At 38.7% G+C, this 71,416-nt stretch overlaps 3 protein-coding genes and 3 pseudogenes across 6 annotated transcripts; 2 read left to right on the top strand and 4 right to left on the bottom strand.

Moving 5' to 3' along the window:
* Positions 1-1,243: 1,243 nt before the first annotated feature.
* On the bottom strand, positions 1,244-6,637 carry LOC143540495 (calcium-transporting ATPase 1-like; annotated as a pseudogene). The gene is made up of 6 exons (XR_013136601.1): positions 6,464-6,637; positions 3,030-5,091; positions 2,800-2,958; positions 2,101-2,272; positions 1,729-2,027; positions 1,244-1,648 (listed from the first exon to the last, which is right to left on the bottom strand). The product of XR_013136601.1 is annotated as a calcium-transporting ATPase 1-like (transcript).
* Positions 6,638-29,358: 22,721 nt separating this feature from the next.
* LOC143540490 (uncharacterized) lies at positions 29,359-31,002 on the bottom strand. The gene is made up of 2 exons (XM_077033534.1): positions 30,022-31,002; positions 29,359-29,670 (listed from the first exon to the last, which is right to left on the bottom strand). The coding sequence occupies exons 1-2, from the start codon at positions 30,970-30,972 to the stop codon at positions 29,596-29,598; spliced, it is 1,026 nt and encodes a 341-aa protein (XP_076889649.1). The 5' UTR covers positions 30,973-31,002; the 3' UTR covers positions 29,359-29,595.
* A 4,964-nt stretch (positions 31,003-35,966) lies between these two features.
* Positions 35,967-38,480, bottom strand: LOC143540489 (WD repeat-containing protein ATCSA-1-like; annotated as a pseudogene). Its single transcript, XR_013136600.1, has 8 exons — positions 38,251-38,480; positions 37,881-38,138; positions 37,224-37,383; positions 36,957-37,132; positions 36,652-36,868; positions 36,411-36,561; positions 36,144-36,322; positions 35,967-36,069 (listed from the first exon to the last, which is right to left on the bottom strand). The product of XR_013136600.1 is annotated as a WD repeat-containing protein ATCSA-1-like (transcript).
* An 8,625-nt stretch (positions 38,481-47,105) lies between these two features.
* On the top strand, positions 47,106-48,174 carry LOC143540499 (uncharacterized). The gene has a single exon (XM_077033544.1). The coding sequence runs from the start codon at positions 47,140-47,142 to the stop codon at positions 48,172-48,174; it is 1,035 nt and encodes a 344-aa protein (XP_076889659.1). The 5' UTR covers positions 47,106-47,139.
* A 13,706-nt stretch (positions 48,175-61,880) lies between these two features.
* LOC143540488 (protein NPGR1-like) lies at positions 61,881-65,037 on the top strand. Its single transcript, XM_077033532.1, has 5 exons — positions 61,881-62,130; positions 62,254-62,512; positions 62,604-63,820; positions 64,242-64,386; positions 64,470-65,037. The coding sequence occupies exons 1-5, from the start codon at positions 61,930-61,932 to the stop codon at positions 64,781-64,783; spliced, it is 2,136 nt and encodes a 711-aa protein (XP_076889647.1). The 5' UTR covers positions 61,881-61,929; the 3' UTR covers positions 64,784-65,037.
* Positions 65,038-65,873: 836 nt separating this feature from the next.
* Positions 65,874-67,122, bottom strand: LOC143540487 (uncharacterized; annotated as a pseudogene). The gene is made up of 3 exons (XR_013136599.1): positions 67,026-67,122; positions 66,052-66,157; positions 65,874-65,956 (listed from the first exon to the last, which is right to left on the bottom strand). The product of XR_013136599.1 is annotated as an uncharacterized LOC143540487 (transcript).
* Between the last annotated feature and the right edge of the window lie 4,294 nt (positions 67,123-71,416).

Below are 71,416 nucleotides of genomic sequence, written 5' to 3'. Positions count from 1 at the left end.
AAAAGACAATAAAGACAAGGCCAAAGAAAAGGGAAAAAACCGCCTCACACCTTATAAAGTCCAGCGCTCCACCTAAACGCTTGCGCGCCCAGGAGCAACGCTGGACTTGGGGGGCTTGTAGGGGTATGGTACTAAAACCCGGTTCTACGACCCTAAATCTATTATGTTTGGCTTATTTTATTACACGGACTAATACAATGTTATTGGGCTGAGGGGGTTTTGTGGAGGTAACCCTAACTGGGCTAGGCCCATTAGGGTATCATGATGGTGGCCATGAGGCTCTCTATATAAGGAGGTCTCCACCTCCTTATTAGGGGGTCATGCTCAATAAGAGCCACCACCACTTTTTTGTGTCTGTAAACAAGAGATCCTCAGGATTTCTTAGCAGTCACCTCCACACCCCCGAAAACCATTGCAGGTCTCAAGCAGCTGAAGAAGAAGATCAAGACGTGGTTCGTTCATCTCAAAATCCGTGGAAACATCGTCATGGATCAGGCTCTTATTACAACATGTCACCATCATGAAGAAAACCTCTCAAAACTCAAAAGACAATAAAGACAAGGCCAAAGAAAAGGGAAAAAACCGCCTCACACCTTATAAAGTCCAGCGCTCCACCTAGACGCTTGCGCGCCCAGTAGCAACGCTGGACTTGGGGGGCTTGTAGGGGTATGGTACTAAAACCCGGTTCTACGACCCTAAATCTATTATGTTTGGCTTATTTTATTACACGGACTAATACAATGTTATTGGGCTGAGGGGGTTTTGTGGAGGTAACCCTAACTGGGCTAGGCCCATTAGGGTATCATGATGGTGGCCATGAGGCTCTCTATATAAGGAGGTCTCCACCTCCTTATTAGGGGGTCATGCTCAATAAGAGCCACCACCACTTTTTTGTGTCTGTAAACAAGAGATCCTCAGGATTTCTTAGCAGTCACCTCCACACCCCCGAAAACCATTGCAGGTCTCAAGCAGCTGAAGAAGAAGATCAAGACGTGGTTCGTTCATCTCAAAATCCGTGGAAACATCGTCATGGATCAGGTCAGATTTCATTTCGTGCTTCGACACCGGTTTGACCAAAATGACTTACTAAAATCACCAACATAGAATATTCTTAGAAAAGCCAAGTATAGAGAAGATAAAACCAAATTTGTAACACAAAACTATTACATGCTAAAAAGCATTCGAAAATATTCTAAACTTTTAACTCGGTTGACCCCATTCCAGGTCAAACTGCCATAAGCCATCAAAACTTTAAAATGCAATTTCAACCATGTGAGATCAAAATATGTCAAACCAAGTACTAAATCTGCAATTGACAAAATAGTTTGATGGCAAAAGCTTACACAATATAATAAAAACCACGTTTAAATTGTCTATAGCCGCCTCCTAGTTTGGCCTTCTATCTTGACCCAACAGGAATCATCTTCACGGCAGCAGCAATAGGCATCCCTAGAAACCCAATCATGACACTTGCAAACCACTGGGCCAGAGTCAGAGGACTAGTGTTTGCAAAAGTGCCCAAAAATTCAATTATTATAATCTGGAAGATGACTGTGCATGTCAAAACAGCCAGAAAAACATAGTTCTTTAGCATCCCTTTAAACACATCTATTTTCTCCATCTCCCTTGAGCTTATCTCATTGAAAACCTTCATTGCAAAACCAACATAAATATATACGACACAAACTTATTTATTTATTATAATAATAATGTACTTATTTAACTAACCTGACAGAAAACGAACGAGTTGAAGATGAGTGTGTTGAGAACCAAATCTGAGTCTGAGTTGTCAAGGTGAAAGGCTGATTTTCCTTTGGTCTGAAGGTACCATATGACTACAAATTGATATAATGATTGTCCCATAATGTTTCTCCACATAACATTCGTTATAAAGTTTCCTTTTCTTCCGACTGGTTGTCGCTCCATTAATTCATCTGTAGGAGGTTCAGTAGCTAATGCAAGTGCTCCCAGTGTATCCATTATCATGTTTACCCATAGTAGCTGTACAGCAGTCAAAGGAGCACTTCCTGCAAACATACAAATAAATTTTAAAAAAGTTTCAGAAATTTTAAGAATAAAGATTTAAAGAATTAACATTACCTGTTAGACAGGCAGAAGAGAAGTTGACAATCAGGGCGACAACATTCACGGTCAGCTGAAATTGAACAAACTTCTGGATGTTCACGTAAACAGAGCGACCCCACTTTGCAACTGTCACGATTGTAGAGAAATTATCGTCTAGAATGATGACATCAGCACTCTCTTTCGCCACCTGGATCATTCAAACATGCAATGGATTTTATAGTATTGAACTATTAGATATGCCTATAAACGAACAAGGTTTTGTTGTTTGTGTTAAGAAAACGTATGTGTTATAGTGGTAGCTTATTTCCATTCATTAACTGTAAAAATAAACGGTAATAATCATGACTGAACCTAGATAAACGAACATAAGCAAACACCAATTAAACTAAACATGAAGATAAATTTATTGGGCCAAAAAATCTATTATAACTAGACTTAAGTGTAATAGGCGATATGTTAATCATAAAACTATACTAAACTGTAATGGGCCTAGAAAATTTAAATGCCTATGTAAACGTGTGATCTTAAACAAACATAGGCTAGCGAACATAACCGAACGAACGTACACTAACATAAATGAATGAATGAGATATCTGCCCATGCTAATTTGTTGGACAAAATAAACAAAAAACATGTGTTCATGTTGATTCGTTTAACTTCTCACGAAACTGTGAACTGAATGTTCGATTAGTTTAAAGATAACAAAATAGTTACCTCGGTCCCTGCAATTCCCATTGCTAGTCCAATATCTGCTTCATGAAGTGCTGGAGCATCATTTGTACCATCTCCAGTTACAGCAACAACCTCTTCAAATGTTGTTCTCAAATGTTTCACAAGTGTATGCTTATCCATTGGAGAAGATCTTGCCATCACCTTTTTAAAAATAATATTAATTAAATTTACCCAATATCAATTCGAAAATAAAAATGGTTTTAAACAAGTACCTGAATTTTAGGAATAATTTTAAACAACTCTTCCTCGGTCTTTTCACGAAAGTCTGGACCTTCAATGGCTATACCATCATCGGTTAATATCCCACATTCTCTAGCAATTGCTTTTGCAGTGTTTATATTATCACCTGTGACCATACGCACGGTAATACCAGCAGATCTGCATATTGCAACAGATTCCTTCACACCTGGACGAACAGGATCTTTGATACCCACAATCCCAATTAAAGTATACCCCTCAAATGGAATCGGGTCTTTGGAATTAAATTCATTTCCCAATTCCTTGTAGCAAAGGCAAAGGGTTCTAAGAGCTTCATTGGCTAATAGTTCAATAATATTCTTCAAATGGTTGTTTAATTCTTTATCAAGAGTAACAATCTCACCATTTTCGTTCAAGACTTTATCACATGCAACTAAAATAATTTCAGAAGCACCCTTGCAGTGGGCCCGGAAACATCCGTCAGCGAGTTCTAGAACGACTGCCATACGTTTCTTTTCAGAGTTAAACGGTTCAACTTTGACCAGCTTTGACTTTTGAACCTCAGTTTGTTTTTCTTTAAGCTTAAGACCAAATTCCAAAAGAGCTGTTTCAGTTGGTGAACCAAGAATTTCAGTAGTGTTTTTATCAGTATTAACCACTTCTCCACCTGTATTATTAAATATCGACTCAACTAACATTCCAACAACCGAATCAGGAATTGTGGAATAAAACGTTGAAGCTGATTTCACTTCCTTAATTTCTCCACAAATCCATGTTTTCACAAGTGTCATGTGATTTGTAGTTAAAGTTCCAGTTTTGTCACTGCAAATATTAGTAGCAGAACCCATGGTTTCACAAGCTGCCAGGTGGCGAACAAGAGCTCGATCATTCATCATCTTTTTCATAGCAAATGCAAGACTTAATGTCACCGCTAATGGTAACCCCTCTGGCACTGCAACCACCACAATTGTAACTGCAATAGCAAAGTATTCAAGCATCTCAAGTGCATCATCCCCAGACCAAATCCAGTGGGACCCTTCTTGCATCTTGCGTACAAACAGTCCTTGCACCAAAACCGCAAAAGTTATAACTGCAAAAAACAGTCCAATTTTCCCAATAATCGTTGCTACCCCGTTTAACTTAACTTGTAATGGGGTCTCATCATCTCCACCTTCACTTAAAGTTGCCATTAACTTTCCCCATTGGGTTCTCATTCCAACTGTAGTAACTACCATCTTACACGAACCGTTTTGAACTTTCGTTCCAGATAATAAAAACGGGTTCTCAGCAGATACAATTTTGGGATCACTTTCTCCTGTTAAACTAGATTCGTTTATCAATAACGAGAAACCAGAAACGAACAGTCCGTCAGCAGGAACTTGATCACCAACAGCAAGATGAACGATATCACCGACAAGAAGCTCGTATATAGAAATCTTTTGTCTGCAACCGTTTCTAGTAACTTGAATGGTAATTTTCTTTTTCTCTTTATCCAAATCTTTAAACTGTAACGACTGTCGATAATCACTTGTGGCGGTAACGAATACAACGAGTAAAATACTTGCAACAATCCCGAGACCATCATGAGCACCCTTTGTCCAGCCTTCCATTGTAATGCCAACAACCAAAGACACGAATGCACATAAACCTAGTATCATTAATGTTGTGTCTTGAAGAGCTTCCCATACATAAACCAAGAAACCTTTTGATGGACTTTCGGTGAATTGATTGATTCCATAAATGTTTTTTCTTTTGTTGAGTAAATCCTCTGAAGTAGAGATTCCAGTGGCGGTTGATGTGGCGATCTTTTTGACAATGCCTTCAACACCATCATGAGCTTTTAGCTTCTCTGAACTGCGGCCTTCAACTATTGACCCTAATTCATTAGGACCGATTTGAAATCCTGCAGCTTTGACTTCTTCAGGTACACTGTAGATTATGCCTAGAAGAAGTCGGGTAGATGTTAACATAAAGACTCGTACACTGATGAAAAGAGGATTTTGAATATTCAAAATGCATACCATTGAGAAATTGAATTGCTGCATGTGAAACCAGCATCAAGGTTCTTAGACTCTCCTACAAGTTTAAATACATCATAAGCATAGATTACATCAATCAGAAGCTATAAAAGATGGTAGCCAGAGGATTGTGTTTCTCAAATCTCAAAACTTTATCAGACTCTATGTTATCAACATTTCCATAACAAATTAGTGTCACGTGATTATATAGGGAGATGGAGAAATCTTCAGAAGAAAAACTACTAAGAGTAGTTAGATGTTCAGCATCTGTGCTACCAGGATTATGTATTTATTATTACTTTTAGAAGGCATAACCACCATATCCAAGATATAAAGCTTATGTGGGATGTGGCACATCCATTGACAATTTGGCATGTCCATGGCGATTCATTAGGAAGCACAGAAGAGTGGAATTCAAACTGAAGGTCTATAGGTTACCTTATCAAAACTCAATCACTTGAGTACTCGTACTAGAATCATTTAAAAATCATGACTTGTGAGTTGCGAGCATGATCAATTTTATATATATGCACTTTTTATAAATAGTAAACATCACATAGTGGCGTATACATCTTTGTCCTGCCGAGTAAATCTCATTTTAAAGCTAGATCCACACAAGCTTTGTTATAATTAAAATACACAACAAGCTTGTATAGGAAAGCCTCATGTCACCAATATCAAGTTCAGATTTCAGAACATGATTAGAAATAAATGTAAGGAACGCCCAGTGCTCAACCAACCTAAGGTATCATGTTTAGTCTGTTTTCAATTAATTCCTATTTTGATCTCTATGTGGCCACACGTTACTTATAACTAGAGCAATAAATTAGTAACTGCTACTTCCAAGCTTGGTCAGAATGAGGGTCTGTGGGAGGGTGATATGATAAAACAACTAAATGGACGAAGAAATTATGAATGGTTTACTTGATAAAAAAGCTCATGCATAAAATAGATACAAGAAGATGCACTCTAGTTATATATAAAGCTTATTTGGTTGTACAAAGAGCGACACCTCCGAAGCTAGCGCCACAGCTTAAACGCCTCTGACAGCCTCGCGCTTTTTTAAAACCAAGCTTCCAAATAGCATTTTATTGATTAAACTTCCTTGTATGAGGATCTTGTCAATTTAAGCCCTGTAATAGCTAGATCCATTCCCTTAAGTAACACATGTCTCTATAATGAAGCTGTTCAACTACAACAAAACTTATTCCTTCGATCGCCATAAGGAAGTCATATAATGCTTCATAGTTTATAAATCTAGAATTTAAATCAATCATTGGCAGAGTATTGACAAATTGAGACCTTAAATTTGTTTAATCAACTGAACAGATCAACGGCACAAGTAAAGCTCGTCAGATTCACTATGAACTCATGACAGAAAAGGCTAAATAGCAACAGGACACAGTGAGAAATAATAATAAAAGATATACCAGATTAGATCGCTGAATCTCACGGGCTTCGAAACGCTTGGAGAGATTAGCGGTGAAGCGAAAGCGGCGTTTCTTATTCTTGACGAGCCAGCACAGCTTCCTCCATCGCTGCAGCGCTTCCTCCGATGAGTTCTTCGGCTTCACCTCAAAATTATCATTCAAATAGCTCTCCATGCCTGCCTACTGGTTCAAATCACATCAATCTGAAGATCAGTTGCAGTTAGTTTGTAGTGTTGTGTACGGATCGGAATTCAATTAATTAGGTAGATCAGTCTACAATATTGTTATTATTATTATTATTATTAGAGTTAAACTTGGAGGATGGTTTGAAAGTGAAGAGAGGGAGACGTGGTTGACCTTTTGGAATAAAACACGCACCGGGGCCTGCTTTTATTTTTTGAAAGGCAAACCAAGCATATATTAAATAACAAACACCAGTAGTGAGCACCAATTCTCCCATGATTAACTTCCTGCACCCAACCTATTTTTTACTCAAAGAAAACTACACGCGTTTATATCTCACACCACTCTTTCCACCGTGACCCCCACGCCATTAAACACTATTTCATTTCGCGCCTTCCATAGACACCACATCGAAACAAGGCAAACCGCATAGAAATACTTCGCCTTCCTCCTTGGAAACTTAGTGAATGTATATAAATCTAAAATATCTCGAACACTGAATGCAAAAATACATGGTACCTTACACCAAAGAGTTATGATCTGCCAAACCGCACGAGACAAAAACATGTTCGGTTGTTTCTTCTGACTCACCACAGGCCGGACAGTCTAATGGGGCTCCAATAATATTCCACTTGTACAGTAAAGAAAGCACCGGGACCCTGTTTAACTCCACTCGCCAGCAAGAATACCAACTTTACCCGGAACCCAATTATTCCAAGAAATTTTGTAATTCGGCATGGCGAACCGAACTTCTTTGAGTCTGTCTTTCTGGCTAGAAACTGAATAATCGCCTACACCATCCAACTCCCAACCCACTGTGTCAGTACCTCATCTCACAATTTTAAACACAAATTCTTTTATTTATTTTTTTTTCAATTTGAGGAGTAATTTTATTAAAAAAAATAAAAAATAGTAGTAGTAGAAATAAAATAAATAAAATATTTATTCGTCTATAAATAAATTCAAAATAAAATTTGGTTTACGTATATGGCATATGTATGTATCCCCCCGCTTGTGGCCTAGTGGTAAGAGGCTTGGGTTCTTCAATGGAGACTCAAGTTCGAATCACACTTGTGTCACATTTTGGTGGATATTAGCAATGATAGATTTGAGCTAGGCTTATATTTGGGTGGATATTGGCAATGATAGATTTGAGTTAGGCCTTGTGCAAAGGTTGTCAGTTCAAATCCTGAGCCCACTCGAGTTTTCGTCCCACCGTGTGTTATGCCAGAGAGTTCTGCTCTTGTGGTGGCACAACGGCTGTCAAGTGGCAGTCGGCGGTAAGGTTTTCCGGGGGAACGCCCAAGCCAAACTCTGAAGCCAGCGTGGGCCCGGTTAAAACAACATAGTCTGACTAAAGTGGGGCATCGGGGCTCTCCAAATTTAGAGAGTACATAATTTATAATTGCGTAGATAAATGGTTAAAAACTTAACAAACTAGTTTAATTGTTATATATAAATGCATTTGTATGTAAGAGATACAAACTTAAAAAGATGAATTGTAAACGATTTAGGTTTAAACTTCTTCTTTTTTTGTTCTTTTTTTTTAACGAAGTTTGGAAATTGGAACTAACCCCCTCATACCTAAATACCCAAATGAGTCTTTCTTAGACGATATGTGTCAATTGTTCATACTGATTTTGACGTTCTAGGGCTGACTCGTTCAAGAACAAAATCAATTAGGAGACCCGCCACTTTGGAAAACCCTCTTTAAGTCAGGTTTCGACTTGATCCTTAACCATCACCTCCATACCATTCGACCAAAAGGTTTATCATAGGTTTATACATCTTAATTTGAAGATAAGTTGTTAATAATTCCAGTATTTTAGTAATATTTAGTTTGATTTGATTATATTTTACTTATATTTTGTGATTCAAGTAATAAGAACAAGAGCCATAAATTGTCATTGTGTTGTATTAAAATTTAAATGTATATACAACAATCTCTTATATCATTTAAAAAGGAAAATATTTTTTTATCATAATACTGTAGCTACGACAATTGTGTTTCACGTATTTAATATTAGCATGAACATGTAATTTAAAACAAAAGATTAAGGATCAACTCGTGATCATGTGCTCTTTTGTCTGTGATTTACATAATTACATAATATATATTGTACCTATACTATGATTGTGTTTCACATATTTAATATTAGCATGAACATGAAATTTAAAACAAAAGATTAAGAAAATATCAAGGATTAAATCGCGACCATGTGCTCTTTTGTATGTGTTTTACAAAATTAACTCTCTTAAATTGATCATGAGTGTATATAGAACCTCTAAGATGGATTACTAAAAAAGTCTGACCGACTGAGTTTCTGAAGAACTATAAAAGTAATCACGTTTGAACGTATCACCTACCTTACCACATTTCATTTATTTTGGTTTTCTGGTATAACTTTATGCAATTATTACTTTGTACAAATATACTTATAGAAAGTAAGCTTTTGAATTTTGATAACTTAAAATTGTATGCAGAGTTGTTTCCCTATATTAATCGGTATATTGTTCTTGATATGGAGTTATGATTATGAATAAAGGTAGCTTCATTAGGTAACTTTACCATGTGCGATTCCTCATAAAGAAATGGTTCCATTTGTAGGTCTTTCTTACTCGTCCCTTTTGGGTTCTCTATCTAATTAAAATATTTCCATAAGTGATAAATAAAGTCACTGTTGACAAAGTAATCAAGATATCAAATCATAATTAATATAATTGCTCCGTAGAAATATGGATGGTTTGGTATGACTCTTTTCATAACCAACTTTTATTTTTATTACTAGTATTTTGAACCCGCGCGTTGCAACGGGGTGTCTTTAAATCACTAAAAAGATAACACGATAGAACTAAATAATTTTCGATATCACATTTAACAAAAGATGTTTGTAGTTGATCCTAAACAAACACGTGATTACAAAAAACTTTTGATATATTACCTACATAATTTATTGCGTTCCGTTGGAATCTCATAAACATTATCTGAATGATACATTAGTATTTTGAACCCGGGCGTTGCAACGGGGTGTCTTTAAATCACTAAAAAGATAACACGATAGAACTAAATAATTTTCGATATCACATTTAACAAAAGATGTTTGTAGTTGATCCTAAACAAACACGTGATTACAAAAAACTTTTGATATATTACCTACATAATTTATTGCGTTCCGTTGGAATCTCATAAACATTATCTGAATGATACATTGAACGTTCGAGTACCGCTTGAGATAAATTAAGTGAATTCTTGGCATTGTTAAAAGATTTCAAGATATGCAGCAAGCACCTTTACTTCAATTCTGAAGCCAACCAAAATAATATAATTACATCCCCATTTTTCAATCAAAAAACCATAACTTTGGCCAGCTAATATGATATATAAACTTTGAAGTTATACACTTATATCTTATATATTTCCCAAGAAAACAACAATGTTGAGCAGATATTTGCATATCAATGTCTCTGTCTAGTGTAAGTTTCATGGATCGGTTTAACGCTCAAGCTGATCAGGTCTCTTTCTTGCCAAATCACCATTAATTCGTTTCACCTTGCAAACCACTTTTGACGTTGGGAGACCGAGCACTTGGGCCACATACTTTTGGCACCTTTTGTGTTGCCTAAACACAACCAAATAATAATATAGAAATTAAAGTGAATACAAAAAGTTTTGTCAGACATGTAAGAAAGAGGGGGGCTGTTTGGATGGGGGTTTTACCTGTGTTGATGAAATCATGTGAACCTTATTGCCACCATCCATGGTCCAAACAAAGGTGCTATTGAACACAGCTTCTTGATTTGAGTAACCTAAACAAATAAAATGATTTAAATACTTAATTATTAAGAAAGGTAAACTTAAATCTTGATCAGTTGGTTCCACAGTAAAAAGCCAGCATTCCCGTCTCACGTTCTTGAAATGGCGCATGTTTGCTTACCGGGTGACCCGGACTTTAATCGTCCATTTTCATTCGTGCAGCATGAGCCATGATACTATTTAAAATATTATAATTTGTTTAAAAAGACCAGATGAAAAAAAAACATAATTGAATGATACATACAGGGTGTTTGGATGTGCCTTTTAAGTTGGTATTACAGTTTGAAGTCATAACAAGTAGATAACAAATCAAATATAACAGTTAGTCACTTAGTCAAATCAATTGCAAAGATTATTACATGATTGTCTAACAAAACCTTAAATGTTAGCACATTCGACAACAAATTGACCATGTCTGTCATTTTATCAGTTACATGATTGAGTTAACTATAATTGCTCTAAGTTAAGTAGAGACATCCATTTGGTCATGTCTAACCACATAAGAATGAATTTAAGTCTTACTGATCCCACTTCGGTTTTAGTTTATAATTAAGGAAAACCACACTTGACAAAAACATGACCAAAGTCTACAATTAACATATACAACTGTCAGCATTTTTTTATACAAATTTTCAGACCAAATCAAACCACATTTGCAAAAGGTAGACACTACTTAGTACACAACAACATAAGCACTTGTAATTAGAAGCAATGAACAACAAAGACATTTCATCGAACACGTGGTGAGCAACGAAAGAAACAAAGAAAAGTTGTTATAAATGAGAAACAACCAACACACGATCATATGCATAAATAGATTGTTGGCATTTCAATACTCACATTTGTAAGCCTGCATGTAATCGTCGCTAGAGATTAACCTGCACAACCATATAAGAGAATTAAACTTAAATAGCATTAACTTGAAGCACAGAAACCGTACGATCAAACCAAAGCCAACTTTGACAAACAAATAGAGTAAGAAAGACAAAAAAGAAACCCAATGAAAATTTAAACCTTATTTTGCGTTTTAGGGCAACCCACTCCACTACCACCAAGGATTCAGACGACAGTCAACCCCCAAACCTGCCATCGTTTCTACCGCCATAAGGTGTAAAAAACCAGTGGAATGAGACATCGGAGGAATACAGACTTGTTCAGCAGATCGATATAACCCATCCATGGCGTTGGAGAGGTATTTTGTTGCGGTGGGTAATGGTGAGAAATGGAAGGAGTCAGAGACACGTGGGTTGTACTGAGATGGAGACGTGGTGGGCTACACACGTGGAGTGGTATACAACTATTAATGCAGAATGTACAACCTGTGAAGCCTAGTTTCTCCCAAAATTGTAATTATATAAATTCTTTTGGTTAGCGCCTATGGTTTTACGTTTATAGCTAGGGATGAAATGAGTAGAGTATCGGTACCATTAATACCTATCTTAAGTTTAAACAAAATTAACCGAATATTTAATATATGGTTTGGTGTGGGTATTTTATGTATGGTATCCACTTTGGTTCTCTTTCCTAATCTACATTGACTGAATGAAATTTATTTGTAACCAAGGGTAAGCTAGAAACCCAAAATCGCATCAAATTCATTCGTAATCAGAACAAAATAATATCAAAACCAAAACATACAAAATGTTCTAAAACCCTATCGATTTCTATAAAAAAAATGTGTGTGTGTATACATACGTGTACCAATATCTAATGCAGGGTATCAGTACCTAATGCCTAAGAAAAACTCCACATTTTTCAATTGATACGGGATATCACACCCTATTTATTAGTTCAGTACCGATACAGGTAAGATATTGGTATGATACCAGTATCGAAAAACAAATCGCATCCCGATTTATAGTTAATGTCTTAATGAATTAAATGAACTGACGCTAAAACCACTTTTGTATATATATTTTTTTTTATAAAGAACTTTATACGTCGAAAACTTTTGTTTTAAATTTTTATGAATAAAAACTTATCTATCTAGCATTCTTCTATACAAATTAATATAGCTTTATATAAATATATTTTACCTAAATTATACTTGGATTTATTAAATGAAATTAGTTTGAATCCACACATGTCACCCTAACCAAATTTTTCAATGAGTTAACTAAGCCGTTTATAATCAATACTGATAGCTGGTGAAATCTAAAAAATTTTATATATTGTTTTAACTCATAATCAAACCGATTCATAATCATTTTAATTGATGTTGGAGTTGATACCAATTATACTAATCTGTTTCGTTATTTTTAATAACATGTCGACATGTAAATATTCTGTCTTACATTTGTCCTTTTAGCAAATACAGTTTTTTTAGAAATAGGAACAACCGAACAAGTGTATGTTTTTTACTAATATTTCTAAGATCTATACCCCAATAATGAAGTGGAGTGCATGCATTATCTCATGGCACGACCTTCAAGAAAAACAATGTTAAGAGAAAGAAACAAGAGTAAGATACGGATCCTAGTTATAATTTATCATATATTTTAGTAAGTTTTTCTTAACTTATAAAAGTTCATACTTTCTTCATTCTAAGGATTTCCGTTATGGTGAGCTACTTATTAAAGTATTATGTCATTATCACATAGAAGGTAGACTTTAACTAACCTACCTTATAACAATCATGTTATAATTTAACTAGATAAAAAAATAACCAAAAAAAGGTAATTGGTTGTAATGGGGTGAACCATAACTTAGCGTTAAAAGGGTGGCGCTTGAGCCCCTTGGCGCCCCCTTTACTTTTGCTGGCATGGTGTGCTAGTTAATAACAAGCCTAGGTGACACTTTTAAAGCCCACTTTTTAAACCATAAGAAATAGTCTAATGATAAGTGAAAACGTCTCTTTAAAATTTAAAATATATCATATCTGCTAAAAATATATCATATCAAATGTAAGATACATAAGAATAAATAGACTTTATTTATTATTTTCTTATAAAATTATGCCTCCAAAACACTACCATACAGCAGATTTGAGTTTCTTCTTCCTCTCCTTTTAGATGGCCACCACAAACCGCTCTCTCCTGGTCGCCCCACCGCCGTGAATCTTCATCCCGACTCATATTAGATCGTACCTAAAGCTAACAAGTTAAGCCTTGTAGTGAAGGTTAGTATTTGAATATGAGGTATATTGCTAGGTTTGTTGTATAGGTCCCGTTTTACTTTCTTATGTGATGAAGTATTAAGGATAAATAATATGAAGACGAAAAACATGATTCAAAAGATATAAAGGTTAGACCCTATGATGTTGAGACTATAGTTCGTTTTGAATATATGCTAAACTTCAATCTTCTTAATACGAGTCTTGATATTTTTCTTACACGTCAACACAATCTAGAGAGATATTCTCTAGAACATTAATATTGTTCTCTCAAGTTTGTTGTAAATGAAAAGCTGGTTGAGCGACACTTGGCTTTTAGATACAATCCAATATCTGTTGAGTTACGAGTATTTATTGGTAAAAGAGTACATTTTTTACTCTATTCTTATTTACTCTTTTTCATGGATTATAAATATAGTAAAAGTATTATTAGATAACCGAGTGAATTAAAAATCCTCTCGTTGTAATGTAATTTTTTTTTTCTCTATACTTTTTTCTAGTTTTGTTTCAATAAAAGTTGTTTGATAAAAAAAATTTACCTATCAATTAAGGCATACCATATACCTATTAGTTTGTTAAGAAACAGTCGTGGGGCTTTTCAGGTACAATTTTTTCTTCCCACTCTAGTTTTTATACAATTTTATGTTTAACAACTACAATAAAATTAAAATATGAGAATTTACATACATGTCATCATCATAAAATGTTTAAATTTGATGATATAAATTTCAATAGATTACTATGCACTTCGTATTATTTGTGGTTATTTTTCCATCGTGTTTAATTATCTTAAAATTTTCTTCCGTGCATTTTTTTTTGAAAAAAAAAATCTTTAATTCTTGTCGTATATGGGCTTATTATAATATTAATTTGCCAATAAACCATGGTTTCTTCTACACATTTAAGATGTTCGCTCGAAGTTGATTAATTGTCCATTATTTTGGATTTCATTTTTCGGGTTAACAATTGGAACCAAAGCAAATCGAATATTCTATATTACAGGTCTATTCTTTATTGATTTTTTACTTTCGGGAACATTTGATTTATTCTTGCTCAAGTAACTCAGAATTTATTCGTTTTGGATTTGTTCTTACTTTCATTTGATCATTCTTCTATAAATCATTCTAAAAAATTTCAAATGGTAAACAATATGTTATGTAAGGATGATCATTGAGTACCTGACACAATAAGACCTATTAAGCAAAAAGTGCAGTATATGAAATTTTTTATATTCTTAAATAATTGAAATTAGCAGGCTAGACTTCATTATATTCTCTTATTGGTATATAAAACTTAAAAGTGTCTTATAGTCATGACATACAAAGTAGTTAAAGGAGCCGTATTCATGTTTGATACTTGTGTTAAGCGCGTAGTTTCTAACATGTTAAGACACGAATTGTCAGCCTTAAAGTTATGGAATGCCGGTTTAAACTTCGGATGAACCGCAAAACCTGTTTAACCAAAGACAATTTGCCATTGTAGGATTAGCTTATATGGTAGAGATGCATATCCTTTAGGTGGAAGATCTTGGGTTCATTCCTAGACAATAAATAGATAACTGTGTAATTTAAAAGTTAGTAGCATTCCCGTTTAAAAAAAAGTCAAACACAGATTGAACTAAACCCATATGACGTCTTTTAAAAAATGGCATGCTTTGAACGTATACAACCATCCATCTTGCTATGCTTGTTGTCACGGACCAAATAGTTAAAGATCGGATTGCTTGCTTATGCTTGAACATTTGGGTTTGCTTGCTAGTCCCAATCTTCATTGAGCACGACCTTAGCAGGAAAAACAACGCATACATGCCTAGTTTTGCGCCTAGTTGTGCTTGCACAACGAACACATCGCTGGTTGTGAGCTGCGGTCACTCGCCTGATGGGTCCAAGATAATACCAAACTAGTAAACTCTAGTGGGACAAAATGACTAGCCTTTTGGTGCCACACAAAGCATCGAAAGATTGCTCAGTTACATTATGTATAATAAAATGTATGATCAAGTAATAAATATTGTTAAGGATTGTAAAGACTAAATCGTACATCTAATTAAATCGTACATTTAATTGTAAATATAGTTATAACTAGTGTTAACTCGGCGCGTTGCGTCGGGTAGGCTAGTAAAACACACGCGGTGATAAAACATAAGCGTTTTCGATCCATGCCCGGTGATAAAACACAAGCGTTAATTTGACGCGAATTTGATTGGTTTCGGTTACATGCGTTATGATACCAGAACTAAAACAAAAAGTAAAACCAAAGAGTATATGAAAATGGAGGTGGACCGATGGGTTGCCGTTGGTGGTAAAACTCGGGCGTTTATTATACCCGAGCGTTGTCGAACCTGAACGTTGAGGCAGTGTGTTTACGCAAATTCGGTCGGTTTCCGTCACGTCGTTAGTATACCGAAACTAAAACAAAACAAAACAAACAAATACAATTGGCATTCGGCCAATTTCGTTACATTTGTCACAGTACCAATACTAAAACTAAAACAAAACACGGTGAGTCTACGTGAATTCAGTTAGCTTCCATCGCGTTCATTACGATACCAGAACTATAAAAAAAATTGATATTCGATCGGTCGGTTTTCGTTACATTACTGGAAGTAAAACGGAAAAAAAATGCCTTGACTAATATGGACATATGGTGCCGCCAAGTGGCCCAATGAGGGGCTTGGCGGCACCAAAGTTCTAAATTATGTTATATAATAATTACAAATACATATAAGATAACTAAACGGTATATTTGTAATAAACGTCTTAAACCTGAAATTATATATTCACCAGCGGAAGCTAATGCATAAGGTTTAAAGCGAGACAAGCTCAAGTCAATATTCTATTAAGCTAAACACTTAAACCAGTTAATCCTAAGCATAGTCAAGCTTGGTCGGACTCATTTACACCTCATTATATCACTTAGTTTGGTGGCTAAAGTTTCCGTGTGATCGGGTAAGAAGATAATTAGATATCTAAAACAAAAGTAATAGAAAAGAGTTGTTTGAATTGTCATGATTCTTTTGAATAAAGGGACAAGGCTAGAAAGAAGATGGTAGATTAATTAGGACCATTAGCTTTTGTGCAACGAGATACACTAACTTTTGATAAATAAATATGTGTATTTTAGATAAATTATTTTATAAAAATAGGTCCATTTACGTGATGTGGATGATATAAGTACTTCCAAGGTAAGAACTAAGACGAATAGCGATCCAAGCAGTAAATATGCACTTCTAATTATATATACTTTTTTTCTAATTATATTAATAATGTATCTTGTTTTCGATAATTGTTGCTAAATGCTAAAACTAGTTTCAATTATCAATCTTAAATGTAATAATGCAGTCTTACAAAACTAGGTATGCATTTTAGGTTTGTTTTACGGTTTTGCATTACATTTTAAGGTTCTTTGATGGTCTTTTAAATTATTTATATGGTGTTTGTGCTTTTAGATTTTTGTATATGGCGGTTTAGATGTGATGATGTTTTACACTTTCAGCGCCAGATTACAACGTAGTGACCAGCTTGTCGTCGTGTTTTACAGTGGGGGGGCATATCATGGTACTACGACTCCATGTTAAATCACACGCCCAAGTGTAAAACACCACAATCGAACTAACGCCATGTTGAAATTTGAAGCAAGGTGTAAAACACCATGACCAAGTTCATATGTTAAAACACCAAAACACAATTTCCAAAAAAAAAAAAAAAGACAATTGTTTTTTGTTCGCAGAAAAATAATAGCAATACCATATTAAAAATAAAAAGGTTCGATTTGATGGTGTATTTCTTTTATAAACTACTACTTCGTTTTGTTTTTTTTTTTTTTCTTTTATAACTCCTTTACCATTTTCACTATATATACGTGTATGGTTTTCAAGCCTTCCTACCTTTCCTAAAATTTTAACATTTCTTTTTATTTTAACTCTCGCCTAGCTGCACTAAATGAAAATAACGTCTACCTTAAGGGCTTTCATACTCTGTAGTGGTAGTGAAAAACGTGTTGTCCCAACATTGTCACATAAATAAAAGCTCCTTATAAAAATATGCCTATTGGTCTCATTCATCCATATAATTAAAATAATAATGAAATTATATAAATAGATTAAGCAATTAAAGAAAGTGAAGAAACACTAACCGGACCCCGGGCAGATTACGGGTAACCTGGGGGTTAGATAGATGTTTCCCACGAGGGGTTAGACCCGGCAAAGATGGTTCTTCTGATAACCTGCAAAACAGACACCGTGAGCTCGTCACTGAGAATGGGGGGTTCCTCCTTGTGACCACCCTCCGGCGTGAGAATCAGACTAGATTGCTCTTTAAATATAAATGTATATTAAGAGATTGCTAGAGCAGATATCAGGTATAATATGATGATAATATGATAAGATGAGATGGTCATACCATTTGGGGTATTTATAGCCGAAGGTAGGTTTCCAAGGAGGTGTGGCCGGCTGAATAGTATTCCTGTTCTACCAACTGTGGCCTAAGCACGTGCCCTGCTGGTAGTTGGTGGGTAGGCAGCGGCTGATAGTGACCAGGCCTGCTGTGTACTATTCCTTTTCCACCAACTGCCGGCTATGCACGTGGTATGACAGGAGTTGGTGAGTAGGCAGCGGCTAATAGTGACATACAGTACAGGAGCATGCTGCTCGCCATACTGTTGTCAATAAGCTGTCGTATCTTTGGTCAGATCTTTTGCCCATACCTCGTCAGGTACAGTACAGAAGATCTTCCCGTATCGTACGGACTGGCTTAGTTGGGCGGGAGTATTCCCCCTCCCGCCTTTGTGCGGAATTGTTCCCGGCTTTGCTCATTCCTTCAGGTGACACTGAATGATTGAGAGCTAAGTGCCTTGTGCGTGTAGCCTTGCTGCGCGGGTGGCCTTCCCTGATGGCTTGTATCCGCAGCTGCGGGAACAGGCAGAGTCCTTCACCATTGGGAGGCATTTCCTGCGGGAACAGCTTGCGTACTGCGCGTAAGGACGTCACGTCTCTGAGCATGGTGGGTCCTGCGGATCCAGTTGGTTTCTGCGCAGACGTCCCTCTTCAAGGTGAGTCTTGCGGGTCCAACTGGACTCTGCTGGGACCTACCTCTTCAAGTCCCCCCAGTCCAATGTTCTTCTCATGAATGTTTAATAAAGTGAGGTGAACTTTTGGACTTAAGCAAAGGGTTTTGAAAAGGGGGTTTTTAAGGTTTTCCATGGGGATTCTTCCCGCGGAAATCCTTGTCACTTGCAGAAATTCCCGACTTTCCTGCTTGATCTTTGGGTATGATGCGGGTAGGTCTGTAACCTCCTCGCAAGTCAGGAGCGTTGAGTCTCACTTGTGTGGATTCTCCATGAGGTTTTGGTAGTTTTGATCATAGTGATCAATTATGTTAAAACCACCAATTCCATCCTGGAGCTTCAAACAATGTAGTTCTCGACGTTCCCGCTATGCGGGGATGTTATTTCCGTTTCCGCAAGCATTGCCCAGGAGATCCTTCTTGGTTTCAATTCCCTGCGGAGCGCTAGGTATGTGAAGGGTTTTGCCTTAACACTGTACCCGCGCTCGTCTTACGGTTACTTCCAAGGTATTCCTGGCGTCAATTCCCTGCGGGTGCTAGGTATGTGAAGGGTTTTGCCTTAACACTGTACCCGCACCCGTCTTATGGTTACTTGGTTGCCAAGGTAAGGGGTATTTTCCCGCTTACTTTTGAATCTTTTTGAATTTTGAAATTCGAAGAGTTGGTGAAAGGATAAGAACAGTCCAAACCTCTGAAACGTCGTGCGACGGTTTCTTCTGACTGTGTCAGGACGTGCAGGAAGTTATGGTGACGTGACAGTACATGGTCATTCCAGACGCTTTTTCAGGCGCGTGGGCGCGATTTTTCGGGCGCGTGGCCGCGAAATTAATGGTACGCGTCCTTTCAACAGCTGTTGCCAGCTTGCTTTTCGCCACGTGTCATAGTTTCATTGCACCTTCGATTTCTCTCTCTTCCGCATTAAATTCATCGCATTAATTGCGATTAGTATATAAAGGGGGAGAGGGTTCTTTGTAATCCATACTTTCACTCTTCATCTTCAAAACGATTTCCGGCGAATACTCATCTTTTCAGTCGACCATTCCCTTGAAATCGTTTTCTTCTTTCATCTGCAAGATGTTTTCACGTGATCTTGAATCTACAGCCGATGACAAGAGTACTGCTGGCGAGTGCCAGTGTGCTCTGCCTGTCGATCTGTATCAGTACGTCGTCAGGAAGTTCATGCTCGAGTCTCTCGAGCCTGAGTTTCCTGAACCCCATCAGACGGTGTATGATGCCCCCAGAGGCAAGATCGGGGTATATACTGCATTCTTTGTCTATGGGAATCTTAGGTTCCCATTGACAAAGTTTGTGTACCGTGTCCTGGAGAGGCACGGTGTGCACCTGACCGAGGTGCACCCGATGGCGATCGCGAAGACGTCTTATGACGATGCTATGAGCGCAGCCCTCAACGCTTCTCATGAGGATGGGGAAAAGGCCGGCTTCCTGCTTGGTCTAGGGTTCGTTGAGAAAGGCATCCCGCCTTCCAACTTCCCTTTGTATAATGTTGATACTGAAGCTGTTTACGACCAAGCAGTGAATCAGTATGCCGCCTTCCCGCATCCGGTGGTGGAGAAGGTGAACCAAGTTGCTGCTGCTGATGATGGGCTAGCTATCCTTAAAGCTTTCCTTGAACCGCCACGTTCTACTGATGGTGCGGGTCCAAGTGGAAGTGGCCCTGAAGCCTGATCCTGAAGATCCCTTCCCACTGCTAGGATAGATTTAGCTTGTATAGATTTATTTTCTTGTAGGCGGGTAGTTACCCGGCCATTCTTGTAATGAATCATTGTGAAATATAAATCTTTGTGCGGGTAAGACCGCTATTTTCACTGGATTCCTTGCTTTATAAACGTTATGACTTGCATACTTTAGTTTAAATTAGAAATTTTCTAAGTGTTTAGAATAAGTTAACCTTTGAACGTGGTAGAAAATAGGTTTGCTTCCTCTTTCGTGATTGTGCGGGTAGGACCGTCACTTGCACTTAGTAGGATGGCTAAACTTTACCTACATCTGACCTGCGTGGAGGTTTTCCTCATCTTTTTTGAAATTTCTAAGTGTTTAGGATAAGTTAACCTTTGAACGTGGTAGATAATAGGTTGAAGTTTTGCTTCCTCTTTCGTGATTGTGCGGGTAGGACCGTCACTTGCACTTAGTAGGATGGCTAAACTTTACCTATATCTGACCTGCGTGTAGGTTTTCCTCATCCTTTTGTTAGAAATTCTCTGTTTTGAATAAGTCAAACCGTTCGACGCGCGGTTGTTAATAGGTTAGTGTTCAGTTTCCTCTCATGATTCATGCGGATAGACCGGCACTTTCATTTAGTGGGATGACTGAACTTTTCCCCTTCAACTGACCTGCGTGAAGGTTTGCCGTTTTTTGGGTTTATGCGGGTTTTGCCGCCTTCCCCACGCAACGACTTTCCACGTAATTATGCGGTGAAAACCGGCATATCCGTGTTGAATAAATTAACCGTTCGACGCGCGGTTGTTAATAGGTTAGTGTTCAGTTTCCTCTCATGATTCATGCGGATAGACCGGCACTTTCATTTAGTGGGATGACTGAACTTTTCCCCTTCAACTGACCTGCGTGAAGGTTTGCCGTTTTTTGGGTTTATGCGGGTTTTGCCGCCTTCCCCACGCAACGACTTTCCACGTAATTATGCGGTGAAAACCGGCATATCCGTGTTGAAAGTTCATAAAGTATAAATGTAAAATCATCAGCGTCGATGTTCTAAGGAGAATCATTTCCATTAGAAGTGGCTCTGGGCCTTTTCTTTACAAATTTGGAATTGATCTACATGCAAACTGTGTAATTGAGCTCCCTTCCATGTTGTTGGGATGGGAGTGCCATCGAGCCGATATGCACCTGGTTCGGGATCTCGTTCTTTACGCAGCATGTAGTCTCCACATTGAAGCTGGAAATTTTATTCGTGTTTTCCCCAGCTGGGGTTCTACACGGATCAGCCTGCTCAGCGTTTATTGCGCCACGAGGTGCGCGAGCGTCCCATCTATGACAAATGCTTCGACCATGTCCTTTACGTCTGTGCATTCTTCAGTGTTGTGGCCTTTTGTCCAGTGAAAGTCACAGTATTTGCTCCGATCAGCATTGGGACGATGTCGGATTATTGGAGCTTTTGGCCATGGGAGCTCCTCAGTGGCGAATATCTCGGTGACGCTTTTGGTGAGTGGCGTCCATCTGGAGTTCTGGTTCGACCGTACGTTATCCCTTCCGCCTAACCGATGTTGCAGGCCGGATGAGGTGTCAAAGTTTACCCTTGACTGCCAAATGCCTAGCTTCCGCTTTTTGTTTAATCGGGCGGTAAGGACGTTGTCTTCTCTTGTTTTCTGGGTGTAGAGGTTTGTGCTCTGTGGGAGATCTCTACCCAGTTGCCTCTCAGTTTCCGCAAAGCGTTTAGCTGCTGTCATGATGGCATCCCATGTGGATGGCATGCCATCTTTACCCGTTAAGGTGCGGATGAGCTCTGGGTCGTTCGCGCCTTTATTAAAAGCAGCGCGAACAAGATCTTCGCTAATGTTACCCAGACTTAGCTTCTTTGAGTTGAAGCGAGTGATGAAGTCTGGCAAAGATTCATCTTCCTCTCGAATGCATTTGAGGATTGTCCATTGTTCCTCGGTATACTTTCGTTGTTGGCTGAAGTGTTGGCTAAACTTCTGTTGGAAGTCTGCCCAGTCGTAGATGTGGTTGACCGGTAGACGATCGAACCACGCTCTAGCTGGCCCAACAAGCGTCATTTGGAACATGTAACACCACGTAGGTTCCGTCCAATTGCTGACGGTTGCCCCCGCTATGAATCTGTTCAAATGATCATCTGGGTCAGATATACCATCATATGTGCCTATGTTGGACATTTGTTTGGCACTTTTTGGGGCAATTGCTTCCGCAATGTCCCTTGCAAATTTGGACGTTCCCGCATTTGCAACAGTTGGTCTAAATGTTTTGGAGAAGTCACGTGGGCTTCCACCTGTGTTTTTTGGTTTGAAGGCTTCTCCAAAACGCCTTCTCGGTTGTGAGTCTGTTTCCTTACGCTTCCCTTTTGCCCTATGGCGAGGGTTCGCGTCGGTGTCGGATTCCTCCGAGTCATCGTCCGAGTATTATTCGAATTCGTCAGCCTGTTGGGCGGAACGCAAGCGTTCGTCCAACTCAGCTTGGAATTCCTTCTGACGTGCCTCCGCCCATGCCTTAACTTCATCGAGTGTTTGGCGGGGAGCCTTGTTCGTTTCTCTAACTGGGTATCAGTGAATCCCAGTGAGCGATTATTTACTGCACTTGCCCCAGCTTGGGTAACTGGGGTAGTGTTCGTAAAATTTACTTCACTTGCCCCGGCTTGGGTAACCGGGGTAGTGTTTGTAAAGACTGTGTAGCCGGTATTCCCCCCAGTAGCTGGGGTTGTGGTTACCGGAATTTCTTTAACCATCTTTCCAGAAGTTTGAAAAAACTGAAAAGAAATGAAGTTCTAGCTTTTATGCACGGATGGCGCCAATGAAGAAACACTAACCGGACCCCGGGCAGATTACGGGTAACCTGGGGGTTAGATAGATGTTTCCCACGAGGGGTTAGACCCGGCAAAGATGGTTCTTCTGATAACCTGCAAAACAGACACCGTGAGCTCGTCACTGAGAATGGGGGGTTCCTCCTTGTGACCACCCTCCGGCGTGAGAATCAGACTAGATTGCTCTTTAAATATAAATGTATATTAAGAGATTGCTAGAGCAGATATCAGGTATAATATGATGATAATATGATAAGATGAGATGGTCATACCATTTGGGGTATTTATAGCCGAAGGTAGGTTTCCAAGGAGGTGTGGCCGGCTGAATAGTATTCCTGTTCTACCAACTGTGGCCTACGCACGTGCCCTGCTGGTAGTTGGTGGGTAGGCAGCGGCTGATAGTGACCAGGCCTGCTGTGTACTATTCCTTTTCCACCAACTGCCGGCTATGCACGTGGTATGACAGGAGTTGGTGAGTAGGCAGCGGCTAATAGTGACATACAGTACAGGAGCATGCTGCTCGCCATACTGTTGTCAATAAGCTGTCGTATCTTTGGTTAGATCTTTTGCCCATACCTTGTCAGGTACAGTACAGAAGATCTTCCCGTATCGTACGGACTGGCTTAGTTGGGCGGGAGTATTCCCCCTCCCGCCTTTGTGCGGGATTGTTCCCGGCTTTGCTCATTCCTTCAGGTGACACTGAATGATTGAGAGCTAAGTGCCTTGTGCGTGTAGCCTTGCTGCGCGGGTGGCCTTCCCTGATGGCTTGTATCCGCAGCTGCGGGAACAGGCAGAGTCCTTCACCATTGGGAGGCATTTCCTGCGGGAACAGCTTGCGTACTGCGCGTAAGGACGTCACGTCTCTGAGCAATGGTGGGATCCTGCGGATCCAGTTGGTTTCTGCGCAGACGTCCCTATTCAAGGTGAGTCTTGCGGGTCCAACTGGGCTCTGCTGGGACCTACCTCTTCAGAAAGTGATATGGGTGATTGAGATTGGTTCAAATTAATTAAAGAACAAAAAAGGGGTGAGAAATATCGTTCCTGCACACACGTCAAAAGTCAGTTTTCATAAACACGCATTGGTGCATAGTGGTATTTGGGGCATCCACAAAACAGATTTTCTGATGAGAAAAGACCCTAAGTGATTTGACTGATTTATGAATAACCATCAATTTTGTAGCAGTGATATATTTCTTATCTTGATATATTGATGCCCTTAATTAGCTTTTTCTAAAATACTTATAATTGCTCTGATTCGAACGGAGTGCTCTCCTTTAACTTGCCATGAATGATCACATGATTTATTTTGTAAAATTATGGAAATTAATTTATAAAATAGTCATGAACATAAACTAATTCATTTAATAACACATGTCATACTTATTTTTTATATTGATCTCACATGTTCATTGTTGAATGACTTGTATACTTTAATTATATGTATATTAACACTAAGTATTTCTCTCAAGTCTCATGCCTACTACTAAAACACTTTAAGTGGAAATAATGGTAGACGTGCCAAGTAATTAAATACTCTTATACTTGCAATATTCATATTTATTTATAGCTTTAAATATATGTCTTGTCTATTTATGGTTATAAATCATCTATTTGGCAAGTGTGGGAAATAGATAAAAATAAAAATTTGTAAGAGCTTAAAAATTTAGCTTTAGTAAACGCGTAAACCCTATGCACTCTTGTGGTACATATTTTTATTTATGTTACATAGCTTTAGAGACAAAAAAAATATGTTAAAATCAACAAAATATTTGAATATATTTATATGTCAATGAACATCTATCGCCTAAAAAGTTTTGTAGTATATAATAATCACCTATTTTTCAAATGTGTAGACTTAAAAATGGTATTAGAGACTCTTATACCGTTTTAAATTTAAAAAAATAAAAGAGATACGTAAGATTTGTTTATGAATTTTCCCTTACATTGGAGTTTCAACTTTGAACAACAAAGAGTACACTAGAACATTTAAGTACAGAGGTAAGCTAGAACACCTTTTGTTTTTTCTAAAATTACTAATCTATTTATTTTACAAATATAATTACGTATTTAAAAGTTCTTAGATAAAGTGACGAAACTTATACGAAAACATGAGGGTGGATTGACTTAATACGCATAATAACGTTTGCATGCATGACAAACCAAAATCTTTAATATATGTATCATGTATTAAGCTTTTCTTACGCGTACAGTTTTTGATTATGTGAAAATATCTAAATGGCAACTAATTCATATGACATGTCACATGAATAACATGTGTGATTTAGCATGTCAACGTCATGTGTAGCTAAAAATTATTATAAAAACACCCTATTAACCATTAGTCTAATATATATAGCATTAATTATTTAATTGCTTAATTAAGCATGTAAGAATGAATTATCATAGACAGTCAAACGTACGTTTGTAAAGAAATAACACCCGTAAATCGATTGAACAATCAACGCAACTTTCAGAGGCAAGTGATAATCAAACGCGATTTATAGTAGCGTGATTACAATATGCCAATATTTGATGAACTTGATTGAAGATCTGCGTTATATATCTGGCTATCACTACAAATATAGTCTGCTTTAAACGAATATAGGATAGTAGCCCATGATGATTAAGTAAATGATACATATAAAGGTGTTTCAAGTTTAAGCATTTCCTATGTTGTTCTAGATTAGTTAAGTCGGGCGACAAAGACCACCAGGCAAGAAGTTTCAACATATGTTACATGTGATTTCATAAATAGTATTAAGATGTTTGTTAAGATGAAGTCTCTTCTAAATGGTGAGATTTTAATAGGGGTGTAAATGAGCCGAGCCGAGCCGAGCCCGAGCTCGATTAGGCTCGATTTCGGCTCGTAAGTTCGCTCAATGCTAACTTCGCCTGAGTTAAGTTCGCTCAATGCTAACTTCGCCTGAGTTAAGTTCGCCGAATGCTTAACTTCGCCTAATGTTAAGTTCGCTTAATGTTAAGTTCGCTTATTGTTAAGTTCGCTTAATGATAAGTTCGATGGAGTTAGTAAATTAGAAAATAAATTAAAAACCTAATGAAAAATGTGTTAACTTACACAGAGCTCGAGCTCGGCTCGTTTCGAGGTCTATTTACAAAACTCGAGCTCGGCTGGTGAGTAGATTTTCAGGTTCGCGCTCGGCTCGTTCGCTATTTTATCAATTATTTTTTATATAATCATAAATTATTTTTATATATTTTTTTAATTTATTATATATTTTTTCTATTATAATTTTATGTATACAATAATATATATTATTTAGTTATTTTTATTTTTTTTCATAACATTATATATATTAATTAATAATTATTAAATAGATATTTTAAAAAATTATATAAATCGCAGACTGGTTTAGGCTCACGAGCCGGCTCGAGCTCGATAAGTGAAGCTCGGGCTCGGGCTCGTTTATTAAACGAGTTTACATGCAAGCTCGAGCTCGATTAAGCTCGGCTCAATTGAGTTTTTTAACGAGTCGATCTCGATCAGCTCGACTCGTTCGCACACCTAGATTTTTAGTCCCTTAGGAGAAAAAAAAATTATGTAATACTTAGCGGTATAAAAAAGAAGTATGTGATTTTATAAACTTAACGATTACAATTGTTATGGTATTAACCAAATGAACGAATAAAATAATTGGATACTTAATTATGAATACTTAAATGTTACATCAAACCTAAGAGGGTTTTAAATTTAGCAGATTATGTTTTGGACAATTTCAGATTTTCATCTACATCTTTGAAAACTTGAACAATACTATACTTACCAAGCCATAAAACAGTGTCAAACATAATCATTGAACACTCATGAAAATAATATTTAATTTTATTAAATACAATTTATAATGATCATTATACGCACACGCTTGTTTTCTTTTGTACTTCAAACTTTAGTATCCCATAAATGCAAGTTTTAGTGGAAGGTAATGAATAATATAAAACTTAAAAGGAGTATATTTGATGTGATCACTTACATGTAGATGTAAAGAATTAAATTAGGGTTATGTTAAATATACCAAAAAATATTCATATATATTTGAGTGGGATGCCGGCCATAAAGCGACAGAAGTTGTGGTCCCCACGTGGCAGAGAAAAAACCTGCTTTTAAGGATCCCTTCCCTCTTCATTAATTTTAAAGTCTTTTTCCCATTAAATGTCTACTTTGGTGTTTCTAATCCGTCCTTTAGGGGCCCACCTATGTAGTATTACATGCCAAAGTTGATATTTTATATGCAAAAAAAGTTGTGTAATTTATATACTTTTTAATTCTCTTAATTTTTTTATTCAAACATAATAACTCCCACACCACCTTCTATATTAATACAAAACTTTTATTTTGTATGAGAATTGCAATTGAAAATATAAGATAATTATGGATCTAAATTATATTGTATAACTAAAAAAATTGACGGATTCAAGAAGTTTAACATAATGTAATTTTTTTTTCCCAAAAAGTGATGTATTGTTTTGGATAAGCAAGTTATCGACTAAAACGTGAAAAATGAGTATCTGATACTGAATAACACGACTTCAATGTTGGTGTCTGCAACTTCAGCCTGTCTTCAGTTTACATGACTTAATGGTTTTAAAAGTGGTTGAATGTGAATTATAAGTATAAACATTCAATTTTAAACCACAATAAAAAGAAAGGTGAAACATTGTTGGTCACCGAAAAATAAGATTATTTTTATTGGTGTTAGTTTTTGAAGATGTTCGTAAAATCAGATATCATTGAAGACAATCCAATCTTTAATAAACTATTTTTGTTTAGATGTATTAAAGGCTTTCTCTTTGACAATAGACCACCAACCCTATCGGCATTTCGATTTAACAATTGATGTGCATAATGCTGCATTATTTTAATAACTATTAAGATTATTATTAGACTAAATGCCTCTTGTGTAACATGAATGCAACCGGCAAACCAATACCTAATTCATTAAGAACTAGATTAAGCTAATTAGAATACGTATAAGGTTAAGGATTGGTGTATGTGTCCTTTTCGATGGATACAAGATAATGCCTTGGAAAGTGGTTTGAATATGGATACGATGAACGTGTCTCTTTGCCTTGTATTTTCCTTTGCCCCTTTCACTTTCCAATGTCAAAACAGATGGATGCTTCACGCCTCTCTCTCTCTCTCTCTCTCTCTCTCTCTCTCCTTTAATACTTTTGTTGTTTTATAAAACTAAATGCATTGTCACCTCTGTTTTATTATGGGTTCTGTTAAATATACCAAAAATATTTATATATTTGAGTACTTTTTAGAAGACTAGTAATATTCATAATTGTATAATAAAATATTTAATATACTATTATTAATACTAGTATTGCAAAAAACTAATTACAATAGTCTTTAAAAAAACCTAATTAAAAAATAGATATTAGTAGTTTAAATAATTATTATGTAATGATTAGTAGTTATATTTAAATAAAATAGAATAAAAATGATGATTGATATGATTAGTAGTTGATTGAATGATTAGTAGTAGATTAATAGGGTTGACTTGGTATACCAAATAAAAACTTTTGGTATATTTAAAGCCCCCCTTAAATTATGCTTTATTATGTAATGATGAGTGTATGATTAAGTTAGATTGTGTATTGAATGTCCAAACCTACACTTTTGGTGATCATATTTCAGTTAATTAGTTGATTTTATTTCATTCTCAATCCGTACTTTAAAATTATGTGAGGAGGAATTGCAAATTATATGGTATAATTATGAGTGGTTGTGAGTAAATGAGATAGAAAATTTATATGGAAAAGTTAAATTTGGGGTTTCACTGTAGATACTGTATAATTTTTTAATACTTTCATAAAGTGGTTGTGAGTGAAAGAGAGGGAAAATATAGTGTTTTTTAGTGTAATTATATGATATATATGGATATAGGGTAGGGAACGGACTGGGAATGCTCTTAATCAGACAACTCATTTTTTGTTCATGTAATAATTTGTTTTATTTTAACCCCCCAATCAAAGACCAATTTCAAATTGTGTTTTTTGTTCATGTAATAATTTGTTTTATTTTAACCCCCAAATCAAAGACCAATTTCAAATTGTGTTCATGAGTCTTAAGTGATGCTAAATATTAACCATTATGTGTCATTACCATTTAAGATATGTATTTACGGATATCACTTTATCTTTGATTGGTACTTCGATGCCAATCAAAACCCAATAAAATTACATCTCATAAAATTTTGAAAATGTACATCTTGTATTTATAAACTTCAAAAATGGAACAATAAGAAACAAAACTTAAATTACATACGATTCGATTCAAGTGTTTTTACAAAGCATAGGAAGAAACCTTGAGAGCATATACAATTTGATTTCCCATATTTGTAATAAGTATTCTTTATTTATTTATATTTATTTGTTTTTCTATTTTTTAAGTTTGATGTGGTGGCCTTGTGGGGCAGTGGAACATGCATGCTAATCTGACAAATCCTCGCTGTGTCCGGCGTCGCCGGATCTTGGTCGCCGTAGCAGCTCAATCAGCATCTCCGTCTGTCATCCAAATCATTAACCATTAATTAAACACATAACACCACTACTAATATTATTATTCTTTATTAAACTCTTCCTTTTAATCATTTAATTTAATTTATTATTGCCTTACACCACATGATAACAAATATTAATTGTCATAATATCATAAAATAATTATCATAAAACACTATTTAATATGACCAACTACTACAAAAACAAGCCTTTCAATTGGTAACCATTATTTAAAGTAGGTTATATCAATTATTTAAAATAATTTATACAACAAGGTCAAATGGTAAAAAATAATAATATTATTATTATTAAATAAATAATAAAAAGTAACAACATGTTGAGTAAGTGGTCAGTTACCTTTTGTTTACCACGATTCGTACCGGACTGCAACAACGAAACAAGGGGCGGAATCGCCCCTTCCCGCGCCACCATAGTCCGGTACACCACACTCTCCTCACAAATCCGCAGCAATATCACAACAGCAATCTCCTTCTGCCGCTGTGACCCGACCTCAATAATCTCCACCAACACGGGAATCCCCCCTTCCTCCACCAACGCGGCCTTGGCCTCCGTGGTCGACACTAATAAACTCATCACGAATGCCGCTTTATCCACCATATTCGACACCAAATCCGCCATAAATTCCACCAACGGCTTCACTATCCCCGCCTGTACGGCCCAGGCCTTATTTTCCTTCACCGAACACAACGAATACAGCGCGGTGGACGCGTCCTTCTTTCCACGGATACTTCCGGTTTCTAAAAGGTTTACGAGCAACGGAATAGCTCCGGACCGTCCGATCACGGCTTTGTTCTCGTCGAGTTGCGATAACCGAAAAAGCGCACACGCGGCGTTTTCCTTAGCCGTTGATGTTCCGGTTTTCAACGCTTTCACGAGCGGTCTGATTGCTCCAGAAGAAGCCAACTCCTCTTTGTTTTCATCGCATAACGATAAGTTCAAAACCGCGGTGACTCCGTGCTCTTGAAGTTGTTGATCGGATGACGTAATTAACGAAATCAACGGTTTAATAGCTCCGGCTCTGGCGATTTTCAATCTGTTCTCCGGTTTGTTCTTTGCGAGTAACCGTAGCTCCATGGCGGCTTGCTTCTGCTCGTCAATTGAAGTGGATTCGAGGCCGGAAACAAGCTGTTCAATTAGCTCGTCCGAGTTTTCGGTAGCGAGTGAGAGGATTAGCCGGCGGCTTTGTGATGAGGTTGTTGAGAAGGCTGAGAACTCGCCGGAGCGGTCGCTGTTGCAGTCGCTGAAGGCCGTGGAGTCGTCGTTGGTGGCGGTGAAGTTTCTTCCCATGTACGAGTAATTATTATTATTATTGGATTGGATTTCGGTTTTCGTCATCGGAATTGGAATTGAATGAATTTGGAAGAGGTAAAGGAGAGGGTGTATACGGTAGTGATGATATTATTATTATTATAGAGGCGGTAAGAGGTACATCTGGTGGAGGGAATAAGGGGCCGGGCAGACACGTGCACAGTGTAACCCTATCTAGTCCCAGGACCAACGCCTAACACGTGCGGACCGTGTTCACTTGTTTTCTTTTGAAACGCGTTCATTCAAATTCAAAGCTAGTTGATAATGATATTAGGATTTAGGACATCTACTGTGTTCAAAAACGGCGGTCACTTGGTAGTTGGGTAGTTAGAATTCCTGGTTCACACCAGAGGAAACTTACCTTGTGACCGTATGCTAGATTAGCTGACACATAGACTAGTTTCGTAAGAGAAACCATTTTGTTCGACGCATATATGCAAACAATCGCAACCTTTGGATACTAGTGATAAAGATTGTGAGTGACTCATTGTCGTTAACAAGATTGTCCGGGGTAACTTCCTATAAAGTGTTCTACTCTTGCAGTAAAAAACGATATTAGTGAGAAAAAACAGACAATTTGTATAAGTGGTAAGATGCTATAAATAGCTAAATGCTATCACAGTCACTCCTATGTTGAAAGGGTTGTTGAATTTGTCAATTAAACACGTTATAATGAAATTGAGATTCCAATTCCAACAATTCTGGATATCCAACACATCAGGAGATGGAATTCAAATTCCATTTCCATTGAACTTTGTGAACCAAACACAGGAGGGAAATTGAGTATGTGAGGGGAGAAAGAGGAAAGAGAAGAGAGAGGGTGTTTTTATGAATTGTGAATGGCCAAAAGAGAAAAGCTTGGGCAAATGTCATGTCATCCGTTTTTACACCCCCTTACTGGTGATGCTCTTGTTGTGTTTCCTCATGATGTGATGATGTATTTGACTACTAGTTATCACACATTTGAGGGGATTGAGTACATAAGCATATATTAGGATTTGAGTGTGCTGTAAAACAAGAACATTGTTGTCAGTGCAATGGCTGGGGCGAAGACAAATGGTTAGTGGGGCCTTTCATTTGATTTTTAACTTTGAAAACAGTTAAATGGGTTGATATCGACTTGCGCCCTTTCATTGTGTAATAGGGTTGAAGACGAAATGTCGTTGTAAACAGTATTTGTCACCCATTAAATGGTATCTCACACGCATTTGAAGCCACAACTCTTGGCCATGTATGAGTATGACCTCAGGGTCTGTTGATGTCATGTTAACTAAATTCAATTCAACAACTTTCTAGTTTCTATTAAAACTAAAATTTAAATTAAAATGCTATTCAACACACAAATACATCAACAGCAAGCACCCTTATCATAAAGCACTATTGTCGAAGCACGAAATGAATCTAACCTGATCCATGACGATGTTTCCACGGATTTTCGAGATGAACGAACCACGTCTTGATCTTCTTCTCCAGCTGCGCCTGAGACTTGCGATGGCTTTTTGGAGGTGTGGAGGTGACTGCTAAGATATCCTGAGGATTTCTTGTTCACGGACACAAAAAAAGTGGTGGTGGCTCTTATTGAGCATGACCTCTAATAAGGAGGTGGAGACCTCCTTATATAGAGAGTCTCATGGCCACCATCATGGTACCCTAATGGGCCTAGCCCAATTAGGGTTACCTCCACAAAACCCCCTCAGCCCAATAACATTGTATTAGTCCATGTAATAAAATGAGCCAAACATAATAGATTTAGGGTCGTAGAACCGGGTTTTAGTACCATACCCCTACAAGCCCCCCAAGTCCAGTGTTGCTCCTGGGCGCGCAAGCGTCTAGGTGGAGCGCTGGACTTTATAAGGTGTGAGGCGGTTTTTCCCTTTCCTTTGGCCTTGTCTTTATTGTCTGAGTTTTGGGAGGTTTTCCCCGTGATGGTGACAAGCTGTAAAAATAATGAAGCCTGCGCGTGAGGCGGCTTACGAGCTATAATAATAGAGCCTGCGCGCGAGAGGCGACTTACGAGCTAAGAATAATAAAGCCTGCGCGCGAGAGGCGTCTTACGAGCTGAGAATGATATAGCCTGCGCGTGAGGGGCGTCTTACGAGCTGTAGCATAATAAAGCCTGCGCGTGAGGCGTCTTACGAGCTAAGAATAATAAAGCTTGCGCGCGAGAGGCGTCTTATGAGCTTTGAGAATAATAATTGAGCTGGCGCGTGAGGCGGCTTACAAGCTGTGAGTAATAAAGCTTGCGCGCGAGAGGCGTCTTATGAGCTTTGAGAATAATAATTGAGCTGGCGCGTGAGGCGGCTTACGAGCTGTGAGTAATAAAGCTTGCGCGCGAGAGGCGTCTTATGAGCTTTGAGAACAATAATTAAGCTGGCGCGCGAGGCGGCTTACGAGCTGTAAGTAATAAAGCTTGCGCGCGAGAGGCGTCTTATGAGCTTTGAGAATAATAATTAAGCTGACGCGTGAGGCGGCTTACGAGCTGTGAGAGTAATAAAAGCTTGCGCGCGAGAGGCGTCTTATGAGCTTTGACAATAATAATGAAGCTGGCGCGTGAGGCGGCTTACGAGCTATAAGAATAATGACAGCTTGCGCGCGAGGCGTCTTATGAGCTGTGTGAATAATAAAAGCTTGCGCGTGAGGCGTCTTACGAGCTATAATAATAATAACAGCTTGCGCGCGAGGCGTCTTATGAGCTGCATGAATAATAAAAAGCTTGCGCGCGAGGCGTCTTACGAGCTATAAGAATAATAACAGCTTGCGCGCGAGGCGTCTTATGAGCTGTGTGAATAATAAAGCTTGGCGCGTGAGGCGTCTTACGAGCTATAAGAATAATAACAGCTTGCGCGCGAGGCGTCTTATGAGCTTTGACAATAATAATGAAGCTGGCGCGTGAGGCGGCTTACGAGCTATAAGAATAATGACAGCTTGCGCGCGAGGCGTCTTATGAGCTGTGTGAATAATAAAAGCTTGGCGCGTGAGGCGTCTTACGAGCTATAAGAATAATAACAACTTGCGCGCGAGGCGTCTTATGAGCTGCATGAATAATAAAAAGCTTGCGCGCGAGGCGTCTTACGAGCTATAAGAATAATAACAGCTTGTGCGCGAGGCGTCTTATGAGCTGTGTGAATAATAAAGCCTGCGCGTGAGGCGACTTACGGGCTGTAAGAATAATAACAGCTTGCGCGCGGGGCGTCTTATGAGCTGTGAATAATAAAGCTTGCGCGTGAGGCGTCTTACGAGCTATAAGAATAATAACAGCTTGCGCGCGAGGCGTCTTATGAGCTGTGTGAATAATAAAGCTTGCGCGTGAGGCGTCTTACGAGCTATAATAATAGAGCTTGCGCGCGAGGCGTCTTACGAGCTAAAAGAATAGTAACAGCTTGCGCGCGAGGCGTCTTATGAGCTGTAATAATAGTGGAGCTTGCGCGTGAGGCGGCTTACGAGCTACTTTATGTCCCGCGCCACGTGCAGACGTTGCATGCGCGTGCGCGTAGACTTTGGTTTTGTGTTATGCGTCACGCGCAGATGTTGCATGCGCGTGCGTGTAGACTGTGACATGTGTGAGCATGTGTGATATGCGTGAGCATATGTGATGCGTGAGCATATGGTATGAGGATTCCCAACCCTTAAGTTTGGCGCGTAGCCATATGGGATATTATGAGGATTCCCAACCTTGAAGTTTGGCGCGTAGCCATATGGGATATTATGAGGATTCCCATCCTTGGCGCGTAGCCATATGGGATATTATGAGGATTCCCAACCTTGGCGTGTAGCCATATGGGATATTATGAGGATTCCCAACCTCGAAGTTTGGCGCGTAGCCATATGGGATATTATGAGGATTCCCATCCTTGGCGCGTAGCCATATGGGATATTATGAGGATTCCCATCCTTGAAGTTTGGCGCGTAGCCATATGGGATATTAGGAGGATTCCCAACCTTGAAGTTTGGCGCGTAGCCATATGGGATATTAGGAGGATTCCCAACCTTGAAGTTTGGCGCGTAGCCATATGGGATATTAGGAGGATTCCCAACCTTGAAGTTTGGCGCGAGGCCTGATGCGCACATGCACGGCGATGAAGTGGTGACTCGTGTGTGCGCGTGCATGGCGGAGGTCTCTTGCGCAAAGCCCAGATGGTGGTTTCCGCGGAAGCACATGCACGGCTGTGGAGTGAGAATCCGCGGGTGCGCGTACATGGCGGCGGAAGTCTGATACTTTCTGGATCTGCAATTTTAGAGTCAGATCTGCAACTTTAGACCTAAAATCCAGGTCTGTATTCTAGACCTACATCTGTAAATCGGATCTGGACAGATCTGAAGCCTGGAGCAGATTTAAAACCATCACAGATCCGGAGACCTGATCATTCGAATCAGGCCGTTTCTTTTTGCACAGATCTGGAAGCCTCTTTTAGATCTATGGATCTTTTTGAGCTTTAATAGAACAAGCCTTGAAGCCTTTTTCTGTAAAACTTCCAGATCTGGGTTTTTTCCTGGGAGAGATCCGACAGCCGAGATGAAGATCGAAGGGTAGTTTGTTGCCGTCCCACGGATGGCGCCAATGTCGAAGCACGAAATGAATCTAACCTGATCCATGACGATGTTTCCACGGATTTTCGAGATGAACGAACCACGTCTTGATCTTCTTCTCCAGCTGCGCCTGAGACCTGCGATGGCTTTTCGGAGGTGTGGAGGTGACTGCTAAGATATCCTGAGGATTTCTTGTTCACGGACACAAAAAAGTGGTGGTGGCTCTTATTGAGCATGACCTCTAATAAGGAGGTGGAGACCTCCTTATATAGAGAGTCTCATGGCCACCATCATGGTACCCTAATGGGCCTAGCCCAATTAGGGTTACCTCCACAAAACCCCCTCAGCCCAATAACATTGTATTAGTCCATGTAATAAAATGAGCCAAACATAATAGATTTAGGGTCGTAGAACCGGGTTTTAGTACCATACCCTACAACTATGTATAGCATACAACTGATTAATCAAACCATAAAAGTGGGATTGTAATATCTGCAAGGAAATCAGTCACTCCAGTTATCCTCATCAACTGCAGAAGGCTGCTCAGTTCTACCACATTCATCCTGCAACATGTCAGAAACCAAACTTATTAACAACTTAACAATAATTCAACCTACAATTACAATACTGCATGTCATACCGCATCATCAGAAATCAACTTGAGAGGTGACCATACAAGTATTTGTCTGTCATTACCACCTGTGTACAGTTCCTGATCATTGGTGCTATAGCAACAACAATTTACATTCTCATAGTGTCCTTGAAGTGTCATCCTACTCCTCCCTGACCACACATCAAATCCCTAAACATCCAGAAAACATGTTTAAGACTTTAAAAACATATAAATATTCATTTTCACTTTCTTGTTCTACTCTTCTTAAGCAACATACTTTTACAGATGTCATGCATGGAAGAAAGACGATGCCTGAATCCTGAGTCACAGCTAACTGTATTGCCTTGCTACTTTGCAGACGCACCATCTCATAGTGCACAAGTTGCACCCAGATTGTATGTCCCACAATCTTAATCTTGAATCAGATCCTAGAAATAAAGCATATACCCAAGATAAGAGAAAATTGAAAAGAAGTATATTGTTCGGAAAGATTGTTCATTGTGCAAACTGGGCTGAACCTGCACTTAGAAGATACATGCCGTCCTCAGTTGCTTTCAGTCCCAAAACCGCACCATAATGAGCAGTAGCTCGATCTTGACTGGTCAATAATCCAGGATGGAGTCTCTGTTTACCAGATCCCTTTGTGTGTTTGAGAATCTTGCTATTACTGGAGTGCTTGGAGCTACTTCCAGAACCTACTTTTCTCTGTGGTGTTCGGGCCTTAGATGTTGAAGCCTAACAGGATCAGAGGCCATAATGATATTTTTTCAACGTGTAACAAGAATGGCTTTTTATTGTAAAGGTGTTGATGAAAAAAGTCAACCTTGGTAGCTGAAGGGTAAATTAGAGGTGGACGTCTTCCAAGCTGAGAGTGCGATTGATCCAAAACAGAAAAACATCCTGCGCGTCTAATGTCCCAAAACCGTATTGCTCCATCACAACCGCCCGTCATTAATATCCACTCACTAGAAGTTGACCACTCCACTGACATTACACCATCTGCCATCAACAGAATAATGATAACACGAGCTTTCAGATCCATGTGTATAATATGCTTAAATAAATAACCTAAAATATAGCATCAGCATACCACGATGACCAGATAACGTGTGAGCAAACGCCCCTGAAGCCATATCACAAAGCCGAACTTGAACATCTTCAGTTGCAGCAGCAATAAGCATGTGAGACGTGGCTAACGATGACATTGCAGTTCTGTAAACCTTTCCTGGCAGTTTAAAATCCATCACCACCTGTAAAGAACAAAACATTACAACAAAAGTTCAGTTTGAAAAGCACCATAGTTATTAAAAGCCCTCGCTTGTTGCGCCTAAGCCCATTTTCCAGGCGAGGCTGAATATATATGCTTCTAATTCCTACTTCGTAGGCCCTCACTTCTTAAGTTGATGACACCTCAATTGGTATTTATAGCGTATCAAGAACAATGATCATTTGCTATTTATTACTTTCGAAATTTTGGTACTTTGAACATTTTGTTATACAAGTTTTAGAATTAAGTTTTAATCTTCTAGATTACATTAAATGTTATATAACAGCTTTTGTTTATTTTTTATAAAAAAATAGATTCAATTTTCTAATACACAATATCTTTTATTTTTTTTTATTTAAGTGCGTGTTTTTTTTCCGAGGCCCTCACTTTTTTTTGCTCCTAGCGCGTTTGATAACTACGAAAAACACATGACCATTAACAACAATAAGGTATTAACAAGAAGTATACACACACACACACCTCTGTGGTATTGGTATCCCAAACCTTGATGTGATGATCATACGAACCGGTGACAAAAAGACCGGTATCAACCGGATACCATACAGCGGTGGATATGGCATACTTATGCCCGTTTTGGTGGTGCTTGTCAACTAGTATAGGCTTATGCTTAGCAATCAGACCACCGGCTTCGTACTCTGTCGGCCGTTGGATATCGAAAATAGCAAGTGATGCATCTGATGCTCCGGATAACAAATACCTCCCCTCTGTCAAATCAACCTGATTTAATGATCAAAAAAACTGACCACCACCACAACACAGAATAATAATAATAATAATAATAATAATAGTAATAATAAAGAGTATAACAATAAATTGAATAAATAAAAACCTGGAGAGAATTAATGGAGGCACGGTGAGGAGAGAGAAGCTCTTTGTGATTGGAGAGGTGAAGAGAGGATGATCGATTGGACCGAATACGGTTGGTGAAGGAATTGGGGCGTAGTTGACCCGATTCTCTAGCTCCGATCTGCTTCCACATTCTCCTCGCATCTTCTTCTTACGAGTACCTTTGATGCTGGTTGGTTGGCTGGCTTGAATACGAAACTGATCTGTCTGATTGATTGATTGATAGGAGGAGTTGTTAATTTGAGGAATCAATGAATGATTTTGGTGGTAAGGCAACAGAGAGACTAACGTGAGCAGCAGGGGGTTTGTAGATGAAGACGGTCGTTAGTTATGTGATTCTGGAATAATGGGCCGAGATAACCCCACATCAGCTACCGGGCCATTTGGTTGACTCAAGTTGTCGGTGACTTTTTTCTTTTTAGGCTACCGGCCCACCTCCGAACCCAGTTCCAAACCTATGAAGCCGCAATCATTGGCACCTTGGCTTATACCAGTTGCTAACACACTTCCAAACCCACTTACTTGAACTTGAACATTTCTACTAATTAACTCATCTTGAGTGGGTATTTTGTTCAATTCAGCCCTCCACACATGGATTTGACACTTAAACAGAACCCATTTACACCATTTCATAACAAAAAGATTGCTCACAACCCGACTTGAGGTCATTAATTTCTTAACATACTTTACCGAAAACTCGCTTAATTTCGTAACCCATTTTACCAACTTGAGGCCAAATGTTACATATGTTACAATAGGGGGAATTTCGTATGTTCCCTTAAATGTAATAAATGTTAAATTTTATAAAGCATAAATTATCATTAAGTAACGTATAATCATCTTATAATTTGATGTAAGTAAATATAAACTTAATCAATAAAATTAGCGACAATGCTGTCGTTTTACCCTGACCTAAAACTACTAAAGAGTAGGTGCAAACGTTGTAGTACAAGTGAAATTGATACGGATTCGTATTAGTGGAAGCTAGAAAACCTAGCTTGAATAACCCTCCTTCAGTCGGCCGAAAGGAGAATACCGAACAAGAACCTGTTCGTAAGGAAAAAGAGAATAATCTTTCTTTGAAATAAATTGCATACCATTCCCACCTCTTATTACAATGTTAAATATAAAAACTAAAGAGATAAACATAGAAAAAATCCCAACAATTAAGGAAAAGATATAAAGTCTAAATTTTAAACAATACTTAAAATAAATGGTTGGAATGGGTCTAGATAATAACTCGATGGTCCAATGCTAGCCACGAATTATGACCGGCCCAATACTTGTATGATTGAGGTCGGGTGGTTCTTCATGCGTATCCGGATCCGTATCATCCTCCCCCTCTAAAAAAGGACTCCTCCGCGAGTCGTCTTCACCCTCCGCGACATAAGGAGAGAGGTCAGCAACGTTAAAAGTGCCAAACACTTTATAATGGCCGGGGAGATCAATCTTGTAGGCATTGTCATTGACGCGCCTAAGGACACGAAAAGGACCATCAGCCTTGGGGTGTAACTTCCCAAATCGTCCTTGAGGAAACCGTTCACAGCGCAAATAAATCCAAATCAAATCACCTTCATTAAAAACCACCTTCCGTCGATGTTGATTTGCGCGCGCTTGATATTGTAAGTTGTGCTTAACAATCTGCTCACAAACCTGCTCATGTGGTAACTTGATTTGCTTTGCCTGTTCATCTCCCTCTACGCTAAAGTACTCAAGCTCGAGAGACGGTGCCAGGTCAAGTGGGGTAAAAGGGTTTCGGCCATACACAACGAAAAATGGACTTCGACCCGTAGAACTATGATTGGACCGATTATATGCAAACTCGGCCTGTGTCAAGGCAAGATCCCACTGTTTCGGATTATCCCCAACAAGGCTTCTAAGTAGATTACCCAAGCTTCTATTTGTGACCTCCATTTGACCATCCGTTTGAGGATGGTGTGAACTACTAAACTGCAGTTTTGCGCCCAAACGTTTCCACAACGTTCGCCAAAAATGGCTAACAAACTTGACATCCCTATCAGATGTAATCGTCTTCGGAATCCCATGCAACCAAACAATTTCCGTAAAATAAAGACGCGCCACTTGGGAAGCATCATACGTCTTAACACAAGGAATGAAATGGGCCATTTTGGAGAACCGATCGACAACAACCATGATTGAATCTTTTTTGCACTGAGTGAGAGGAAGACCCAACACAAAATCAAGACTGACATCCTCCCAGGGACGAACCGGGGTAGGCAAAGGAGTATAAAGTCCTTGGTTCGTATAACAGGTTTTAGCAATATGACAAATGTGGCAACGACTCAAAATTTTCGAAACCTGTTTGGAAATCTTCGGCCAATAAAAACGATCCCGGATAAGTGCGAAAGTTTTATCGCGGCCAAAATGTCTCGCCAAGGCGCCCTGGTGGCACTCTAAAACTATACCTTCCCGAAAAGACGAAAGAGGAACGCACAACCGATTTCCCTGAAACAGCAAACCATCCTTTCGAAAGAAACATTTATAAGGACTGTCTTTGGTTTGCCTCCAAACGTCACCAAAGTCCGGGTCATCTTGATAAAGGTTCGAAAAGGAGTGAAAACCCACGACATCGAAGGACATGGCCGTTGTAAGAGCTGGGCGGCGGTGACAGAATTTGCGGTTCCGGCCTTGTAATGAATAACAAAAGAAAAATCTTGTAAGGTTTCAACCCACTTGGCATGTATTGGGTTTAACTTTGCTTGCCCTTGAATAAACTTGAGAGCCTGATGATCAGAATAAAGGATGAATTAATTGGGGAGCAAGTAATGTCGCCAATATTCGAGACTACGAACGATGGCATAGAACTCTTTATCGTACGTACTATAGCGTCGCCTCATGTCACTTAACTTCTCACTAAAAAACGCAATCGGACGGTGTTGTTGGCTGAGAACACCTCCGATGCCCAAGCCGGACGCATCACATTCAACCTGAAATACGTGCAGAAAATTGGGCAGTGCGAGAACCGGGGCCTGTGTAACCGCCAATTTTAAGGCGTCAAATGACGACTGTGCAACAGAAGACCACACAAATTTACTACCTTTTAAACATTCTGTAATGGGGCGACAATTGTACTAAAATTCTTGATGAACCTGCGGTAAAAAGATGCGAGCCCATGAAAACTACGAACATCGTGGAGGGACGTTGGGGTGGGCCAAGTTGTTATGGCCGAGATCTTTGAGTCGTCCATGCGGATGCCAGAACCCGAAATTAAGTAGCCCAAAAAAAGTACCTCCGAAGTTAAAAAGTGACATTTATTTCCGTTTGCATAAAGCTTTTGATCTCGGAGGACCGCGAAAATATCTCTTAGGTGTGCTAAATGGCGTGCCACATCCGAACTATAAACCAAAATGTCATCGAAGTAAACCACCACGCAACGGCCTATAAAAGGCTTAAAGATGTGATTCATTAACCTCATGAAAGTACTCGGTGCATTCGACAACCCAAACGGCATAACCATCCACTTGTACAGACCGTCTCTAGTCTTAAAACTTGTCTTCCACTCGTCCCAAGGCCGCATACGTATCTGGTGGTAACCACTACGCAAGTCGATCTTAGAAAAAACTTGTGCGCCATGTAAATGATCTAATAAATCATCAAACCGGGGGATTGGAAAACGATATTTGATTGTAATTTTGTCAACTGCCCTGCTATCAACACACATGCGAAAAGTACCATTTGGTTTGGGGATTAATAATGCGGGTACCGCGCATGGACTCATGCTCTCCCGAATAAGACCTTTTCAAGAAGTTCGGTGACCTGGCGTTGTAACTCGGTGAACTCTTTTGGGTTCATGCGATAGGCCGGTTTGTTTGGGATGCTCGTGCCTGGTAAGAAATCAATGCAATGTTGGATGTCTCGAACAAGAGGAAGGCCCACAGGGATTTCCCCTGGAAACACATCGCTGAACTCAGATAGTAGGAGCTGTACTTCCGATGGGACTTGTGGCATGTCCGGGTTTTCCTCGGCAATCAATAAACCAAAGATGATTTGTGGTTGTGGGGACCGTGCCAAGACTGAAAATTCATCCTTGGTGACTAACATGGACTCACAACCTTCCTGCCTAGGATCGCAAGGGGCAAGGGTAATGCTGACACCATCTTTTTTGAATGTGTAAGTGTTCCTGAACCCATCATGTTTTGCGCGCCTATCATACTGCCATGGCCGGCCCAACAGGATATGACACGCATCAATAGGTAGGACTTCGCACCAAATTTCATCCGAATACTTGTTACCGATTGAGAACTGTACGAGGCAACGGTGAGTAACTTTGATCAGGTTACCCTTCTTCAGCCACGTGAGTGGATACGGTTCAGGATGATCTTGTGTGGGTAGATTGAGCTTATCAACCATCGACTGAGAAACTATTTTTTCGCAACTTCCACCATCTATATAGCTGTACAAACTTTCCCTTTAGAAGTGCATTTGGTGCGAAAAATATTGTTACGAAGCCATGCCGTGTCGTCGCCCGTATCTAGGAGATTGGTATTGAGAACTCGGCGAATAACAAGCGCCTCGCCACGATCGGGATAAAGGACCTCGGATGGTTCATCCGAATCATGTTCGGGTTCGGTATCATAGGTCGGGGCTGTGTCGTCAACGAGTGCAACCACTTGTTTGTTTGGGCAATCTCGCCTCACGTGACCAATGCCGTGACATTTGTAGCAGCGGTTCGAGATGTTCCCGGGGCCTGACGGCTGCTGTGGAGCCCATGTGGATTCGGGCTTAGGGTTGTCAACCCGAGATTGAGACAAAGAAGTTGCTGGCTAGTATAAAGAAAACCGAGTGGTGGGTTTGGGTTTGGCCGCGAATTGACGCTCCACTCGTTGAGCTAACCTGCACACATCAGAAAAAGACCAATATTGTTGTAACATAACGACATCCGCGATGTCCGAACGTAAGGCCCCCAAGAAACGGGCAATAGTTTGTTCTTCATCTTCCTCAATACCGCATCGCATGCATAATTGTTCAAACTTGACGATAAATTCCTCTACAGCAAGTGCAGCCTGCTTAAAGTTGTGGTATTCCAGAAAATAATCTTGTTTATGATTTACGGGGACAAACTTTGAACGCATCAAGCGTTTCATCTTTTCCCACGTTTCAACCTTGTGTTTACCCTCCCGCTCACGTTTATTCTGAACATGTTCCCACCATAAAGAAGCATATTTACGTAAACGAATAGCAACGAGCTTTACCTTTAGGTGTTCCGAGACTTGGCGGAGATCAAATATTCGTTTGACTGTTTGAAGCCAGTCGATGAAACCGTCTGGTTGCATGCGACCTTTAAACTCGGGAATTTCGGTGCGAATACCCAAGGCTCTGATCGGATCAACAGGAGGTGGTGACGTTGGTTCGTGGTGACGAACTCGACGAGCAAACACATTTTCGAATCTGTCGTCATTGTCGTAACCATCCCAGATGACAGACTCGGTGGCTGATAGGTCGTCTCGGACGTGCAGATCGTACCTATCATACCCATGCTGCTTATTGAATTCGAGATCACGAATCCGTTGTTGTAGTCGTTCAATCTCGACGTCACGAGGATCACACTGTCTATGACCGCTGTCTCCGGCGGCGAATCTGTGGTGTTCTTGACGACGATCTCTCCTGTAATCGAACATCCTGACGAACCTGAAGCTGCTGATACCACTTGATACGAATTCGTATTAGTGGAAGCTAGAAAACCTAGCTTGAATAACCCTCCTTCAGTCGGCCGAAAGGAGAATACCGAACAAGAACCTGTTCGTAAGGAAAAAGAGAATAATCTTTCTTTGAAATAAATTGCATACCATTCCAACCTCTTATTACAATGTTAGATATAAAAACTAAAGAGATAAACATAGAAAAAATCCCAACAATTAAGGAAAAGATATAAAGTCTAAATTTTAAACAATACTTAAAATAAATGGTTGGAATGGGTCTAGATAATAACTCGATGGTCCAATGCTAGCCACGAATTATGACCGGCCCAATACTTGTATGATTGAGGTCGGGTGATTCTTCATGCGTATTCGGATCCGTATCAGAAATGTTGTAAGAAGATGAATTTAAAACTTTAGAAGTCTTTATTAAGATAAATACTTATTAATAAAATTATTAAGAATATAATATGCAAGTTCCATTTCAATCTTTTATTAGTTATAGTTAGCCTGTAACGTCCGACTTTTAAAATAATAAATAAAGTAATATTTAAATAAAGTTTGTTATTTAATCGTCGTATAATAATAAGTCATAAATTATAATGAGAGATGGTAGACTTAAATGGATATGGACTTGAAAATAAAACATGGACTTGGTGAATTAATGGGCCTAAGGTCCATGAGATAAGGGTATAAGTACCCCTTAAACCTTCTCTAAAACCCTAGATCTTATAATCTCATACCTTTTCATTTTTACCACACACACACACTCCATACTTTGAAAACCGAGAACGAGATCCCAGTTGTTTTAGTGATTTTTACATCCAAACAACAAGAAGAATCAAGATCTAGCTCGTGTCAAGACTAAAACTCTAATCCGAATTTCGCTAGAGGTACGTTTATAGTGTAAAGGTAATCCCTTTTGATGTTGGTTCTCCATGAAAATTGGTAGAACCATAGATCAGGGCCTAAAGGTTAATAAAAATATAAACTTGACGTAAAATATGTGAACTTTGAGAGTCGGGTTCGTTTGGCTCGTTAGTTAAGTTTGAGGCGTTCATAGATCTAACGAAATTTGGGTAAAAGATTGGAACTTGAAACAAACCAAGTTGAGATTTTTGATTAATAATGGTAAAGGAAGTAATAATAATAGTAATAATAATAGATAAATAATAATAATAGTAGTAATAAAATAATAAATATAATAATAACAGCGACAGCAACATGCTGTGCATGTTCAGTTATAACAAAAATAAATATAATAATAATACTAATAATAATATAATAGTAATAATAATGATAATAATAATTCTCGTGAGCAAGGAAGAAAAGAAGAAACAAGAAAGAAGAAAGAAAGAAAGAAAGGAAAATAAAAGGAGCTCATAATGACCATTTAATTTGTGTATAAAAGGTGGGAAAGATAAACATTAAACACAAGACCATGTTGATGGAGTGGTTGAGACACAATATGGGTAGCGAGAGGTCACGGGATGAACCAAACCAACTAACCTCGTCACCTCTGTATGACCCGATATATTTTTAAGACAAATAATCCGTTAAAGCAAAGAAATATATAATATTTAATTAAAAGAAAGGTATATATATATATATATTGTATATACACACATAATAATATATTAATGAAAAGGAACACGTTATTATAAAGGGGAGAAATATATATATAATAATAATAATAATAATAATAATAATAATAATAATAATAATAATTGGAGAATGTGAACGGGAAATAAAGATTGTCGTTAAACGAAGTAATCCCGTTTGATTCGTTAGCCCAAACAAACGAGCCTAGCCTATCAAGCACGCTAGATTAATAAATACAAATCTAATTAATTATATTAGTATGTGGTTAATTAATGAATATATGTATTAAACAGTTAGCCGCGCACAACTCAGGAAGGGCATTACTATAAACGTTGAACGTAACAGGATCCAGGTGAGTTCTAGCCCCTTTTATGTGTTATGTTTTCGGGGTTGTGTGCATACTACGATGTGTTTAGATTTATACACTTAACTTAAATGGTAAGTGTATATTAGATACGTGTTTGTGTATGAATGTGAACGTTATGGATTGATTAGTTAGTATGCACGTAATGTTATATTAGTTATGATTAAAGAAATTAGAAGGAAATGAAATGAAGTTAGAATGGTATGGTATGTTAGAGGGCACCGGGCCCTAATAATAACCGAAGTATGTAGGGCATTGGACCCTTATAATATCCAAGGTAAGTAGGGACTAGACTCTGAGGAGATCCAAGGTATGAAGGACACCGGATCCTTATAATTCCGAGGTATGTAGGGCACTGGACCCTTATAATATCCAAGGTAAGTGAGGACCAGATCTTTATAGTATCCGAGGTATGTTGTTAGTATGAAAGTATGAATGTATGTATGTATGTACGTATGTATGATTGAATGATAGACGAATGAGTAAGTATCAATACGTATCTTCGGACTGTGTTGGCAAGTAAGTGGATGTAATGTACGTTAATTAACTAGAACTCATTTAGCGTAGCTGACTTTTAGTATGCACGCAGGCAAGTAGAATGAGACAAGTTGCTTGATGAGGACACGTGGCAATAAGAGGAAAACTGGCATCGCTATGAAGAAGACACCGTGTCATTTAATGTTTTATGTTTTATGGATTTATGTTATGATTTTTAAGACAAGATGGTTATGTTATGAATGAACGAATGACTTTTACTTCCGCGAAAAATTTTAACCAACTCTGATTTTACGAATTATGTGAATGAGTAATTCCATTCCTATATAGTAATCAAACACGACAATGAAATGGTAATGGTCCATTTCATTCCTTGGTCCATTCCATTCTCACATCCATTCCATTCTCTCATCCATTTCATTACGTCATACCAAACATAACCCTAGTGTTTTAGTAATCACTAGTCGTGATCACTTAACGTCTAGTCGTGATTTTTACAAACGAGGAATCCAAATCGAAGCAAATCAAATACGAAATGAAGGAATAATACCCGAAATATACCCTCCCATTTCCATTTACCGGACTTGTTCATCTCAAACTTCCAATTCCCTTAATCTCAACCTCTCCTTCAATCTCAACCTCAACCCCCAAAACCAAACCCCTCTCCACCCATTCAAACTCACCACCAGTTTCCGCCAATGCCGCCACCCAATTCGACCACCCATCATCCCCAGCCTCCACCTCCGAAATCGACATGGTCCGAAACAAAGACGGCATCTTCACCGCCAAACCCAAGAAAGTCGTCATCTTATGGGACCTCGACAACAAACCCCCACGCGCCCCCCCGTACGACGCCGCCTTAGCCCTCAAAACCCTCGCCTCCCACTTCGGTGACGTCATCGACGCCTCCGCTTACGCCAACCGCCACGCCTTCATCCACCTCCCTCACTGGGTCCTCCAGCAACGCCGTCATCAACGCCGTCAAGACACATTAGAGCGTAAAGGCCTTATCACCCCAACCGAGCCCTATATCTGCACCGTATGCGGCCGCAAGTGTAAGACCAATGCAGACCTTAAGAAACACTTCCAGCAGTTACATGTTAGGGAAAGAGAGAAGAAGATGAATAGGATGAAGATGCTGAAAGGGAAGAAGCGGCAGCGGTTTAAGGAACGGTTTATTTCCGGGGATTTGAAGTACGCCGAGGCCGCGAGGAGTTTGGTTACGCCGAAAGTTGGGTACGGGCTGGCGGACGAGCTGAGGCGGGCGGGTGTGTTTGTGAAGACGGTGGAGGATAAACCGCAAGCGGCGGACTGGGCGTTGAAGAGGCAGATGCAGCATTCGATGAGTCGTGGGATTGATTGGTTGGTGTTGGTTTCGGATGATTCGGATTTTGTTGAGATGTTGAAACGGGCGCGGGCTTCGAATTTGGGAACGGTGGTGGTTGGGGATTGGGATCGGGCGTTGGGAAGGCAGGCGGATTTGTGGGTGTCTTGGGGTCGGGTTGAGAATGGGGAGGTTACGGAGGAGGATTTGGTGATTAGCAGTAGGAGTGACGATGGGGTTGTGGACGGCGGTGGTGATGACGGTTTGTTGGTTTCGGATTTTGATGAACGGGGTTTGAATATAGATGGTGTTTTGGATGAGTTAGTCAGGAAGAGGGGCGGGTTTAGCCAGTCCAGGATTTCGATGTTTTTCGAAGGGGAAGAAGAAGATTATGAAGATGAAGATGACGGAAGTGATTACTTATCCGATAGTGACGATGAAGAAGAAGATAATTGGTACATCTGATAGGAGCGGCTTTATTTCCGATTCCTGGCATTAGCAATGGCATTTCCTCAAGTCCATGTTTACAGGGAATTATTCTTTTTGTTGTTTATATATTTATTCTTTTGCATAATGTAGAAAGTTTTGATCTTGTAGATTTAAATATTTTATATTAGTTTGATAATCTCAAATTGCATTATTAATCCAAAGCTTTGATGATAAAGTTAGATCATAGATGTAGGGAAACGCGCTAAAAACTATACACTGTGATAGATTCTTTGTAATTCACTCGGTGTGGTCTCGGCTGAGCATGATAACTATTGCACCTGCAATTGTGTCTGTAAAAGTATGGTATGTTCCTTTTGGTTTCTTAAGGAGTGCTGCATGAAAGTGAAAAGGAATATATTTATCTTGAAACATGCTTATTTGATGCTCCAGGTATTACATCTGTGGTGCTCAGGATGAGACTAGCATGGCATTTAAAGGACACTGAGAATGTAAACCGTTGGCCGTTAGCACCAATGGTCAGGTACACTTATTTCTGTCACTATGGTGTATATGCTATTATGTTTGCTATTATGTTTTTCTTCATGTATATCTTTTGAATTTGCATACACAATCTATTTGTCAAAATCCGTATTTGGCAATTTCTGCTTTAGTCTATTTGCGTTTTAGACAGCTTCATTTTCTTGTTTAAAGTTAGGGGATTGATTGAAACCTATAATATGTCTCTGGCTTTTGTGTATGCTTACATTATTCCACTTCAAATGCTTCTCCTAGAAGGTTTAGGGAAGGCCAATGGACATGTAAGCTTACACGATGGGCATGTAAGCTAAGTAATCGGCCCAGGATAATATGACCTGGAGTTATTTAGCCAATGTACACAAACAGCACCACTTCAACTAGGGCTGGAAGCCTGGACATTGCAGGCTACGGCGTCTTTTAAGTTTCAACCCACTGTTGGGGCCAACACCAATAACCTTTAGTGATGACAACTTAGTTTTTAAAATGATTTAAATGTAAATTTAAGGGCGTAGCCGAGTTGAGCTGACACAACTTCAAGTTTGAATACGATCTTGACTCGAGCTTAATTTAGCCTTTATTTAAGTTCAAGCTTGATTACCTAATCAACTTTTGAGTTCAGTGCAACTTTTTTTTCGAACAGTAAATTTAATTTAGCCGTTTTACCCAACACATTTGTTAGCAGGGTATACATTATTACCAAATGGACATGAAATAAGATATTTAAAGGCCATAAAGGTCTGAATGTAAAACTGGCTACTCCGGTCCTAACTAAGCAACTCATAATGATCGAAAAACCATGTGAATTAGCCATCAGCTAGGCAAATTCATAATTTGAGAGGATGACGTCTTACGGATTTTCTTTATTACTTTTTTATGATGATGATTCTTGCATCACATTGTTCATACTACATGAGATTAATGGAGATTCTATAAAATAATAAAATTCAGATAACCAACCAACCAACCGGAATACTTAATTATATAAAAACAAAAGTTGAAACTGTCAATATACTATAATAGGCTGTAAACGAACCGAACGAACACGAACAATGCATTGTTCATGTTCGTTCGTTAAGAAAATAATGTGTTCATGAACGGTTGACGAACACTTACCGAACGAGATTTTATGTTCGTGTTAGTTCATTAACGAAATTATTGTGTTCACGAATGGTTCAAGAACACAAACGAACACAAATAAAATCGGCAGAGCCTATAGATTGAGACCAATGTATTCATCAATGTGAATAATGAAAGCCTGTAAACGAATCGAATGAACACGAACAAAGGCATGCTCGTGTTCGTTCATTTAACTTTAAAAGAACACGGACACTTAATTGAACAGATATTTATGTTCATGTTCGTTTGTTTAAAAAAAGACATTTGTGTTCGTTTGTTTAAAATCTAAACGAACATAACTGAACAAAGATAAACTAACATAAATGAACAAATATAAATGAACACAACAAACATAAAGAAAACACTTAAGTAAACACAAATTAGCAAATATAAAAACCTTTAATTAGATTACCTATCTAGATAATATTTAATTATGTTATATTAATACATAAACAAACATAACGAACATAAACGAACGTTCATGAACATAAATGAACGAACGGAACATGTGTTCATGTTCGTTCGTTTAATTAAACGAACACAAATTTTTTGTTCATGTTCGTTCGTTTATTAAAGACACGAACATAAACGAACTTCCCGCCGAACGGTTCACGAATAGTTCCAGAACGTTCGGTTCGTTTACAGACCTACGTAGTAATTACCCATGTGATGGTTTTTTATATTAAAAAAAAACCCCGGCAAAATCAGGTCGGACAAGGTGTAACGAAACGTTATGAAGTCAAGGTAAGGTAGCCTGATTTTACCAAGAATAACAGGCGTAAACGATCTTGAACTAAAATCCACATGCAAAAATCAGGATGGAAATTTGGGAGGACTTTGACTTTCAACTTAATAAAGAACACTTTGACTTTCAGCCTGTTTCCAAAATAGACTTTATAGTTAGAACCAATTAGGAGAAGAAAAACATAATTAACCGGCTAAAACAACTAGAACGGTACCAAAAATTATAAGATACATTGTGGTCCATGAAACCAAGCAATCAAAATAATATGCACATGTAAAGGGTGGGTTAAATTTAGCCGGCTGATTTAAAAGAGGGGACTAATCTCCAGTGATCACGTCTTAGCTTGGCTAATCTCCAGTGTTCTTAGCCGGCAATCTTTTACACGTGTATTGATTTTGATTGTCTCTTTTCAAGGACCTCATTGTACAAACTTTTTACGCTAGGCTAAACCTTAGTCGTCTTAGCCGGCTAATCCTATTTATCTTCTCCTAGGCTGAAACTATTATCTTTTGGAAGCAACCAAAAGTCGGTGTATAGTATATTTTGCTCTGTGGTAAAAAAAAAAACCTATTTTTTAGTAAATTTCCTCGATTTAAAGATTCTAAATAATATACAAGGATAGAGAAGTAATTTTATTTAGAAAAAAATAAAAAAAAGAAACTGATTTTAGAAGTTGGTCCTAGTACTTTCATCATCATCATCAATCATCTTGAGTATGCGTTCAATAATGTGTCTGATGTGGTGATGTAGTAAATGTAGTAACAAACAGAGCGCGTACGAAAGCCAGACTGTCTTATTTTAACCCTTCCTTCCAGAGCAAGCCTGCATATTAATCACGTGAACACTCTGTGCCAAACAAAACAGACTGCAATTACCCTCTTTGTCTCTATTCCCCATCTTAAAATAATTCAACCAACATTTTCTGCTCTCCACTAATGATGTTTTACAGATATTCAATATAATATATTGAAAATTTTATATAATTATATTTATAAAGAGTTTTGAATTGAATGAAAAGAGATATTCGGAACAAATATGAGTTTGGATCATTGGGTCAACCGATCGAAGTTCGGGAGATTAATAACGTGGTGACATCAGTGTGATCAAACTATGAGGTCTGATATTAGTTTTAGATTATGAGGTCTGATATTAGTTTTAGATTGTAAGAGGCGCATGCATCAATTCTAAGATAATTTGTTTTTATTTTCACGGATGCATCGTACATATGTAGCTGAGTGTGTAACCTATTGATATGCTGGCGATAAGGTGAACCCGAAGCGCTACCGGTGCTAGTGTCTCGAAGGAGTTGTTACCCATGTATCATCGCATCTTTCCATAGAAGATTGATATTGTAGAAACATGAAATGAATCGAAATGAATCTGACCTGATCCATGAAGATGTTCCCCGGTCTTCGAGATGAACGAACCACGACTCGATCTTCTTCTCCGATAGCTTAAGATCTGCAATGGTTTTTGGGGGTGTGGAGGTGACTGCTAAGAAATCTCAAGGATCTCTTGTTTACAGACACAAAAATGGTTATGGTGGTGGCTCTTATTGAGAACAACCAACCCTTAATAAGGAGGTGGAGACCTCCTTATATAGGGAGCCTCATGGCCACCATCATGGTACCCTAATGGGCCTAGCCCAGTTAGGGTTACCTCCACAAAACCCCCTCAGCCCAATAATATTGTATTAGTCCATATAATAAAATAAGCCAGACATAATAAATTAAGGTCGTAAGCCGGGTTTAGTACCATACCCCTACAAGTACCATACCCCTACAAGCCCCCCAAGTCCAGTGTTGCTCCTAGGCGTGCAAGCGTTTAGGTGGAGCGCTGGACTTCATAAGGTGTGTTAGGATATGAGGCGGTTTTTTCCTCTTTCTTCGGCCTTGTCTTTATTGTCTTTGAGTTTTGAGAGGTTTCCTCCATGATGGTGACATGTTGTGATCCTTATGATAATAATGGTGCACTGGCATGAATAAGATATAGCACGCATCATAACAGTAGTGGCGCGGGGCCTGATAAAAGATAGAGTGCGCATCTCGATAATAATGTAATGCAACTTGCGCGCGAGGCAGCTTACGAGCTATAAAAATAATGAAGCTTGCGCGCGAGGCGACTTACGAGCTATAAAATAACGAAGCATGCGCGAGTTGCGGCTTATGAGCTATAATATGATGATAATGACTGGCCCACAAGGGCCTCTTCTACGCAGGATGACTATCCCGGCTTGTCTTCAAAATAATAATGGAGGCACAAACGGCCAGATAATAATAATAATGTCATATGTGCTTGTGCGACTCGTAGCCGAACCTGTAAAAACATATTAACTAAAAGTGAATGTATTACAAGATTCCCATCCTCGGGCAAATTATGAGGTGTGCCCAACCTACGTTGGCGCGTGGCCGTTTGGGATATTATTAGGCTCCCGACCTTTATGTTTGGCGCGTGGCCATGTGGGATATTATTAGGCTCCCGACCTTTATGTTTGGCGCGTGGCCATGTGGGATATTATTAGGCTCCCGACCTTTATGTTTGGCGCGTGTCCATGTGGGATATTATTGGGCTCCCGACCTTTATGTTTGGCGCGTGGCCGTTTGGGATATTATTGGGCTCCCGACCTTTATGTTTGGCGCGTGGCCGTTTGGGATATTATTAGGCTCCCGACCTTTATGTTTGGCGCGTGGCCGTTTGGGATATATTAGGCTAACATACGTTATGCGAGAGCTTTCGGTGCATGTATGGTGAAGGGTTGAGCGCGCATGCATGGCGGAGGGTTGAGCGCGCATGCATGGCGGGGAGTTGAGCGCGCATGCATGGCGGGGAGTTGAGCGCGCATGCATGGCGGGGAGTTGAGCGCGCATGCATGGCGCGGAGTTGAGCGCGCATGCATGGGGGAGTTGAGCGCGCATGCATGGGGGGGTTGAGCGCGCATGCATGGCGGGGTTGAGCGCGCATGCATGGCGGGGAGTTGAGCGCGCAGGCATGGCGGGAGTTGAGCGCGCATGCATGGCGGGGTTGAGCGCGCATGCATGGCGGAGTGTTGAGCGCGCATGCATGGCGGGGAGTTGAGCGCGCATGCATGGCGAAGGGTTGAGCGCGCATGCATGGCGGGGTTGAGCGCGCATGCATGGCGGAGTGTTGAGCGCGCATGCATGGCGGGGTTGAGCGCGCATGCATGGCGGGGAGTTGAGCGCGCATGCATGGCGGGAGTTGAGCGCGCATGCATGGCGGAGTGTTGAGCGCGCATGCATGGCGGGAGTTGAGCGCGCATGCATGGCGGAGAGTTGAGCGCGCATGCATGGCGGGGTTGAGCGCGCATGCATGGCGGGGAGTTGAGCGCGCATGCATGGCGAAGGGTTGAGCGCGCATGCATGGCGGAGTTGAGCGCGCATGCATGACGAAGGGTTGAGCGCGCGTGGAACAGATCTGAATATCCACATCAGGTAGGTTTTATGTAAAAACCAACAGATCTGAAAGGATTTATAGATCTATGAATATGAAAGGTGACTATTGCTCAAACGAACCCAGATCTGAAAAAATCATAACTAGATCTGGTATATTTCACTTATAAAACACACAGATCTAAGGGTTTTCCCCAAAGTTTGGTGGTATTTCTTCTTGTATATTTCCGGATCTAGAAATATTTTCAGATCTACGGATTTTTGGACTTCCATAGAACAGATCTGAAAGAAGAAATCGTAGAACCTAGAGTATTTGATGAACAGATCGGAGGACCGAGACGAAAAACAAGACGTGGTTCTTTGCCGGTCCCACGGATGGCGTCAATGTAGAAACATGAAATGAATCTGACCTGATCCATGACGATGTTCCCCGGTCTTCGAGATGAACGAACCACAACTCGATCTTCTTCTCCGGTAGCTTAAGATCTGCAATGGTTTTTAGGGGTGTGGAGGTGACTGCTAAGAAATCTCAAGGATCTCTTGTTTACAGACACAAAAATGGTTATGGTGGTGGCTCTTATTGAGAACAACCAACCCTTAATAAGGAGGTGGAGACCTCCTTATATAGGGAGCCTCATGGCCACCATCATGGTACCCTAATGGGCCTAGCCCAGTTAGGGTTACCTCCACAAAACCCCCTCAGCCCAATAATATTGTATTAGTCCATATAATAAAATAAGCCAGACATAATAAATTAAGGTCGTAAGCCGGGTTTAGTACCATACCCCTACAAGTACCATACCCCTACAGATATTACGGAAGCTGATATTCTTGTGCAATTCTATTTGTCGTTCTTCTCCTTGTCAAGATTATTGTCTAAGCCTAGCGAGTCTGAAAATCGACTTTTACATCCATTATAAGTCCTGTTGATGATATCAAAGCCATGTCAAAGGTGGTCTCGGACATGAAAGGGTGTCTGAAGGGTCTAATGTTGCGGTATGTACCGCGGGTCAGGGGTATTCTGTTATATCAAGGATGTTTTTTGATCTGACTCTCAAACGGCTCTCAAACAATGCACGAGTATTTTTACGATATGCACTTTAAGCTTTGATATATGTTGTACTATGTTCTGATATTTAAATATTTGATTTGTCTATTAAGTTTTTGATTAGGTGTTTGTTGGTTGAATATTCTTGTATTACACATAAAATCTACAAAACATTTTAAAAAGTGCCTCTTTCTAGAATCTTAGAGTCCTTTCATGAAATAAAAAGAAACATTTTTAATTTACCAAAGCCTTTAGATTTTAGTTTCTCGTTATGCGATCATTACTTCTCGTATCTGGGCATCGTTTGTCGATTAATTAGATTCTCTTGCATCTTTTAGTGTTATAACGTCGACCCACACACTATCAATTGACCCATACATATTTTTTAAGCGGTAAACTCAGTGACTCCTAATCTATTCATAATTTTACACTATATATTTTGTAAACGAGACTTAACCTTCACTATTTGAAAGGCATTTCATCTTATCTAAACACACCGGCACAATTAAGCTAAAAGCCTCTTGATTAGTGAATAAAGTAGATTGGAGCTTAGAGTATATACGCTTATTTTGACTCGATGCGTCAAAGGATGTCTCATTTAAGTATGTTAATTCTTTAAATATGTTTATGTTTTTTTAACAGCGTTTGTAACTACACTCAATATTCGAGTGAGTCTTCATGAGACGGGATATTGACCATTCATACTGATTTTGACGTTACAGATATGAGTCATCCATGAATACCATCAAGAAGGAAATCCACTATTATGGTAAATCTTCATTGAGCCAGTTTCAAATATAAAACTTTAAAGATTCCAAGCCTTAACTATTACTCAGTGTTTTAAAAACCGGTTCAAGCCGGTCGGTTGAACCGGTTAAACCAGATTTCTCACAGCAGACCGGTATTTTGAGCCCGGTATTTTTGACCGATATGCTAGAACATCGTACTGGCAGCTTTTTTCTAAAATACCGATTTTTACAGGCAAACCGGTTTTAAGTCCGAGATATTTTTTTATATTTGTGGCCCAGATTTTATCAAAATTACTTTTAAACCAATAATTAACATTCAAACGTATAAACTTTAGGACTAATTTTTAAAATTGAGTGCTTTCGTATTATTTTTTTTAATATGGATTAACTTTTGGATTATTTTTTTGTTATGGAATTATTTTCTTTTGGGCTATTTTTAGAGTTGAAGTTGCATTTATAGAAAATTATAAGGTAAACTATTAAAGCAATTGAACTGGACCGGTTGAACATCTCGGTATAGCTCGGTTCAACCGGTTGTGTTATTTTTTAACATAATCCACTACGAATAAAAAACCGGTTTTTAAAACATCGGTATTACTCCAATAGTCCAATGCAATTGGACCTTTAAGAGCTTAAGGCCAATTGGATGTTTCTTGTCGAAACACGAGATGAATCTGACCTGATCCATGACGATGTTTCCACGGATTTCGAGATGAACGAACCACGTCTGATCTTCTTCTCCGGCTGCTTGGGATCTGCAATGACTTTTTGGGGGTGTGGAGGTGACCGCTAAGAAATCTCGAGGATCTCTTGTTCACAGACACAAAAATATGGTGGTGGCTCTTATTGAGAATCACCAACCCCTAATAAGGAGGTGGAGACCTCCTTATATAGGGAGCCTCATGGCCACCATCATGGTACCCTAATGGGCCTAGCCCAGTTAGGGTTACCTCCACAAAACCCCCTCAGCCCAATAACATTGTATTAGTCCATATATAATAATAAAATAAGCCAAACATAATAAATTTAGGGTCGTAAAATCGGGTTTAGTACCATACCCCTACAAGCCCCCCCAAGTCCAGCGTTGCTCCTGGGCGCGCAAGCGTTTAGGTGGAGCGCTGGACTTTATGAGGCGTGTTAGGGCGTGAGGCGGTTTTTTCCCTTTTCTTCGGCCTTATCTTTATTGTCTTTGAGTTTTGGGAGGTTTTCTTCATGATGGTGACGTGTTTTGGTTTTTATGATAATGATGGTGCACTAGCATGAATAAGATATAGCACGCCGAATAATAAAAGCCTGCGCGCGAGGTGACTTACGAGCTATGAGAATAATAAAGCTTGCGCGCGAGGCGACTTATGAGCTATGAGAATAATAAAAGCTTGCGCGCAAGGCGTCTTACGAGCTATATGAATAATAAAGCTTGCGCGCGTGAGGCGACTTACGAGCAGTAAAAATAATGAAGCCTGCGCGCGAGGCGACTTACGGATCTATGAGAATAATGAAGCCTGCGCGCGTGGCGTCTTACGAGCTATAAGAATAATAAAAGCTTGCGCGCGAGGCGTCTTACGAGCTATAAGAATAATAAAAGCTTGCGCGCGAGGCGTCTTACGAGCTATATGAATAATAAAGCTTGCGCGCGTGAGGCGACTTACGAGCTGTAAAAATAATGAAGCCTGCGCGCGAGGCGACTTACGGATCTATGAGAATAATAAAAGCTTGCGCGCGAGGCGTCTTACGAGCTATAAGAATAATAAAAGCTTGCGCGCGAGGCGTCTTACGAGCTATATGAATAATAAAGCTTGCGCGCGTGAGGCGACTTACGAGCTGTAAAAATAATGAAGCCTGCGCGCGAGGCGACTTACGGATCTATGAGAATAATGAAGCCTGCGCGCGTGGCGTCTTACGAGCTATAAGAATAATAAAAGCTTGCGCGCGAGGCGTCTTACGAGCTATATGAATAATAAAGCTTGCGCGCGTGAGGTGACTTACGAGCTGTAAAAATAATGAAGCCTGCGCGCGAGGCGACTTACGGATCTATGAGAATAATGAAGCCTGCGCGTGTGGCGTCTTACGAGCTATAAGAATAATGAAGCCTGCGCGCGAGGCGGCTTACGGATCTATGAGAATAATGAAGCCTGCGCGCGTGGCGTCTTACGAGCTATAAGAATAATAAAAGCTTGCGCGCGAGGCGTCTTACGAGCTATAAGAATAATAAAATCTTGCGCGCGAAGCGACTTACGAGTTATAAAATGATGATAATGACTGGCCCACAAGGGCCTCCTCCGCGCAGGATGAATATCCCGGCCTGTTTTCAAAATAATAATGGAGGCACAAATGGCCAGATAATAATAATGATGTCATAGGTGTTTGCGCGGCTCGTAGCCGAACCTGCAAAAACATGTCAACTAAAAGTGGATGTATGGCATGGTTCCCATCCTCGGGCAAATTATGAGGTGTGCCCAACCTTTAAGCTTGGCGCGTGGCCTATGGGTTTATGAGGATTCTCAACCTTTAAGTTTGGCGCGTAGCCATATGGGATATTATGAGGATTCCCAACCTTTAAGTATGGCGCGTAGCCATATGGGATATTATGAGGATTCCCAACCTTTAAGTATGGCGCGTAGCCATATGGGATATTATGAGGATTCCCAACCTTTAAGTATGGCGCGTAGCCATATGGGATATTATGAGGATTCCCAACCTTTAAGTATGGCGCGTAGCCATGTGAGTACAATCATGGTTGTTCTTATCCTGATTTGGATTAGACTGTTCATTTGTTATGTCGCTTACGCGCGGCCTGCGCAATGTCTCCTTTATTCTCACGCGCAGATGTGGTGCGTGAGCGTGCATGATGCGTGAGCATCTAATATGCATGAGCATACGTGAAGCCCAATAACATATGTGATGCGTGAGCATATGAGATGCGTGAGCATGTGATATGCGTGATCATACGTGATGCGTGAGCATATGTGGTATGCGTGAGCATACGTGATACGCGTGAGCATGCGTGATGCGTGAGCATGTGATATGCGCCACGAGCATAGGTTTTGGCTGTCCTCATGAGCATGTGATATGCGTGAGCTGTGGCGTAGAGTGATCGCCGGGAGCGCGCATGCGGCCCGCTGTGGCGTAGAGTGATCGCCGGGAGCGCGCATGCGGCCCGCTGTGGCGTAGAGTGATCGCCGGGAGCGCGCATGCGGAATCCGAAGTTGATCCACAGGGAGCGATTTTGATCCGCGGTGGCGCGCACGATCTAGAGATTTTGAATATCCACATCAGGTAGGTTTTATGTAAAACCAACAGATCTAATAGGATTTATAGATCTATGAATATGAAGTGTGACTGTTGCTCAAACGAACCCAGATCTGAAAAAATCATAACTAGATTTGGTATATTTCACTTAGAAAAAACACAGATCTAAGGGTTTTCCCCAAAAGTTCGGTGGTATTTCTTCCTGTGTATTTCCAGATCTGGAAGTAATTTTAGATCTACGGATTTTTGGATTTCCATAGAACATATCTGAAAGAAGAAACCGTAGACCCGAGATATTGATGAACAGATCGGAGGGCCGAGACGAGAAGCGAAGCGTGGTTCATTGCCGTCCCACGGATGGCGCCAATGTCGAAACACGAGATGAATCTGACCTGATCCATGACGATGTTTCCACGGATTTCGAGATGAACGAACCACGTCTGATCTTCTTCTTCGGCTGCTTGGGATCTGCAATGACTTTTTGGGGGTGTGGAGGTGACCGCTAAGAAATCTCGAGGATCTCTTGTTCACAGACACAAAAATATGGTGGTGGCTCTTATTGAGAATCACCAACCCCTAATAAGGAGGTGGAGACCTCCTTATATAGGGAGCCTCATGGCCACCATCATGGTACCCTAATGGGCCTAGCCCAGTTAGGGTTACCTCCACAAAACCCCCTCAGCCCAATAACATTGTATTAGTCCATATATAATAATAAAATAAGCCAAACATAATAAATTTAGGGTCGTAAAATCGGGTTTAGTACCATACCCCTACATTTCTGTTTCTATATTTATCTTTTCAACTGCACATTTCACACGTTTTGAGTTAGATGTCATATGTTTATTTCAAGATAAAACAAATTTTTCATTCTACCATCAAAACTTAAATGTTAATATAAGTAACCACGACTCCACGAGTTCATATTACTTTGGGTTGTAAATATGTATACTTTTGTTTTTATATAACAAGAATCCGGGAAATAATTTTAGCCTTATCTAGTTAAAAGAAGAAGACAAGAAGCATTGGTCAACTTATTATCCTTTCTAAATATCCTTTCTAAAAATGCTTACAAAAGTAATTCATCACATGCCTCGATCAATCAAATATTCCTTTCCATAACACTCTTCAATTACCTTATTCGCTCCTTGGTATTACCATTACCAAAATAAAATAATAATAAAAATACCTTTTCCAAGTTTCAAATAAATAAATAAATAGTGACAATATTTTATAAAGTAGATCGGATTTTGTAATAAACTTAACGGATTTTAGTCGGAGTGAATGTTATGAAGGGGGTTAGTTAATTAAAAAATGATATAGTGTCATTGTTATCACGAAAACGCCTTTTGGTTGTTATGGTTTGAGATCCGATGTTATGTTGATGTGACAAGTGGATGGTATGACACCCCTGCCACCTCCACGACACTTGGTCTTATCATCGTTTGTAAACTCTTTTTTCACCCTCTATCTTCGTGCCATCACTCATCATTTGTTTATTTATTATTTATTTTTACTTTGATGATTCATTTACATAACCGCTCGTGAACATGATGAGAAGATGGAGTAACTTCTTGGCATGCTTTATTTTTTAAGAAAAAAGGTTTTATTTTGAAACAATTTACTATATTTTATATACGAATTAATAAGATGTATGAATCAACCATCAAAAAATACAAACTGATGCGTAGTGTTTAGGTAGATGTTAATAACTTCATCTTACATCCAAATCTTGACGTTCCACTTGATGTTCATTAATCTTCTTGTTAAATGGGTGGATATTGATAATGAAACATTTGAGCTAGGCCTTGTGCAAAGGTTGTCAGTTCAAACCTCGAGACCACCCGGGTTTTCGTCCCACTCTGTGTTACGTCAGAGAGTTTTGCTCTGGTGGCACAACGACTGCCAAGTGGCAGCCGGCGGTATGACTTCCCTATCAAACGCCCAAACAAAACTCTGAATCTTGTGTAAGTTCGGTTAAGACAACATAATCTGGCCAAGCTCTCTAAATTAGAGAGTGTGGTGGACCTACCTAACACTCAACAAAGCCACCGTTTAAAATAGAAAAGACAAGGTTTTAAATTTTATATTGTGTTGTGTTGTGTTGGTGCAGTTTCAATTGAATAAGAATCCAATATGTTTTTGAAACAAGAACCTGAGGAGTGAAATAGACCATTGAGAGGCCCTGACCACTTTCTCCCCCATACCAACCCACCTGTTTGGTTGCCATCAATCACATTATCACTCTTCCTTCCTTCCTTCTTCAGATCTCATTTAATTTACTCCCATTTGATTCATCTTCTTCTTCTTCATTCTCCAATCCATATCCATATCCATAATAATAATAATAATAATACCAAACAAACTACACTAGTACTAGTCTAGTAACCGCTCACATTATAAACCACTCAACCTTGTTCAAATGCCTTGTAACCATGACAGCTCCGTAAAGTACAAATCACGTTGTCAAATGGTGGTGGTGGTGGTGGTGGTAAGTTCAAAGCTCTCTCTTGTTTCTTTCACTCGTCCTGTCATTTCCTCTTTTGTTTGTTTCCGTTAGTCATTTACCAACTCTAATTCCTTCTGTTGCTCTGCCTTTTCATCTCTTTTTAAGCATTATCAGATCTACATTGTTCTTTTATTACCTAAACTCCAAATCTCATCGGTAATTATTATTAACAAATGTTTAATTATTTTGCTGCTGTTATCTTCATTTTATCGATTGCTGCAATTTAAAAAATATTGTCCTGAAGGTGTTTGATGAAATGCCAAGGTGAACTATGAGATGGAAATTGGTTTATGCTGAGAGTGCTTTGTGTTTATTTGGTTTTCAGGTGGGATTAATGAGTGAATTGGCACATTAGACTAATAAGCAGCTTTTGTATAACAAGTAAAAGCCAAATTATTTTAGATTTTTGATTAAACAAGGAAAGTTGAAAGATGTTGTGTGCGTGTTCCGGGGAGCAATTTAAGGTAGAAGAGCCGGTTTCCCGATCATCGGAGTCGTTAGCTACAAGAGATTTCTCAGCTAGTGGTCTTTCTTCTCGAACCGGGACCGGAGATTGGGACTCAAAGTTTGAAGATGCTCAAGTTGATGAAGCTGAATCCACTCTAAAAGAAGCCCTATCTTTGAACTATGAGGTATAGTTAACTGTTTTATTACATGTTTAGAATTCTTGATATAATTTTGTTTGCTTGTTTTTTCTTTTGCTACTTTTTGAATAAAAAGTGTACATATATATGACATGTTATATGCAACTGAAGGAAGCCAGAGCTTTGTTGGGTAGACTTGAGTACCAAAAGGGCAATTTTGATGCTGCTCTTCAAGTTTTTTATGGAATCGACATCAAAAGCTTGTCACCCCGGATGATTAAAGCTATTAGTGTTCGAACCCTACAACAGATTTCAAAATCTAAAAGGGAAAACAGTATGATAGGTTTGATGTCCCTGCATTCAGTGAGTCTGCTTCTCGAAGCGATCTTGCTTAAAGCAAAATCACTTCAAGCAATGAGCAGGTTTAAAGGTATGCTACTTAATTAATTATTTATTTATCATTTGTTATCTAAGTTTTATAACTTGTAATCTTTAAAATTTTATATTGTTTTGTGTACCAGAAGCTGCAAAGGAGTGCAAGATGATTTTGGACATCGTTGAATCTGCATTACCTAATGGAATGCCTGAATCCATGTTTGAAGACTGCAAATTACAAGAAATGTTTCACAAAGCGTTAGAATTGCTTCCAAAGTTGTGGATAGAAGCCGCGGTTTTAAACGAAGCTATTGTAGCATATAGAAGGGCATTAGTTAAGCCATGGAATCTGGACCCACAAAGGTTATCCGCCTTACAAAAGGACCTGGCTGCAATTTTACTTTACGGAGGTGTTGAAACAACCCTTCCTCCTCAAACCAAAACATGGGACCCGCATTATCCTAAAACCAACACAGAAGAAGCACTTCTGTTGCTATTTATACTCATGAAGAAGTTATCATGTGGAGAAATAAAATGGGATCCTGAAATTATTAGCCATTTGACTTTTGCATTGTCAACGTGTGGTCAATTCGAGTGTCTTGCTGTTCATGTTGAGGAGCTTCTTCCACGAGCGTATAAACGAATCGAAAGATGGTATTCTTTAGCTCTTTGTTACAGTGCTGCTGGTCAAACCGAATCTGCAATAAACATTTTAAAGAAAAATTCAGGGTCATCTGAATCAGAACATGAACCGCATATTCCTTCTCTTCTTTTGGGAGCTAAGTTGTGTACTCAGAACTCTAATCATGCCCATGAAGGAATAGTATTTGCTCAAAAAGTTATTGAATCAAGTAATCTAGAAAAAGAGCATTTCAAAAGCATTGCCCACAAGTTTCTTGGAGTTAATTATGGAAATGCAGCTAGGGTTTCTTTATCAGATTCTGGTAGAGTGTTCTACCATGAAGAAGCTTTGATTTCTCTTAATAAAGCTGCTTCATTTGGTGATAGCAGTGATCCCGAAGTTATATTTTATCTTGGATTAGAAAATGCGATACAAAGAAATTTGGATGTAGCATTTAGTAAAATGATGTTATATTCTGATGTGATTTCTGGAAGCTCATCAAAGGGTTTTACATTATTGGCCTTGATTGTATCAGCGGAGCAAAGATTTAAAGATGCTGAAACCATAGTTGATATTGCTTTGGATGAAACAGGAAGAGTTGACCAACTGGAACTTCTTAGGTTAAAAGCTGTGCTTAAAATTGCTCAAGAACAGCCCAAACAAGCAATTGAAACTTACAAGATTTTATTAGCCCTAATTCAAGCACATAGTGAGCTTCATAACAAGAACATGGATTCTGAGGTATATGCATTTCTCTCTTCTTTTATTACATTTATATAGAGTTTTTATAATTATTAGTAACTAGTCGGAGTTGCCCCGCATGATGTGGTTGGACTTTTGTACGATACCAAAAAATACTTTATTTTGAATAAAATTCCGTTTTCAGTACAATACAATTTGTATTGGAATGTTGAGAAAAAGAATGAAACATAGCTGTGCATTTAGAAATTTTAAGCAATTAACTAAGAAAAGTTATTTGAGTTAAATAAAATTAAGTAATAAAATGAAATATTATTATAATATTAAATGGCTTAAAGATGTATATTATTTTTAGCTGAACAGCTTAAAAAGGTGGCAAATTCAGAATTTGTGATTGACCAAGTTACTATTCATGGTTCGCAAATTGCTATATATATAATTTCCATTTATATGATTTTGACAGGAAATGGATAAAAAACTAGAAACTGAAGCTTGGCTAGATTTAGCCAATATTTACACCAAACTTGGATCATTATCTGATGCTGAAATCTGTGTTAGCAAAGCCAAATCAAAGGATTTCTACTACCCTGGAGCTTGGCATTCTACTGGTTTGTGCATAATTTTATAAAACATTTACATATTTTTTTTTTAAAATTTCGATCCGTGTTGTAATCTTGAGGGCTTGTTGCAGGTTTGTTATTTGAAGCTCAATCTTTACACAATGAAGCACTTATTGCCTTCTCGGTTTCATTGTCTATAGAACCGGATTATGTCCCGAGTATTATTTCAACAGCAGAAACGTTAATGAAAATGGGTGGTACCGAAACACTTCCAATTGCAAGAAGCTTCTTAATGAACTCTTTGCGGTTAGAGCCTACTAACCATGATGCATGGTTTAACCTGGGTTTGATCTGCAAAAAGGAAGGCTTAGTGGTGCAAGCTGCGGATTTTTTCCAAGCTGCACATGAGCTCAAGTCATCGGCTCCAGTTCTGAGATTTGTGTAGCAACGTCTTGCTAGTTGAATTTTGTGAATACTCAAAAATATGTACATTCGTTTGACTTATGAGGTGACAGATGCTGTTAGAATTCGGTGCAAGATAATCAATGTCGGAGTCAGTTTTTGGTACCTGTTTGATTGATCATCCAGGTCTTAAATCTAGGTGACACGTCCCGAACAACACAAAAAAGATTCTCTTTTCAATTGTCATGTCTAATACATTTAATAGATAGGTGTTCGGTTTGTCTTGCTTAACCCGTTTAATTAAAAAGGTAGAATTCAACAAACTCTTTGAAAATTAGAATGCCAAATGAAAGGAAAATAGTTTGTAAGGTAAAAAAATTTAAAAATAGTTAAGATAAAAAACATTAAAAAAATAGGTCCACCCACCAACCTGTTTCCGAGTCCGACTTGCTTAACCTATTTGGAACTTACCAACTTGTTTACAACTCAATTCAATCCGTCAATTTGGTTGACTCTTTTAGATAAACGAGTCACACAAGTTATGACACAAACAAATATGTGGGGTGGTGTTCAAGCTCTTTAGTTTAACTTGCCAATCCAAAACCCTTCAACATGACATGATTATAAGCCTCAAGATTTTAACCCTCTTTAATGATTCCTACAATCATTAAGAAAAGTATAATTTACGAAGATTTTAAAGCTCACTACAACAAGCATTTGGTATAGTTAGAATTGGTTCCAATAGAGTAGATCAATTCAACACCTACATAAATATACATGGTAAATATTACCAGTTCAACTGAACCATGAAATGCAATGGAAAACACACGCATATTTAGAAGGTACTGAAGTCGAAGGGCTAAAGCTGTCATTTCCTCAAAACTTTTTGGTGAGAATGATAGTACAAACAGAACAACAATTGCCCCTTTGAAGTTTATTACACTGTGCATAATTAAATAGCTAGAGGTCCAAAGCAGGAGCCATAAACACACTTTGTACAATATTTATTGCCATTTCTGCAAATAATTATTTCTGTGACAACTTCCTGTTCTTGATGACCATCATGATCTGTAAACACTGTATTCATCCATGTGGAAAGTGATGAATTTGCTGTCAATTATACACAAAAGTATAATGCCAATGAATTTTATCAAACAACTGAAAGAGAACCTTTATATAACAGTTAAACCAAAGCTAGATGTTATCCCATCTGCCACTGCACGCATAAAATAATTCGCGTTAAACAAGACCATACAGACCAAAGCGACATGAAAAAAAAAGGATTTGGAAAATAGCAAAAATAAGGTATACCTTTAGAGTTGGTTCGCCTTTGTTAGTATGTGAAGCCTGTTTTGCAGCTGCTTGCATTTGAGCTCGTGCAGCTCTACCTGCAGTTGACTGTGCAAATTGTTCTTGCCTGCAAATTCAGTCATCAAAATATTGCAAGTATAATCAATATATGCTCTAATAATTCAACAAATTTGAAATTAAAAAAGGGCTAGGTTTCAGCTTTCAAACAGAAAAGCATCCAATCACCATATTTGACGCAAGGCCGGCCCAAGGGAGGGGGCCAGGTGGGTGACCGCCCAGGCCCAGTCTCCCAGAGGGGCCGAAATTGTTTTTTTAGATAAAATACTAGAGAAAATTAAAATTAAAACCAAATTTGTTTTCAAACCCAATTCTCAATTTACCCAAGTACTAAAGTACCCAACTATACCCACTACCATTAGCCCGTTTATATGATAACTTTAAAACCCAATAAAAACTTAACGGACTCACAATTATTGCTAACGAGAATGGTATATTAAAGAGCACGGATTACCACGAGTTGATTGAAAGCTATGGTTCCAAAAATCCAAGGAGAGCTTCAAGCTTCGTTTAAGTATTTAAATTAGATCATGTTGCTACAATATTTTTTGTTTTGTTTATTGTTATCAGAAGCATTTAAATTATATACGAGCAATTGAGTTTATGTTTTAGGGGCTCGTTTCCGGGCCTTGGAATTCTCCGAAATGGCGATGATTTGATGCACAATATTTCCATAGATGAAAAGACTTTAAAGTTGTAGGCTTACTAGGAAGAATGCTCGTGTAACAGAATTAAACAGAAAACGAATAAAAAAAAATAAGACTTCACAGTCAATATGCAGCAACATGTGCGATGTAAAATCAATCGTGAATGAAACTAATGTAAAAACAGCAAAATCGCAAATTAACAATTAACATATTGTATTCAAGAAAAAAACTGAGTGGAAACTAATAAACAGATTGAAACCAATTAATTGCCTTTTCTCTGCGGCTTTAGCTCGAGCTTCCTGAGAAGCCCTGCGTTGTTCCTCTAATCTCTCTTGTTTGATCCATCGAAACAACCGAAGCAACCCATATGATCTGTCTGCCCGTCTCCCGCACAAAACCAAACTGTCGCCGGTTTTTGTGTCAACTTTGGATCGAGAATTTATATGGCTCCTACTATCACCCATTTTTTTATTGTAATCATTATTATTACTTGTAAACAGCAAAATTCCATGTTTATTACTTTTATTTACGTGGCACCTACAACTCTACAAGGTTAAGAACCAGTGGCGGACCCAGGATTTTTTGTCAATGGGGTCCCAATTTTTCCGGTTTACAAAATTTTTCGGGTCGGTCGTTATTCGGGTCGGGTCGAGGCGAGGAACACAATAAAACACGGAACTATGGTGTCATTGGAAACGAGTAAGTAGAAAGAATCTAAATTACAAACTAGATGAAACATACACTTTTAATTCATACCCGAAAAACATGAACATAATCTATATATATGGTCTTACATAATTGACCAAAACATGAAAAAATAACTCTAACACAAATAAATGATTAATTATAATATACATACACAAGGTAAATAATAAAAGAATATGCAAAATCCATGTTAACATTATATATGTTGCATGGTGATAATGACTATATGAGAGAAACTAACAAAAAGCACAAATACCCTAATTGAATAACTAAGACTAGGATATTAAAAAAACAACAAAAAAGGAGTATGGTGGGGCTTGAACCTACAACCTCTCACAAGTAAAACAAGGGACTTTCCACTGTACCAGTTCAATCTTAATAGTATGGGTTCCAAGTATTAATTTTTATGGGGTCCTTACAAAATTTAATATACCGTCTCTAAGTAATTTTTAAAAAACATCGGTGTCCCGGGACCCCGATCGGACCTATGTGGGTCCGCCCCTGTTAAGAACCCCTAAGAAAAGACACCGTATTTGAAATCACCAGACCAATAGATTATAGATATTGTCTAAAAAAAATCTGAATTCGTATATGAAATATCCGAAAATTCGGATATCCGAATTTCCGGATTCAGATAGTGAAAATTTGAAAATTTATAGATAATTTGAATATCTGAACTATCAGAAATATTTTTTAAATGATTAAATAATAAATATTATTTATAAATTTTGGATAATTTTCGGATATTTCGGACAATTTTGGGATATTTTAGATATCTGAAATATTTTAAAAGTAGTTTTTTAATAATTATTATTTTTTTCAGGATATTTCGGATATACGATTCAATATCTGTTGGATATCCGAAATTTCGGATTTGGATGGTGAAATCTACTATCCGAAGGGTCTAAATATCCGACTTTAAACACCCCTAATACTTTCTTCCTGATCAAACATTTTAGTTGCTATCTAAAATGTTTATTGTTAAATGTAAAATGCTTAAGATCAACTCATTTATTATTTAAACATTTAATCACTTAATTTATATAAATCTATGATTATATGCAGGGCAGCTCAATAGTAATGTAAGGTAAAGTTAGGGTTTAGATAGGGCTACCAAATAAGTAGGGCCTCCGCTATAATTGAAGCTCTTATCTCAAAGTATCATCATTTTGCATATAGGTAACATGTTTTGTTAAACTAAAACATACACTGGTACATGTAATTTCACGTTAGTAACTATATAACCTAATAATACACTTGTAATACCAACTAATATGATCACCTATATCTAAGTCTCCCCTTTCTAATTTCGGTTCATACGCCCCCTCTTAATCGAATTCTCTAACCAACCTAACCCTTTCCATTTAACTTAGTTAAGTTTATGTTACAAGATGTTGACTAATTACACCTAGGATTAGATAGTACTTGCATCGGGAAACATCAACACCTTTTCACCATCACCATCACCATCAAACACCGCCCTTCCCCCCCCCCCCCCCCCCCCCCTACAATTTTCAAGTTCTTTCTCAAGGATTCAAGCCCTAGGAACTTCCTCCTCCTTAAATCTTCTTCATGCTTACTTGCTTGTTGTGAGTCTAACCACTTCTTATCTTCTTTATATTATTACAAGTTATAATCACGTATAAAGACACCACTCAAGAAGTTTGTCTCAAATCAAGCAAGAAACAAGGATTTAATCTCTTAAATCATGTTGTTTTTCTTGAAATATATGATCACAACAAACATGTTATGAACATATTAAAGGTCTTAAAAGAAGCAAGTATTGGTGATTTACATGCCTTACAAAGTAACCTAATTAAAATAAACAAGTTGGTGTTTTCTTTAAATATAACAACATATGTATGTTCAGCCTATAAACCCCAAACATGCGGATTATGGACTAAATGAGTTTGTCAAGTCCCGATCGATAATTAAACACCAAATAAATGACTAACTCTCGTTTATATTAATCATAAAATATAACTCAAAAAACTGATTATAATCTCTCAAACCCTAACTCGGCTTGACACTTGATGAACCCTAACTTAGTCGCATTTTGATGAACCCTGACTCGGTTACATCTCGTGTATGTCTCTAGATGAACCCTAACTCGATTGCATCTCACACACATTTTATAATGCCTAACCATGACTTGGTTTATATTAAACTAACCTAACTTGCTAGCCAAAACATTACCTATTAAAATTACATAACAACTAGGAAACATAACCAACTATGACCTACTTGTCAATATTGGTCATTCAAGTTCACCGACTTGCGACTTTGAGTCTGAAAATACGTCCAACAATCACCCCTAATTTCCGAATCGAAATAGACAGATCTTTTTCCCAAAATTTTCTTCTTTGGCACGATCTTGACAATCTCGGTTTTAGCACTATCTTTGCCTTGATCTCCCCGGAACTTCTCTTGATCCATAGATGTGTTCTTTCGGCTCTCTCGAACTCATACCTCTGTGACACTGTCCCTGACTCAGCCATATGAAATCGCATATCACTCCTCTGGTTGCGATTCTTGTCATTTAATTGAGCGAACATCAATCTTCTTTGATCATCTCTTGTTCCCTAGCATACCTTTCAAATCAAATCTTGGTTAAAACATAAGTCGTTCTATTTATATAAAAACAAACTCTGAATTTAACCCACTTGTCCAACCCAATAATAAAAAGCACTCAATGGTCAACCTAAAGTTGTTATACCAACAAAAACACAGTACTATTTGGTTTTTTCTTTAGAATTTCAATACAATCCAAACCAAAAATAACAAATTGTTTGGTTTCTTAAATTCCGAACGGTGGCAAAAAGCAAACAAAAACTTACATCACCAAAAGTCAAACTTTGTTTATTCTCCAAAACACCTTTACGAGAAGCATTTAAGTAATGTTTTAAAAACCGGTATTTTAGTCGTACCGGATTTGGTTTAAAAATGGTACAACCGGTTAAACCGGAATGAACCAGAAGATTCAACCGGGTTAAATAATTTACCTTGTGATTCCATATAAATACACTTTCAACTCAAAAAATAACCTAAAAGTATATTAATAAACTGATCACTTGAACCAAATATCACAAATGAACAATGGATGAGTCAGATAGAAAGTTTATTATTTGTATACGAAATTAGTCGATTACAAAAGATGTAAATAAACCAACATGAATTTGCATGATACAAAATTAATTGGTTGATTAACTAATCGTCATTTATCGTGTTTAGTGTTTACTCGTTTCAACTGTATCCGCTATGTTAAAAGTCATTTTTAAAAATATGGGCCGCAAAAAATATAAAAAATATTTTGGATTCAAAACCGGTTTGCTGGTTTAAACCGGCATTTAAAAAAAAAATCGGTGGTACAATATTCTAGCAAACCACCCAAAAATACCGGCTCTAAATACCGGTGACTTAACCGGTTCAACCGGCCGGTATGTACCGGTTTTTAAAACACTGCTTTTAAGAACCTTTTTGTTCTTTAGTTCAATCGCAAATCCAAATCGAAAAAAATCACGCTGTAACAAGAACCCAGCAAATTCCGCTCCTGCTATAAAACCCGATCAAACGAACCGTCTTGTTCTTCTGATCACTGGTTTTTCTAAAGCTCCTTCGATCACAACTTTGATCGAATAATTTTACGATTTCGACCCCCTTGATCCAACCTCCCTCATTGATCACGACTTTGATCAATAAACTCCAAGAGCGTAACCGCTTTGATACTAAGTCAAGTCCTGATCGATAATCAAACACCAAGGGGCTGTTGGTAGCCTCTTAATGGTCATTAAGAGGCTACCACTTAATGATTCATAACCTCTTAATGGTTAAGAGGTAGCCTTATGTCTAAATGGTTAATAGGTAACCATTCCGAATTAAGGCTACCTCTTAACCTAATATGTAGCCTCTTAATGACAATTAAGAGGCTACCAAACAACCCCAAGTAAACTACTAAC

The sequence above is a fragment of the Bidens hawaiensis genome, unplaced genomic scaffold (assembly GCF_021521415.1).
Source record: "Bidens hawaiensis isolate Kalapana, Puna unplaced genomic scaffold, B.hawaiensis_p1.1 tig00012255_1, whole genome shotgun sequence".
Taxonomy (NCBI): Eukaryota; Viridiplantae; Streptophyta; class Magnoliopsida; order Asterales; family Asteraceae; genus Bidens; species Bidens hawaiensis.
Note: the sequence above shows the minus strand (reverse complement) of the source record. Positions and strands in the feature narration are given on the sequence as shown.

Bases quoted from the DNA above. Each gene is read 5' to 3' on its own strand.
- LOC143540490 (XM_077033534.1), bottom strand. From the start codon at position 30,972: ATGGGAAGAAACTTCACCGCCACCAACGACGACTCCACGGCCTTCAGC. The intron at 29,671-30,021 runs GTAACTGACCAC...TTTGGATGACAG, and splicing joins CGAATCGTGGTAAACAAAAG to ACGGAGATGCTGATTGAGCT.
- LOC143540499 (XM_077033544.1), top strand. From the start codon at position 47,140: ATGGTCCGAAACAAAGACGGCATCTTCACCGCCAAACCCAAGAAAGTC.
- LOC143540488 (XM_077033532.1), top strand. From the start codon at position 61,930: ATGTTGTGTGCGTGTTCCGGGGAGCAATTTAAGGTAGAAGAGCCGGTT. The intron at 63,821-64,241 runs GTATATGCATTT...TGATTTTGACAG, and splicing joins ACAAGAACATGGATTCTGAG to GAAATGGATAAAAAACTAGA. The intron at 64,387-64,469 runs GTTTGTGCATAA...GGCTTGTTGCAG, and splicing joins TGGAGCTTGGCATTCTACTG to GTTTGTTATTTGAAGCTCAA.